The sequence below is a fragment of the Mangifera indica genome, chromosome 19 (genome assembly GCF_011075055.1).
Source record: "Mangifera indica cultivar Alphonso chromosome 19, CATAS_Mindica_2.1, whole genome shotgun sequence".
Taxonomy (NCBI): domain Eukaryota; kingdom Viridiplantae; phylum Streptophyta; class Magnoliopsida; order Sapindales; family Anacardiaceae; genus Mangifera; species Mangifera indica.
Genome location: NC_058155.1, coordinates 2316107 through 2368877, shown reverse-complemented (window position 1 = coordinate 2368877; position 52771 = coordinate 2316107). Strand labels below are relative to the sequence as shown.

The 52771-nt window shown below is 31.7% G+C and overlaps 1 pseudogene; it reads right to left on the bottom strand.

The window, feature by feature from the left end:
- Positions 1-20150: 20150 nt before the first annotated feature.
- On the bottom strand, positions 20151-21777 carry LOC123203424 (annotated as a pseudogene).
- Positions 21778-52771: the final 30994 nt, after the last annotated feature.

The following is a 52771-nucleotide window of genomic DNA, read 5'->3' as shown; positions in this document are numbered from 1 at the left end:
GGAAATATAAACAGTTGTGAATGCTCAGTAAGCTGACTAAAGGTCCAAAACTATGACATGCAAAATTAAAACTAAACTTCTTGTCACTAAAAGTGTGATGATATACATAATGTTTGGGAAGAAGTTATTAATACTTATACACATAAGCAAATGTGTGTTTTGAACATTCTATAAAGATATCTTGCATACTTGTATATAAAGGATTTGATCAGGGCTATCACTTTTTGATGTAAGCAGATAGAAATTGACCTAAAAATGTACGGAAAAAATCTAAAACAGATAAAAGAAATTAAAAGAAAAATAAACTTACATTTTATTTCCCTTGTCCCAAAATAGTAAGCCAAAGATCAAGGATCCAACAACTACACGCACTATACGTGACAAGTTGTAAGAAGGATTTCTGCAATAAGACAGATGCTGTTTCCATAGGCAAAATCTGAATTGGTTCCAAAAAATTCAGATCTGTTGAGCCAGGAGGTGGACTACTTAACGCTCTTAAAAGCTCTTTGTTATACCTACAAATGAATGTTGAGCAAAAGTGGTGTTTATAAAACAATAATTTTATTAATTACAAATTTGTTCAAAACCACACCCACACACTTTACAATACTCACTCACTAAACACTCTTACTAAGTTACTCTGAGCACTCGCTTCACAGCTATCACAACTCACTCAATTTATTTTTGCTCACACAACACACTTAATTTTCTGTGCACACACTTATTTTTCTACACACACAGCTCTTTACTATGCACTCATTACTGGCTCTATTTTTCATGCACTATATGGTTGGGCATCAAGCATTTTTATACATATTAATGTCAGTTAGTTAGCTAACTCAAACTTTTCTACATTCTTCTTTGAGTGGTGCCTTGTAGCAAGTTGATTGTAAGGATAATTCTAGAATGGCAGTTTACTTCTTGATTCTTGAGAGGCAGCTACAACTTGGAGCAAGTTCTAGATTCATGTGGAGAAGGAGACTTCTAAAGAGAGAAAGAGAGAAGTAGTGCAAGTATTTAACACTCCCCCTTATCACCTACACTTATGTATCATTGATCGTGTATGCGGCTATGCCGAGTTGTCTAATATTCTGAGATCTTTTGTTAATGCTACATTCGCATATTTGGGATTTAGTTTGCATAACCTTGTAGACCTCCTAAGTTGAGGTACTTGCTCCTCTTACTTTTCTAATTGACTTAATTCCAGTTCTTCCATCACTGAACAGTGGAGGTGTTGCTTAAAAAAATATGGTGTAACACACAAGATTGCTACGTCGTACCATCCGTAAACTAGCGGACAAGCTATGGTTTCGAATTGAGAAATTAAATCCATCATTGAGAAAACTGTTGGTCCAACTAGAATAGATTGGAGTTTGTGCTTGGAGGATGAGTTATGGGTGTATAGAACAACGTACAAAATGCCAATTGGGATGTCGCTGTACAGGTTAGTATTTGGTAAGACCTGCCATTTTCCAGTTGAATTAGAGCATAAAGCATATTGGGCTGTTAAGCAGTGTAACATGAACTTGGATGAAAGTGGTGAACACAGGAAATTACAATTGCAAGAGTTAGAAGAAATTCGCAATGATGCATATGAAAGCTCGAGAATTTATAAGGAGAAAACAAAGACATTTCATGAAAAAATGATTTCTAGAAAAGAATTTTCAATTGGCCAAAACGTTCTCCTTTATCATTCAAGACTTCGGTTGTTTCCAAATAAATTGCGATCTCGTTGGATTGGACATTTTGTTGTTACTAACGTGTTTTCGCATGGTGCAGTAGAGATTCAGAGCACCTCAAAAGTGTTTAAAGTTAATGGCCACAGACTCAAACCTTTTTATGAAGGATTGCAAGTTGAAAATGTGGAAGAAATGGAACTGAGAGATCCCGTCTATATTAATCAATAGAAGGAGGCATTACGTCGAGCCAACGATAGTAATCAAAGGTGCTATTTGGGAGGCAACCTAAGTTTTCAATCTCATTTTATTTAATCTTTCAATTTTATTTTTTATGGATATTTGTTTTTAATTTCAGTTTATTTTTTATTTTAAAATTCAATTTTAGGATCTTTGATGTTTAATTGACAATTATTTTTATGATCTTTTCGATTAAGTTTGTTTTAATTAATTTTTTTTTTTTACTGTTCAATCATCTTCTTCCTTCTGTCAGGTTCCAGTTAGCCTTCTGTAATTGTTCACGGGGGAGTAGTCTTGCATTTTAGTGTTTTGGAGCTAGATCATATGTTTTTGTCAAAGTCCAGCTCCTGCTATGTTATTTTCTTAAACATAAAGGGCTTATATGATTAAGTGTAAGTATAATCCTGGGTTATATGTTTCTAGAAATCATATTTGCCAAAACCCACGCACAACACTTTCTCTCCCACTTAAGCCCTAGTAACCCTTATCCTCATTCTGCAATGTCATAGTTAGAACCTGCTGACAACATCAAAGACCAGCAAGATCCACCCATCGGAAACCCCTTACACTAGAACCATTATCAAAACCTGAAGAATCCTCTGTCAATCTAACTCAACAATCTTCATCCTCTCATGCCCATTCGACACCTCAATCATCATCTTCCTTACCATTGCCTCTGCCACAACAAAGTGCCACTACCTCAACCCATTTTGGTCCATGTTTGCACACTCAAAAAGGGAAGAAAGTGGTGTTGTCTAGCAACCTAAAACTCAAATTAGGCAGCTTCAATACCTTCATTGATGAACAAGACCAACAACGGTATGAGTCTATGTGTGAGCAAAAAACTACCCTTGTAAGTATGTTCATACTCAAACTCTTGATCAATTAGGCATTCGTAATGAAATTGGTGAGCTAGTTAATAGGCTGGATTGGACAAATTATGTATATGTGAACTGCCCTACCTTTATTGAGCTAACCCGTGAATTTTACATAACATTTCAATTTAATGATATTGAAGAGTTTGATTTTTTCACTAAAGGAATCATTGAGTTTAGAATAATAGAGAGGGAATGTTCATTTTCAATTTCTGAATTTAGCATTGCTTTGGGGTTTTTGAAAAAAGAAGATACAAAAAGTGAGCAATATGTACGTTCCTAATGTGATTATAGTCTTGAATTTAATCCTACTAATTTGTGGCATGAATGGTCGATTGATTCTACTCCATATAACCCTAGTTCCTCAAAGAGTTCTTACTTGAAGAGTCCTGTGCTTAAATACTTGCAGCGTTTCATAGCTTTTAATTTTTCAAGGAGAAGGGATAGTGCAGGTACTATTTCTAAGGTTGTGTTTTATTTTTTATGGTGTATGGAGCATAATATTCAAGTTAATTTAGGTTTTTGGTTGCTTACTCAATTCCAATCAATGGTCCAAAAGAAAAATAAACCTTTAATCTTTGGTTCTTATATCACTCAATTAGCAATTAATTTGGGTTTATTAGATATTTTAAATCATAACATGCATATTGCTTGTGAGGTGGAACCATCGGATATGACTTGTTTAGACAGGATGGGAATTGTGACAAAACAAGCAGATGACAGTTTCAGTTTTGTGTAACCTGGACCAGCAGCAATGTTTTATTCTAGGCCTAATAGGCAATAGAAAATAACAACAGAAGCAGCTTTAACCAGCACCTAACCACAAGCAGACATTCCAACATCTTCCTATGCTCATTCATTTGACAACATAGAGACACAACTGCATAAATGTGAACAAAAATTAGACCGTATGAAGAGCAATCTGATGGCATTTTTCATTCTCAAGGATTCACGCCACTTTATCCCCCATCCTTATAATTCAAACTACTGCTATTTTTTCACAGATCTAGAGAAGTTTTCTTCCCATTTTCTTTTATATTTCAATTTCATTATTGTGTGTTTGTTTAAACATTGAGGACAATGTTTGGTTTAAGTGTGAGAGAGGGTTTATCTGCTCTATGTCTTGTTTTTATGTTCTATTTTTTTATGTTCTGTTCTTTGTTATGTTTTTTTCTGTTCTTCTTTGTGCTTTTCTTCTTCTGATTATGCCTTATTTTTCGTCTTGTTCTGTCTATGTTGTTGTTCTTTGCTGGTTAATTCTTTGTTTGTGTTTTTCACTGATATGGTAGCTGGTGTATTCTCCCCTGTTTTAGTCAATCAAACAATTCCATTTATTTCATTTTGAATGAATTAAATTGTATGCATGCCATGGGATTTAACTGATTAAGTATGAGAGCAATGCACATTGATTTGTTAGATTAACTAGGGGCATGCACTTAAACAAATTTTGATAATTGAGTGTTAAAGCTTTGTTTGAAGTTAAGGTGAATTGATTTAACCTGTGAGTTTTGAGCCGAAAGAAAAGATTGAAACACATATATTAATCTATGTTTTCTTTTATGAGTGGTACTTTTCTATGTGAATATATCTCTAAAACTTGCTTTAAACCGTTTCGAGACCGCATCGATATATGCATGCATGAAAATGATAAAGATATTCTTGTTTAAATCCTTTAGCTTAAAAAGCCAACCTGTTTTAATTTCCCTAGTTAGCCCCTTAAGCCTTACAAAACCTTGATTTTTTTAGATAAAACCATATTACAAACCCAAGACTTCAAGCAAATATCCTCACCTAACCATGAATGTTAACAGGGCATTTAAATTGAATTTTGTTGCTTGGTGAATTTGCTATCTTAAAAAATTTAAGTGTGGGAAAAAATGGGACTTAAATGCATTAGGATAAGATTATGAAAAGAAGTTGGCATGAAGATTTGTTATTGTTACTGCCTTATGTTGTTATCTTTACTCTCAATTTCTCTTAGTTGTTGAAAAAAAGAGAAAAAAAAAAAAAGATAGAAAGAAAAAAAAAGAAATGAAAATGAAAAAAAAAACAAAAGAAAAGAAAAGACAACAGCAAAAAAATGACCAGAGAAATGTGGTGAATGTGATGTTTTCAGTTTTAGATTTTCATTCCCTCTATGTATTTAAATGCTTTGTTAATGCTCATAGTTCTAACCTTTCCTATCTATTAATCCTCACCTTTCACCAAAGCCCTATTACAACCTAAAATAAAGTTCTTTTGATTTATGCATGTGTATAATCTACGTGGTGGAGATTTGGTGCATAAGCAAGCTTATGGTAGAATGTTTGCATTGGAAGAATTTGAGTGAAACATCGAACCATTAAACACATGAGTGGTATGAGTGATAACTGTAAGGAGATTCATCGAAACTTCATACATACTTTAGAATGCGATTGTCTTGATTTGTCTTTGTGGGCATCTCCTTGTGAAGTTTGATGATGATGTGTGTTGTTGCTTAAGCCTTGGTTGGTTTGAATCTTAAGGTATGCACACTTTTTGGTATCATGAGAAAAGAGATTGATGGAACCTTTTTTGTTTTTGGTTTACTCAAAGATGAGCAAAAGATAAGTGTGGGGAGTTTGATAACGTTATTAATTGTCATTATTTTGATTTCTAATTCCCTTATGTTGTGTAAAAATTTAATTCAAGTTAAAAGAATTATTTATCTTTTCGCACTTAAGAAGTTTGAACATTTTTGAAGCTGAATTTGGGCTAAGAAGACTTGTTAATGTTTTATTTTATCGAGTTTGAATATTAATCAGACATTCAGTTCAATTTTCAGTCAAGAATTGCACAAGAACCATATAATAAACCATACACAAATCAACACACCAAATTTACTTAGTTCGAGTTCAAAAGATTAGAACCCTACATCCAAGGCAAAGGAATCCTCTAGCAAATCCACTAATTAGTAAGAAAAATAGTACAACTTACAGATCTAGAAGCCAATCTAGCATTACAAACACAAACGGAAAGGAATCCAGCCTTGTTGACTCAAATCCTTTCTAAACTCGAGCACCATAGCGACCTTGTACACTGACTCAAGAATTTAGACAACCAGATCTAAGAAAATATAGTGGATTCATGCATTTTTTTATAAGCCCTAACAGAGAAGATATGAGGAACCAGAGAGAAAATATTATTCATACCCAAAGGCAGCCTATTTTTCTTCTAAAGAAACAACCAACGTAAAATGCCTTTCTCTCTTCTCTTTCTCAAAACCAACTAATGGTTTATATCCATTAGTTAAAACATTTAATCAAGCAAAGACAAAACTGCCCCTGGACAATAATTATAGCCCAAACTTTGCTCAAATTTTGCTTCTAATTACAAGACTGCCACTAGTTTTATGTCACAGATTCACGAAACTCCACCTTGACAAAAAACTAACATATCTAAGGACTCCTTTGCAGACCACAACACATTTACACTGAACAAATTTTGAGCAAATTTAGGGTATCATTAAACTTACTCAATGGCACAGGCTTTGTAAAGATATCAGTTGGATTGACATCTGTTGATATTTTTTTCACATTAACTTTACCAGCAGCCAATACATTTTTGATGAAATGCAGTTTTACATCAATGTGTTTAGTCCTCTCATGAAATGCAGAATTTCTGGACAAGTGAATAGCACTCTGTGAATCACTGAAGACTTTTGGAACATCAATATTCAGCCCCAACTCAGAAGTAATTCCCTTTAGCCACAGTGCTTGTTTAGCTGCTTCAATTAATGCTATATATTCAACCTTAGTTGTTGAAAGTGCCATAATGTGTTACAAATTACACTTCTAGCTTACAACATTTCCACCAAAGGTGAAAATGTAAACAGTGAGGGATCTCCTTTTATTAAGATCAACTACAAAATCTGAATCATAAAATCCTTTCACACAAAATAGGTTAGTAGCATCAGTAGTATAACACAAACCATAATCAGATGTACCTTTCAAATACCCCAATAACCATTTTGTTGCATTCGAATGTTCTTTACTTGGATTACTCATAAATCTGCTAACAAGACTAATTGCATATGCTATATCAAGTCTAATACCTATCATTGCATACATTAGACTTTCTACCACATTAGAATATGATATATTTTTCATGAAATCAGATTTATCAGAAGACAACAATCCAGCAGATTTTAATTTAAAATGAGTACCCATAGGAACATTCACACATTTTGCATTGATCATATGATATAGTTAAAGTACTTTTCTAATATAAACAGATTGAGACAAAGTCAAACATTGTTTCAATCTATTCTTACTTATATCCATACCTAGTATTCTCTTCGCAGGACCCAAGTCCTTTATTTCAAATTCAGAATTCAACATACATTTCAAATCAAGTAAAGCTTTCATATCCTTAGAAGCTATAAACATGTCATCCACATAAATCAGCAAATATACAAAATTGCTATTTTCAATTTTCTTAAAATAAACACAGTGATCATAACTACATCTGAAAAATCCAATTGAAAGAACAAAATCATCAAATCTTTTGTACCATTGTCTAGGTGATTGTTTAAGACCATACAAAGATTTATGAAGTAAAAAACCTTATTTTCATTACTAGGTTTCACAAACCCTTTAGGTTGTTCCATGTATATTTGTTCTTCTAATTTTCCATGCAAAAAGGCACTAGTAATATCCATTTGTTCTAATTCTAAATCAAACATAATAACAACAGATAACATTTGTCTAATAGATGTATGCTTTACCACAAGAGAGAATACCTCATTATAATCAATGTCTTCTCTTTGTGAGAAGCCTTTAGTAACAACTCTTGCTTTAAATATTGCTTGTTCAACACTAGGTATATTGGGTTTTCTTTTGAAAACCCATTACATCTAATTACCTTTTTACCCTTGGGTCTATCTATAAGTGACCATATGTGATTTTTCTGTAGAGAAGCCATCTCAATCTCTATAGCTTTCATCCAATCATCCCTATATTTACTTTTACACACTTGCTTGAAATTAATAGGTTCATCCATTTCAATCACATCACCTATCTGTAATACATATGAAATGAGATCTGCATGTGCATACCTAGAAGGTAATTTAATTTCCCTTCTAACTCTATCTCTAGCAAGCTGATAATTGGACAAAACAGGACTACTATCAGATTGACGATTTTCTTCTTGACTCGGTAGTGGTGGTTGCTGATTCAAGTATGAGATTTCGTATTTTAAAGCACGAATTGAATCCAAACCCAATTCAGGTCTACCGCTAAACTTTTGAGACTGCCTATGAAAACTAGACTATGGTGTCTCCACCTTAATTTGAACCTGTCCTGACTGACTACTAACAAATAAGTCTTTATAAAATTTCGATTCATTAAAGACTACATCCTTACTTATCATACATTTTTTATTATCAATCAACCACAATTTATAGCCTTTTATGCCTATAGGATAACCCAAAAAAACAACTTTAAAGCCCTAGGATTTAATTTTCCCTGATTTACATGAACGTATGCAAGACATCCAAAAGGTTTCAAATGGCTTAATAATGGTAGTTTTTTATTCCAAAGTTCCATAGGTGTTTTAAAATTCAATGCAGATAAAGGTGATCTATTAATCAAATAACATGCAGTGGCAACTACCTCTGCCCAAAATCTTTTACTTAAACCTGAATCTGCCATTATACGCTTAACTTTATCCATAATGGTTCTATTCCTCCTTTCAGCTAACCTATTTTGTTGAGGTGTTTCAGTACATGTTCTGTGCCTAAGTATTCTTGCTTTCTTACAAAAATCTAAAAAAAGTTTATTACAAAATTCTAATCCATTATCTGTTCTTAAAACCTATATTTTTTTGTTAGTTTGATTCTCAACAAGTGTTTTCCATTCTTTAAAACAATCAAAGGCTTTATCCTTATGTTTTAAAAAATACACCTATACCTTCCTAGAGTAATCATCAATAAAGGTTATAAAGTAATGAGAATTAGCCAAAGAATTGGGGATCTGTGGAGATCCCTACAAATCAGAGTGTATATACTCTAAAACATCCTTAGTTCTTTGAGTAGCAGAGGCAAATATAAGTTTATGTGACTTATCCAAAACATAATTTTCACAGAAATGTAAACTACCAATCTTATCAAGATTAATCAATTTCTATTTACAAAGTTCATGCAATCCAGCAACACTTATATGTCTAAGTCTTTTATGCCACAAAACAATTTTATCAGATTTAGGATTTAAATTCATAGAATCTGACACAACAGAACCTTTCAAGATATACAACCGCTGATTCAATTTCCCTTTCATAACCACTAAAGACCCTCTTATTACCTTAAGAACACCATTTTCAGATTTAAAAGCATATCTATTTGAGTCTAAAGTACCTAAAGAGATTAAATTCCTCCTTAGTTTAGGCACCAACCTCACATTTTCAAGAATTTTAATAGAACCATCATGCATTTTAAATTTGACACTACCAATAGCAGTAACATCACATGACTCATCATTTCCCATTAATACTTTACCTCCATTCAAGTATTTAATGTCAGTTAGCCAATCTTTCCTAGGTGTCATGTGAAAAGTGCAGCCTGAATCCATAACCCATTCCTCACTAAACATTCTCTCTGTTAATGTAAGAACCTCAACACTCTCATACCCTTCTAGAAAATTTACTGTGTCATGGTTTTCATAATTGTTATTATTATTATACAATTTCTTTTTCTCTGGGCAATTCTTCTTAAAATGACTCTCTTTATGACACTACCAACAAGTTTTCTTACTCTTAGATTTGGATCTAGAGGTTTTCCTATTTTTCTGATTATTTCTCTTTTCAGTCTTACCTCTAACCTGAAACCCTTCATTGATTGCCTTTCTTTCAAATTTAATTTCTAAATCTTTTGATTTTAAGACACCCAATACATCATCTAAAGACAAAGACTCCCTACTATATTTTATTGCAGCTTTAACATCTTTAAAAGAATCAGGTAAAGAGTTCAAGATGATTATTGCTTGGTTTTCATCAGATATCTTCTTTTCTATATTAGCCAAACTAATGACAATTTTATTAAATTCATTTAGATTATCATCAAGAGATTTAGTAGAGTCCATTTTAAAACCAAACAATTGTTCCTTCAGGGAGATTTTATTAGTTAGGGACTTAGTCATATACAGTGACTCTAATTTCAACCAAATCTTTACAATAGTGTTTTCAACAGTGTTTTCATTATCAACCTATCTTAAGACATTATCAGATAAATGCAAGATAATAAGACTATATGTAGTTTATAAAATTTCAAATTTCATATCAAGGTCCATATTTTCAGGGAGAGCAGATTCACCACCTAATGCCTTAGCACATTTTTGATGAACAAGAACAACATAAAATTTCTTTCTCCACATATTAAAATCACCCTTCCCATCAAATCTCTCAACATCAATTTTTGTTTTAGCCATTGTTAATCAAGTGTTTACTAATCCAGTTCTTTACAAGCCACAATAACAGAAAGAGAATAAAGCAAGCTATTTATTTATTTTTATTTATTTATTTTTTTAAATTTCTTTAAGCCACAGTGACAAAATATCAAACACATGAATAGTATAGTCACAATCGGCAAACAGAGAACAAATAGCAAGCCAAATAATTTCAACTCTTTCAAAAAAGCAATAACAGAATGTAAAGAACAACAAGATAAACAAATCTTGAACCAAGAAAACACCCCAAACAATTTTCCTCAAGCAAGAATAGCAATATCTAACTCAAGAGGGCTCTGATATCACTTGTTAATGTTTTATTTTACTGATTTTGAATATTAATCAAAGATTCGAATTGATTTTCAGTCAAGAATTGCACAAGAACCATATAATAAACCATACACAAATCAACATACCAAATTTACTTGGTTTGGGTTCAAAAGATTAGAACCCTACATCCAAGGCAGAGGAATCCTCTAGCAAATCCATTAATTAGTAAGAAAAATAGTACAACTTACAGATTTAGAAGCCAATCTAGCATTACAGACATAAACGAAAACGAATCCAGCCTTGTCAACTCAAATCCTTTCTAAACCTGAGCACCACAGCGACCTTGTACACTGACTCAAGAATTTAGACAACTAGATCTAAGAAAATATAGTGGATTCATGCATTTTTTTATAAGCCCTAACAGAGAAGATATGAGGAACCAGAGAGAAAATAATATTCACACCCAAAGGCAGCCTATTTTTCTTTTAAAGAAACAACCAACGTAAAATACCTTTCTCTCTTCTCTTTCTAAAACCAACAAATGGTTTATATCCATTAGTTAAAACACTTAATCAAGCAAAGGCAAAAATGCCCCTAGACTAACTATAACCCAAACTTTGCTCAAACTTTTGCTCCTAATTACAAGACTGCCATTAGTTTTATGTCACAAATTCACAAGACTAAAATTGGAGCAAACTTACCATTTAACAAAATCTGTGATGCTGACTAGGCGTGGGCACATGAAATGATGAGAGTAGTATTCAAAATTTAAATCTGGATGTCCAGATCAGCTGAGATATTCCAGAAAAGTCAAAGATTTGCTTTCTAGAAAATGGATGATTATTAGCTGGAAAAGGAGATTATTTTAGATAGATAAGGAAGGATATTTTTGGGGGAAGGATATATATCAAAATATATATCTTTTCCTTTCTTTTTGGGGAAGATATACATCACATTTACTTGGCTGGATTAAGACATTTTTATTACCTTTTATTTTCGGATCTGAGTAGGGGGACAATATATATATACACTTTTATTTTGATGAGGGGATCATCATTGTAATTGGCAGAAACGTTTTTCTGGATTTTTGGCTGGCTTAGGATGGTTTATAGTGGCTAAACCCTTTTCTCTTGGTTGAAGGGACCTGAAACCATGAAACTACAAAAATTATGAGATTAATTTTTTGTTCTTTAATGAATCTTTTAATTATTCAAGTATTAATTATTTTCCTGGATTATTTATTGTGACTGTATTAGTTGATTGCTAAGGCACACATTAGTTTATTGATAAATACAATTTATTGCTAGTTTAGATGTTAAATTCGTAATTGTTCAATCCATCTAATCGAAGTGGCAACTGGGATTTATTGTTTTCTATGTCAGAAACTATAAATCGTAGGAAAATAATCAATTGGATTAAATGCAAAGTCATACGCTTGTGTTGTCTTGTTTCGTTGGTCTTTCTAATTATTAGTGCTATTGTTTAATTAAATATGAGATCATATCTGAGTTGTTAATCAATAAAGGTTAACTAGAATATATGTTTTTGATTAACTAATCATAAGAAAAGACAGGTAATTAATACTTCAACGAATATTTGAATAATTAATTTGATATTTTTGGTTGTCGATAATCAATCGTAGTTCAATGGTGGATGTGACCAAAGGCCAAGGTTTGTTTAATTGATTATTTTTTTAAGATTATTTTGCTGAATTTTTATTTACTGTTTTTAATTATAATTCGCATTCAATTTAAAACCCTTTTTATTTCCTTGTTTTGATTGATTTATGATGACGTACTAATTGGAACTCTTCAAGGGAATGATCCTTACTTTCCTTTACTACATTTTTGGTTGCAAGAATTTAGGATTTTAATTTGGGTGTCGATGATAACACTTACCAGATAGATACTAAATTTGTACCTTAGCCTCGAAAAGATATTATATGACAAAAAGATCAAATTGTATGAGTAATCATACTGCTAAAAGGTTATAAGTCAATCACTAACACTTCATTAGTCAGGTGGTCAAGATGCCTTGTTAGAGGGTAATCGTGGTCTGTGTCTAAACAAATATTAGGTCAAAAACTTGACATAAATTCAGTCACTATTAACAAAATGGAAAGCTTATGGGTTGTACACAAAAAAAGTTGATCAAATTTTGAAGTCATAAGATTCTTTAAGCTTAATCTGATTTGAAACCTGGAGGGTTTTAAGTCTTAGAAAGATATTCAGACTCAAAGTGCAATTTATTGCATATAGGGACTAAATTATAACAATCTTGAGGTGTTTGTATTTAAAGGAAATTACAGATATTAGACTTTATCCAAATTGATAGAGATAAACCCATTTGTGATAATGTTTTAACTGATCTACAGGTGTACTTGCGAAAGTCACACTCATAAATGGCCAAGTTACACCTATACATGGCAAAGTCATGCTCGTATATGAATAATGTATGAGGTGTACATGGTTCTTCGATAATGATTATCTTTCATTCTTATTTGTTGTAAAAATTTGGAAAAATCATGGATCGTACAAGATTCGATTTGGGTGATGTTTACATAAAGAGATGAAATTTCATAATTTTGCAATTTTTCATCCATATACAAAACACATGTCTATGCATCTAAAACACTTAGCCATGCATCATGATTTAGCAAGGATCGATGCATTGGTTGGAACCTCCTGGAGTTTGTGTTTCATGTGGTTAGTGAGGTGTGTCCCTACACACTGGGTTCAAGGGTGATTGCAACCAACTTTAAAGGTTATCAAAGTGAAAGAGCTGTCAAACTCAGGTATGAGCTCTTAGAACACTCATGGTTGTTTGCCATATTCATGATTCAATATTCCTACGAGAGTGATCCTAGTGAGGGTTATGTGGTTTTGTATGAATTTTTTTTTTTTAAATTATAAATTACGATTCCATTGCTAATTACAATTTTATATTAGATTAACATGTGATATTGAGACCTTGTTATAAGAATACATGTATTATGCAAATTTTGTACTTATCTATTATGAAGTCCTACAATGTGTTTGATTTAATTGGGTCATAAGTGATGTTGTTTAATTAATGAAAATAATATAAAAAAATTAAATATGGATTTTTGGATGATTTATGGTTAATGTGAAAAAGTTTTACAATATATTAATGAGGTAATGTTGGTATAATATGGGAGTACATTGATTAAATAATTTTATTATTTAATAAAACCAGGTGAATGTGTAGTCTAGAAAGATTTCATTTTGAGCTGGATGTGATTATTTAGAAACGGAGCTTATACATTTCATATTATAATTATTAATTTTTTCTAGAGAGAGAGAGAAAGAGAGAGAGAGAGAGAGAGTAGTGTCTATGAGAAAAAATCTACTTTATATTTTATTAGGGAGTTAAATTAAATGCCCCCCTTATATTAGGTTAAGCAAAAATGCCCCATTTTCAAAGTATTAAGTAAAAATGTCCTAAAATTTTTTGAAAGTGCTAATAATATCCTTTATCACTTCTATATAAACTCTCACTCTCATACCCTCCTCACGCCATCACTCAATATCTAACACTGTGGGTTCGTTCGGAAGAAAAAAATTCATGCTTTTGAATTTGAATTAAAAAAATTCAAATTAGACAAAATATGAGGTGGTAAATGAAATACGTCAAAATTGAGGGGTCCTTTCAATATTATAAGAACATCGAGTTTGTATATATTAGGAAAATATAGGGGGCATTTTTAGTTTTGTTAATATATGAGAGGGTTAAACAAAATATCAGAAAAATATAAGAAGTATTTTGAAATTAGACAAAATATGAGGGAGGTAAATGAAATAAGATAAAATTAGGGGGCATTTAGATATTATAAGAATATCAAGTTCATATATGATAGAAAAATATAAGGGGTATCTTGATCTTTGATAATATATGAGGAGGTTAAAAATATCAAAAAAATATAAAGGATATATTGTAACTAGATAAAATATGAGTGGTAAATGAAATAAGCCAAAATTGAAAGGCGGGAGAGGCATTCATATATTATAAGAACATCAAGTTTATATTTGTTAGTAAAATATAAGGGGTATCTTAATCTTTGATAACACATGAGGGGGTTAAAAAATATCAAAAATATAGGGGTATATTGAAATTAGATAAAATATGAGAGTGGTAAATGAAATAAGCCAAAATTGGAAGGCAGGAGGGGCTTTGAGATATTATAAAAATATCAAGTTCATATATGTTAGAAAAATATAAGAGATATTTTGATTTTTGACAATATATGAGAGGTTAAATGAAATGTAAGAAAATTATAAGAGATATTTTGAAATTAGACAAAATATAATAATGTTAAATGAAATACACCAATATTAAGGGGCATTTAAATATTATAAAAATGTCAAATTAATATTTATTAGGAAAATATAAGAGGTATTTTTCTTTTTGATAATATATAAGGGAGTTAAATGAAATGCAAGAAAAATACAGGGGGCATTTTGTTATATTGGTAAAGCTTAATATGGATTTTTCTAATAAATGTTATTTTTTCTTATCAATATTATTCATTGTAGGATTGATAATAGAAATAGTGAGTTATACAATTGTTTATTTCAAAGGAGAATTAATTCAACGTGATTAGAATATAATGAAATTCATTAGAGATTTTAAAGTAGTGGTTAAAATTCCATCTGAAACAACACTTGAGGGATTTATCCAATTTTAAATAAAAAGTGTGGTATTAATCCGATTCGAAACAACATTCAACTATGTATGAAACCAAAATGTATCGAACTAGACTCCTTTGTAAAAATCGAAAGTGATGAAGATGTTGAAAGTCTTATTGACACGTTAAAATACTTCTAGGAATGTATTTCAATTTTTGTTACAAGTACCCTTATTGAAACACAAGGAGAAGAAGAAACAAGTGACAACAATAATGGTGAATTGAGAAAGGAATCTGATAAGGAAGAGTTGACAGATTTTCATAACGATGCATTCTATATTAATGCAAAATAGGTTTGTGGAGACAAAAAGAATGTTCCAGATTAGAGTGACTTTGATAGGAACAAGATGAGTGATACTTCTTTTGATGAGCCAAACCTAGAAGATATGTCACTTGTTAACTATGATATAAGTAGTCTTCAGCTTAAAGATCATCTTCAGGGTGGCGAGAATTATGTTGGTTCATTTTTTGATAATGTCCCCATTGATCTATTTAAGTGGCTACCTAATTTTCCTTCATAGCCTTCAATAACATCAAGTGGTGTAAGATCGATGTGAGAGAGGAATGCTGTAAAAATTGGTGACATTTTTAAGGATAAAAAATATTTGAAAGATGCAATGACTTAATTTGCATTAGAAAACGGATTCTAGTATAAAGTGGCCAAGTTAGACACACAGAGATGAAACGATGGAAGATCAAGTCTTATGATGAGCAATATGAATAGTATCTATCAGGAAGAAGAATACCTAATGATGTATTCTGAATCCATTATATGAATCCCACACACACATGCTCAAGAGATTAGATAAAGCTATATCATTGACAAGTTGGGGCTCCAGATTTACATAATTTAATGAAGTCAAAGTTTGTATTAATTGATCGTATTTATTAGCCTAAGGGGATAATTATTGACATCATTGATAGGTATAAAATTAATATATCATATTCACAAGCTTGATGGGCAAAACATTAGGCAATACAGTCATTGGGGGGCTTACTGGAAAAGTCATTAATGCTCTTATCAGATTATTGCTACAATTTATAACTTACTAATTTGGGTGCTATGACACATATACAAATAGATGAGGAATATTGCTTTTAGTACTTTTTACGACATTGGGTTGTTCTATCTGTGCATTTTAACAATGTCTTTAATCGGTTATTTGCATTATTGTTGTTTTCTTAAAAGGTCGATATTTTAAACATTTATTTCTTGTCATGACCTCGGATGGTAATAACCAAATCTACCCAATAGCTTTTGGCATGGGAAAATAGGAAGATCATTCAATGTGGTGTTGCTTTTTGACAAAGCTTAAAAATTATCATTTGTGAAGTGTCAGAGTTGGCAATAATCTTACAAACCGACATTACGCTATATACTTTGTAATGGTTGAGGTATTTCTAGATGTACACTATGGATGTTGTTGTCACCACCTTTTTTATAACATGTGATCGAAGTATAAGCATAACTCACAAGTTACGTGTTTATACTAGAAAACAACGAAGACCTATACAGAAGCAAATTTGGAGTTCATGATGAGATCTATTGATGAGATATATCTGGAAGCGAGGCATTACCTATGTGAGGTAGAGTATTAGTGATGGAGTAAGACACATTTTCTAGGCTACAAGTATAACATAATAACAACCAACATCACAAAATTATTTAATACACTTGTCAAACATGCACGAGGTTTGCCCATCGTGATACTAGCCGAGTTCATTCGAGACACCTTACAACGATGGTTTTATGAGAAGAGAAAACATGCAAGTATTTATAGTGTTAATACTAATTACCTATTTGTCTATGACTTTTTACACTTATGCTTATTTAGTCACGAATATACTGATGCTTTTTAAAAATTACAGATAAATGTCCCCATGAAGTTGCACCATGGATAAAGAATAAGCTTGGCCACCATATGTTGAAGTCAGTGAACTTTGAGGTTTGTCCGATTACAAATGTTCGGTATCAGGTTATAGGTAGGTGCAAATACATAAGCATTGTGCAATTTCATGAGTAAACATGTATTTTATGCATGTATATCGTTGCTATCATAAGACATATGAGGCTTACCAATGCCTATATATGGGTTCATCTATTATACACCATCAAATTCTACCGTTTGATTTATGCAGAAGCTGTCAATCCACTAAGGGATCAATCAAAATGGTTAGATACTGAGGAAGAAAGACTTATTCTGCCATAGTTTCTCGATTGTCGTTAATTGAGTCATCCTTCAAATAGGAATCGATGTCCTTTACAGGGTGAGGTCTTTATACCGAAGGTTTGTAATCGATGTAATTAACCTGGGCATGTACAATCACATTGTAAGAATCCATCTTTGGTTCCATGCTTTGTGCCATTAGGTCTAATGTGAAGAAATAAAGGAAAGAGATTTCATAACCTATACCTTCTATTTAGTTTGATTTATGTACTTGTTGAAATGAAATGTAATAATTGGAATCTTATATCAATATTATTAATGTTGAAATAAGATGAATCATTGGAATCTTATATCATTATTATTTATATTTATGATATTTACTAATTAGTTATTACATTTGATTTATGTTTGATTTACATTTGTATTAAAATTACTTATGAATTGTTGGTGTATTTATTTTAAACACTGATAAAGCTAATAAAACATGAAATCATATACATAACTAATAAAATATCACACTTAAAATATATACATAACAACTCTAAAATAAACATATGTATCCGTGATTTACTCGATGCAATGAAAATGCAATTCTGAGGTCAAACACCTACACATCAAAGTAGAGGACACGTGGGGGAAATCCAAAGTCCAATCAACCACCAAACATTCTATGAAGCACAACATAAAAACACTACAATCACCAGATCTTATGCCCTACTGAAGGACACCTTTCACTTTACGCAATGCTAAGTGATCTTATTTTGGTGTATGACTTGTGATGGTCCAAAAACTCATGGATGTTAGTAATGTCTGGATGAAGGTGGTGCAAGGTCTCATCTATAATAGCACTTTATGTGTTATCTATAGTAATCCTCTATTCACATGGATCTAAGACCCTTATGACCTAATGGGCATAGCCAAAATTTATCGGTATGAAACCCTGCAAACATTGACAAATTATAAATGAGACACGTGTTGTATATAATTAAATTATAATAAAAACACACATTTATAGTACTCGATTGACTGCCCCCTATGGTTTATAAAATAAACTCAATGTGTAATCTACCTCCACTATCTTCTTGAAAAGCTTCAACCACTTATAGTCACCTTACGAGGTGACACTTTAATTATCGTATGCCATGTTGATATGCCTCACGATAAATGTATGGGTCGTCGTCCAACTCTATAGGATGACGACCTATTACTCTTGTTGGTGCTGATGTAGTAATGCCAAGAAGGAATCTACATACTAATGATCGACAAGAAAACATGAATTGGATATAGAACATGAATTGTTTTATGTTTTTATGAATATATAAAACATTTAAACAAAGTCAATGGATATAGACTACTCATATTGTCAGTTAGTCACTCACGCAACTCAATAACCTTGTGCTAAAAAATGGCTTTAGACTTTGCTCTTATGCAATATACTTTATGGTTGTCCGATGCTACATCTTTATTATACCATTTGAGGAAAGCATCCTTACACTTTGCAGCTGAAGTGGGATGGTTTGAATATATCGTTTCACCCTTAGTTTGATCAAATTTGTGCATAAAGTGCATACGAGTAGACCCTTTTGAATTACCTTATCATGAATGGTCCACACCAACATAAAAAATACATAAAATTGTTAATTCAATATTCATCTTAATTAGGGGTGGATTCGAATCGAACCGAGCTTGAACACAGGCAAACTCAATATCAGCTCGATAACTGTTCATTCGAGCTCAAGCTCATCGAACATAATGAAAAGGCAACTTGTATTTGAGCTCGTTGGCTCGCGAGCTATTCGTGAGCCTTTCACGAGCTTGGCTCGGAATACAGAATGAGCCGAGCTACTCGCGAGCCTATAACGAGCTAAAATCAAATATGTTTAATGATTTGAGCTATCGAGCTAGGCTCGATTATGCTTAATGAGCCAAGCCATCGAGCCATCGAGCTGAGCCTAACGAGCTTAAAGTTCACAAGATCACAGTTTCAAAATGTTATTTTCGTTTAAACATTGTTTAATGCGTTTTCATTGTTTGTAAATCAATCTATTTATATATTTTAAATATTTTCAAGAAGAAACACAAAACTAATTTAGTAGCAGATAATCAATCCCTGCAACTTCCATTCTTGTTTGTCAGTTGTGTACAGTGAGGGTTTTTCTGGTTTTTATAATAATTTTTTATTTTTCGGGCACTAGTTTAGTTGACTTAACTTCTTTTATCCCATTTTAATCCGTATACATTAATTTTAACTGGATTTTTTTCTTTAAATAAATTAAAATAATTTTTTAATTGGATAAACAATTTTACCTTAATTTTTATTTATTATACAAATGTAAAAAGATTTTGAGTTAATAATCATTTTAACCTCATCTCTACCACCACCACCATCTAGCAAACATAATTTCATCTAAAATTCAAAATAAAATAAATTTTACATCAAAATTACTTTAATCTATGTAAACATTTAATTATACTAGATGTTATTTAATTTTTCAAATTAAAATTGAATTTTTAAATTTTATTGTATGGAATCAATCCTCTTATATTAATCAGTTATTAAAACTGAACAAAATAAAATTATCTTAAGTTTTAACAAAACAATAAACATGTTGGCGTGACATATGGGTAATTTTGACAAAAGTTTTTTTTATTATATTTGTATAAATAATAAAAATTAGATTAAAAAATTAAGCACCCACTTGTTGTATTGCGATTTAAATAAGGTTAAAATTTACAATTGTCCTTGTGAATGTCAAAATTTACAATTGCTTTGAACAACAGGATTTCATGTAAGGAAAATTCTCAGATGCAAAGGGAAGTTTCTTGGTGGAGTTGATATTGCTTTGAACAACAGGATTTTGAGCTGCATCTGTGCTTGTGGGTTTCATCAAAGTAGAGTTACGTGGCATATAATGTTGATTAACAGTCTGATATCCTGGAGTGATGTTCTCTAAACTAGTGTGCTCTTGGGCGCCCAAATTAAGGTAGCATCTCGGCTGACTATTCCATTGGCTCCTCAATATTCTTCTTAGCATGCAGCCCAAATTGAGAGCAGCTAACAGATAACAAATATCATAGATTGGGAAGAATCACACACAGAATTTCACTTTGAGAAGAGTAGCACTTCTTAACCAACAAAGCTCAATATCACACAGATAAGAACAACAGTTTAAGGTGGCAGTCTCTCTAAGATGAGCTAAAATTACTCCCAAGCACAGTAAAATTGAAAAAGAAAACAACTTTGAAATAAGAAAGTAACAGGAGAAGAGCATATACAAACCTTCAATACAAGGAGGAAGTAGCTTTCCAGTTTCAGAACTCTCATCATGTCTAATAATCGTGTTAATGACATCATTAGTTCTGTCCCAAAGTGTTTTAAGGTCCATATATTCAGCCTATCACATAATCAAGATGCAACATTTAAGCTTGAAAATCAACAATACTAAACCCAAGAACATATCAGACTTTAGGCTTGTTTACAGAGAAACATAAGAAAGGGAAGACAAAATTCAAAATTTGGAACTAAAATGCATAAAAACGTTTCCTTTCTTGTCTCTTAATTCATAATCTCAGCAGTTAAATGCAGAGTGACCAACCCCGTTTGAGATTTAGAGTGGTTGAAGATTAAAATGAACCAACCTCCGAATTGGCTTTAGAGTACATAATTTCTTTCGATTTCAAGACAACAACTGTTACGATCCTAAATGCAAGGTATGGGACTTGGATCCCACATTGGAAAGTATGGGCAACTAATGTGGGGTTTATATGGCCTTGGGCTCTCCCATCTCAATAGCTAGCTTTTGAGGTGTGGTTCTCCTAAGGTTCGTATCATTTGGTATCAGAGCCATCACCATGTCTCTCAGTTGCAATCGTGCGGCGCGGGGGGTGACGCCGGCATTGCAGTGTTCGCCCGGGGCTAGCAGGGAGCTAGCGCACAGCCAGCCCGCGTGGGCGCCGGGGCTGCGGAGCGTGGTGGTATGTTACGATCCTAAATGCAAGGTATGGGACTTGGATCCCACATTGGAAAGTATGGACAACTAATGTGGGGTTTATATGGCCTTGGGCTCTCCCATCTCAATAGCTAGCTTTTGAGGTGTGGTTCTCCTAAGGTTCGTATCAACAACAGGGAGCTTTTCTTGCCATTGCTTGTTCTTCTTAGTTGCTGAGCTATGAATCTCATTGACAACTCTAAACAAAATAGAAGCCAAAAATTGGTAACTACACATACACACACATATGAACTTTTGATAAAGAGAAAAAATAAAAAAAGTGAAAAGAGTTAGACCTGAAAATTTCTTGAATGAGAGGACCTCACATGGGTTGGTGCCTTTCACTATGCCAAGATCTTCTAACACATTCATAAGGCCTTGGACCTGGTCTTGGCATCTTCAAAAAAAAAAAGTTTGAGAGAGGAGAAAACAGAGAAGTGTGTTTCTTGAAAAAGAATCCAAACGGAGAAACAATATAGAAAGCAAATGGCTTCCTCTGCTTTTGATTTTCCTTTTTCTTTACTTGTGACTTCTACACAGTAGAGCAGCAGAGGTAGAGGTAGCACAGTAACAACATTTTTGTCAATGATGCAGTTCCCACAAAGAAAAATAATGGGAAAATGATTAGAAAAAGTGTTTTTGATATTTAATTCTCCTCAACTCTGCATTTAGTTACCTGATTTTCATATTTTGTCCGATTCCGATAGGGACTTTCCTTTCTGCCAGTAGACATGCAATTTTAGATTCCGTTTGGTAAAAGTATGCACCCATCATCACAGAATCATGGAGAGATAAGTCAAATTTTTAATAAATTAAATTTATCTTTCCCCAACAAGCTTCTTATGCCAAGAAGAGAATATCTGAAAGCAATGAATGACTCACCTTTAGCTCAACACCCATTATGGAATGTTCAACACTGCATTCTCGCAGGAAACATCCAAGTGAAATTATTGCATCCTTAATATGAAAATAAATCTGAACAATGAGAAAGGAAGACAAGTGAATGAAGACAAGTGAATGAAGCCAAGAGGATAATCAGAACTCTGGCAGCATACCTGACAATTATCCATCTTGGTTGGTGGTAGGAAACGAGAAGTGTAGAAAGGAGTCTTCAGATCATAAAATTCAAACTTTGGAACCTGCACAAAAGGAAATACTCATTTTAGATATCAAAAGGTAATATTCAATCAGCTCCACACAAGGGAGGCCTTTTTTACAGCAATCATATGAACAAAATATAGAAATCATGTGAAAGAATAAAGTAGTAATGTAACAGACAGTTTCAAATTTCCAAAATTTACAGTGTGCAAGAATAACAGAGAAGCTGAAGCAAACATGAAAAGTCATGCTCATTATCAATTTCAAAGAAAATCTGGTTTTGCTAGGCTGACATTATCACTATATGTGAATACCCTTTGCAGTTTTGCAAATAACTTAATTGAAGACATTTGAAATATGAAATGATCACTATTGTAGCATAAAAACCAACCTCTTCAGTTAAGCCCAAGTTAACTTCATAAAAAGACTTTATTGTTCCAATGTCCTCCCATTAGTCTCTGAAACAAGATACATACAACATATAATAAATTACCCTTCTACTGTAATTAATGAAGACACATTTAGAAGTACTAGCACTAGGTTTAGATTTCTCTTACCTAGACATTGTTTTCCATCACAGCTGCATGAATGATCTCAGAACCAAAGTCATTAGATGTGAGATATCTCCACCTCAAAAGCTTTAACAAGACATCTATAGTCAAGTTAATAATTTTCAGGACTGTTCATGATGTCTATAGTCAAGTTATGAACAATTGAAGGGAAGACTAATAATTTTCAGGACAGGCAATTCAAAGCATGAGATCTGCTTAGTGCTTACCATAGCATAATTTTCAACACCCCTTGGTCTTTATGATCCTTTGCAAAACATCCATAAAATCTAGGCTGCTTCCAACAATATAGGTGCAACATAATTTCATAAATGCTATTAAACCCAACCAGATTCTATTAAGATAAAAAAACAACGTCATATACACCTTCAAAGTTACTCAACTATTAAACATTATAAAGACAACAATAATTAAGAATTAAATGCTATTAAACATTATGTTACCTTATATCTTTATTTATCTGGCAAGATAGGCTCAACAATCTCGTTTTCACCTTCTATCTTCAAGAAATTAAAAATGAATGAAAGCTATTAATCATACTGCTAACAATTAAATAAAAAATCAATTTAACGATCATGCAGTTGTGATAAGTAATTGACTAGCTCATCTTGTTTCTTAATATTATAATGTGTTCTCATCCAATCGGCTCCACACATAAGCATATTGACTATTTCTGGCAATAGAGATGACCTGTATGTGTCAATCACTCTACTACCCACACTAAATGTGCTTTCCGAAGTCACTTTTGTAATAGGAATTGCTAAGATATCAACTGCCATTTGTGAAAGTACTTTATACTTATATTGATTGTCCCTCCACCAGTGAAGCACATTAAAGTTGCTTGAGTTGACATCGTCAGGTATCTCAACACTACGTTCTTCTAGATACATTTCTAACTCAGACTTCATGGTTTTTTCTGAGTATGTTTTCTCTTTATGATCCTTCAAACACAACCAACTATATCCAAGACCATAATGTCTACTCTCTGAATATTGAGAGCTTGATGATTTACCTACAAATTAAATGTTAGAACTTATGATATGTTATAAAGTTTCATTTAATGACAATGATCTAATGTACCTGATGTACTTGATGGTGTTTGTTGGGTCCTTAATTGATATTGTAGATGTGCAAATACAGTTGATGAATTTCCTGATGATAACATGTCAATGTATTCTTTGTATAATTTTTCTAACGCTCTTTTGATATTTTCTATCTCCACAGGGGCATTTTCTTCACCATGTAAAATAGGAAATGTCAAAGTAATTATAAGAAACTTTATCCTGAAATCATCACAAGCCAAACTAATTAGTTAGAAACATGTTCTTTGTATACCTATATATTATAATAAAACCAATCAATTGTAAATTAATTACCTAGGATCTATGATGCTAGCAATCGCCATAAGAAAATTCACCTCACCCCAATATTTGTTGAATTTTTCTGACATTGCTCGCACCATCATTGATATAGAATAATTTTCATCAAATTCTTGCTCTTTAAGGATCTTTTTTATCCTAAACACTTCTTGAAAATACCTATTTACAGTTGTATACTGCGACTCAGAAATTAATTTTATTATATCAACAAGTATTTCTAAAAGGTCACAGACAACCTTTAATCTCTCCCACTCTTTTCTTGTCGGGTAATTTATATAGCTTGACTCAACAAACATAAAACGAAGAAAAACCTCTCTGAACTGTAGTGTTGTCATTGGCATTTTGTATGTACTATTCTATCGTGTAGCATAATCCAAAACTAGTTTTCTCTCTTTTATTACACACTCCATAACAATTTTCGCAAAATTTTTTTGTCTTGCCTCACTAGCTTTTATAAACTTCACACTTTCCCGAATATTGTCTATGATGGGTTTAATCATAGCTACCCCATCCTGAACTAACAAATTTACAATATAGGCAGTGTACCTAACATGGAAAAGTTTTCCATCACACAACAAAAGTCTCTGCATTTGAAAATTTTTCTTCAATCTTCTAATGCAACTATCATTTGTAATAGCATTGTCTACTATGACAGTTTCCACCTACAAACAAAGTTAATGAATATTAATAAAATTATATGCAATAAAATTATGTGTATTTTGATAAACAATTTGCAAATTTGATTTTACCTTATTTTCAATCCCTTAACCCTTTAGACAGTCAAAAATTGTTGTTACAATGTCTATTCCTCTCCTAGGTGGAGATAGGTGCATAAATTTATAATTTGTTTATTTAAAGACCACAACTGGTCCACCCAATATGCCGTGAGTACCATATATTCAATATTTTGATGATCTGACTTATAAAGATCAGTAGTAATACTAATCCTTTTAGTCTCCTTAAAAGTCTTCTTCAACCTCTCACGCTCTACTTGATAAACCCTAATGCAATTAGCTTTTACTTGTTTCCTTCCAACTTTTTCATAAAAAGGTTGTAGAACGTGACAAAAATTAATGAAGTCGGGGTGCTCAACTATATTAAATGGCAATTCAGATATCATAACCAAGTGAGCTAAGACCTCTCGAACCTAAAACACTAACACCATAATCATTGCATTAGTTAATACAATTAATTTCATAACAATTTCATAGTAACAATAGACGTTATTAATTGAACTCAAACTGACCTTGGGATGCTCATAATTCATCTTTGTTTTCACCACAGTTGGAGTAGGTAACCTTAAGGTTGAATGCTCAAAACCCAAGATAGTTTGTGCCCCTACGACTAAGTCCTTCCCCATTGCTTTCTTCCTTTCAACACTTTGCCCCATATGTCGTTTCAAATAGGAAGTAGCCTTGGTCTTTTGCAAATTCTTCTTTTCCTGGCAACACTTGCAAACCGCATATGTAGCATCTCCAATAGTAACAAACATATATTCTGGAAAACACTCTCAAACAGCTGATGTTTTCCTCCTCTTAGTAGATGGAATAACAGAAGGTGGTGTTTCTGTTTGTCTTTCAGGACGTTCAGTTGCTTCAGCTTCTTTACTTGAAGCTGAGACATCAAAATCTCCTATTGCAGCCAAATCAATATCCACATCATTAATTCCAACTATTTCAGTAGGTATAGGTGCTTCAATTTGCATCGATTTTCTCTTAATGGATGCACATACAAAATGAGCCATCGTGCTTGCAGTAGATGCTTATGATGAAGCTCGACTTGCTCCAGATGGTTCTACTCTTCTTGATGTCATATTCTACATCACAATCATATGCCAATGGTTAGTCGGAGAAAACAACATAATAGTATAACGGTCCAAATTCAAGATACCCTGTACTGCATCATATTAAACAATAAAATATACAAGCACTGATCTGAAATTTGAAATTGCAAATTTTCTAGGGCTCAAAATTTAAAGATTAGATTAACTTCTAACTTAAGTAAGGGCATGTTTATACCAAGGATAAAGAAAAATGGACAAGCTAGTATAAACTGATCAGAAATATGAGTTTCCTTTTGCAAATAAAACTTATCATTCATATCTAGTATTGTCATAGGAAGAGATTTTGCAACTGTATGTCACATGTGTCCTCCCACCTAATCAGTCTCCATAAATAGGTAAACCCAACTCGTTAGTAAAAACAGAAGAATCAGTCTCGTATTTTAAATGTACCCCTTAAACTACTTAATTTAAACACAAGTTTCACATACCAAACACTGACCTTAAACCTAAACTTTAAAAAGAACACTAAACATTAAATTGAACATACCTACAAAGAAAACAACAAACATTCATCATAACAACACATTATTACTCATGAATTTAGTGCAATAAAAAATTATTGACCACCACTAGTTAAAGGACAATTTCCAGAATTCAAAACAAAATTTATAAAGCTTCATTGTAGTTTACAATCATTTTTAAAAACTTGGTAATATCTAAGAAAATCTATTCAGAAGCATAGTTTACTAACAATGAAGAAGAGTAGCTTTTCGAACCAATTAAGCCAGGAAAGATATTAACATAATTATGTTTATTAAGAACACAACAAAAACCCCATAATTCAGCCAAGCTTTCAGCCAAAATATCATTAAGATTTCCTAAACAAGGTTGAACTCGCAAAGATAGTGCCAAACTTCTATCCAACCACAGTAAGTGATTCCAATCTAAATAAATACATTAGGTATTGAGAGAATTTTGTTTTATTTCAGCCTTTGACACAAAAACAAGAATTTTGTTTTATTTCAGCTTGAACTAGAGCCAGAACCAGAGCCAGAGCCAACCAAGTTTAGTTCCTACCCATAACCAACATGGTTAGTTTTGGTTTTAGGTGTAGTTCCTACTCAGAACTGTTACTATCCATTCATTTTGTTGTTTCCAATTTTCCAGCAGGTTAAATTTCATATCAAATGGACAATATTGAACACTTTTAGAAGGAAATAAAGTACAGAACAATACTTGAACATAGCACTAAAAGAAAACAAATGAGAACAATTATAATCAAGTATCATTTCACAAAAGAAAAACAATCAAAGTCTTCAAACCTAAGCTTGCAACAAGAGGAAGAATTATTCAATGTAGATTCATAAATAATCATTATAAACAAAAAATTTGTAATGAGCTCAGTACCATCTCTCTGTGATAAGAATTCGCCTCTAATCTTAATTAACACACTCAATGTAATGAGCTAATGTTACCTTCTTGATATACGTAAGAAGAGGTTCGATGGGAGAATTTTTTTGTGATGTCAAGTCAACGAAATTTACTATTTTTAGTTACCAATTTATAAAAGAAAAAACATATTTAATTATAGATATACCTCAGTAGCATCTCTTTGCGATAAGATATTGATAAAATCATCTTTCTGTGAGTCGATGTCAATCACCCCTTTGCTCACTCTACTTGGGAGGTCCACTAGGAATAATAATCGTTCATCTTGAAATTATGAAGAATAACAAGTTATCACTTGTTGGGATTAACTTCATTCAATTGACTTCATAACAACAATGTATATACCTCCATGATGAGGGATGGCGTACATGGAGAACTGTGAACCGAGACTCCCTTATGACCAGAACCATATACTAAATGTAATAATAAATTGTGCAGTAACATTTCATATAAAATGTTATAACAAATAATTACTAACCGTGGTTGTAGGACAAGGAGATGAAATCATAGCGCTTAGGGGAGAGGGTCTGCCATGACCGTTGGGAAAACCTTGTATGAAATATAATAATAAATTATTTAATAATATTTCATAAAATATGTCATAATAAATAAAATAATTACTAACCTCGGCTGAAAGAGGAGAGGAAATCTCAGTGAGTATAGGTGTGGGCCTACCAGAACCATCGCAAGAACCTTGTACAAATATATACGTGTCAGACTAATGGGTAGAAAATATTTAATAATGAATAAATAAACATGTGATTTTTTCACCAAAATGATTGTATCTGGTCACATCTATGTCACAATGTCCTTTAAACAACTCATCTGAACCTCCAAATGAGATATATGACCAGATATCTCCTTTTGTAAAAAAGACATCTCATGCTACATCCTGTTTAAAATAAGATTGCCTCATCTCGTCAATACAGTATCAAATGTGGATATCGTGGGGGCCATGCCAGCGGGTGCAGGCAAAAGGCACTCTATCATGGGGGCTATGTTGACAGGCAATAGGTGCTCCATCATGGGGAGCACACCTCAGTCATTGATAGCAGTCAACTCGACAATAGGGTGCTAACTAATAGAGAAATAGGAACAGGCTCAATCAATGGTGACATGGGAGGAGTAGGATCAATAAGTGGAGATACACCGGTTGTAAGAGTCGATAATGATGATACTGATGTTGGTAGAGAGAAAAGAAGCAGACATGTCGGTCCAAAGTAGCCAACGACATCAATATACCATGACATCTACTCCTTGATTGAAAAAGTATCCAATGGGAAATTTATATCATCCTACTCATTAAAATATAACAATTACCATTTTGTTAATCAATTAATCAATTCAAATTTACTAACCGTATTTTTGTTGAATAAATATCCTGCATCACCTCATCCTAGGACGCCTTTTGACTTCTACCTAAACATGTGTGGAAACATAAAATAATTTACTAGATTCACCTAGTTAGACATGAAGTCTAGCATCTTGTATGTCAAAAACTGTAATAACAAAATAAAAGTTTAGATTCCATTAATTTACTAACAATAAAAAAAATTATTGACATTGATTAACTAACCTATAAAGCTTATAAGAACCCCCACAATATCATAATTTCTCTTACTAGTGTTGGGTAAGTCTAATGATAACCTCGTAATGGTTTTGCAAATGGATTGGTATGTCGTTTCCAATGCTTGTTTCCTTATGAATAGACATTAAATCCATCAAAATGATCAACCAATTAGAGAAACTGCGTATCAACCTTTTTTCGATCATCGTTCCTTAGTAACATCATATGGAGACAATATAATAGAGCCAATTTAATGATGTCCTTATCATCACCCCCTATGGCCTTGCGATAAATACCTTGTCAGTATCTTCGTGGGTCACGAATCTAACACCCCTAAAATATGTGTCTCTGATCTTATTTCTACCATCCCGTGGAATAAACATCGTAATGCCTGCGAACGTGGAGAAATGAAGGTTGGTAATAAGAGCAAACTCATATGGACTGAACCTCATGTCTACTCTATTGATCTGAAACCATAATTGGTCTCTCATATCACGTCTGATAACCTTTCTCAATATAAATGAGTAGACCAAGACTAACCTAAATCTCATGTCTCTAAACTATAGAAAATATCCAAAGCATGTTCTCTCAAACATTTGTAATTGCCTCTAGGTTAATGTAGACACGATCAAAGCCATGGGTTTCTGTTTTACCTAGGTTATTATCTCTGTGAGGAAGTATAAACTCTTATTGTAAAATCTCAATTTCCCTATTTGTTCCCCCTGATAATCCTCACGTCTTCCTTTTTTTTACTCTTTTTGTCAAACAATAAAAAAAAAATTGTTAACACAACAATTTTCATAATACTATTGGAATAACTCAAAAAAACAAATAAAAAACTTAAAACCTGCACATGAACAAAGGGTAATATGAAACGTACATCTCCCTTATATAAGTAAAATATATCAATTACCACAATAATTCAAAAAAACGAACTAAATATTTGAAAACTGTAAGTCGAAAAACATTAGATAGCAAAAATTTTATTTGCCCCCTAAATTTTTGACAAATTTTTATTTGCCCCAAATTCATGAAAATTTATTTTCCCCCCAAATTCATGGTAAATTAAATTTGTCCCCTTTAATCCGTGGAAATTTTATATTTCCCCCAAAATCCATAACAATTTCAATTGATCCCTTCATAAACCTCATAATTCAATTTGCTCTCTAACCTTGAAAATGTCAATTCCCCAGCCGAAAAACCTTAGATAGCAAAAATTTTAATTTGCCCCCTAAATTTTTGACAAATTTTATTTGCCCCAAATTCATGAAAAATTTATTTGCTCCCCAAATTCATGGTGAATTTTAATTTGTCCCATTTAATCCATAGAAATTTTTATTGCCCCCCAAAATCCATAACAATTTCAGTTGGCCCCTTCATAAACCTCATAATTCAATCTGCTCTCTAACCTTGAAAATGTCAATTCCCCGAGACCCCCCCTACGCCCCTGCTAAAGCCATTAAATTACAATATGTCTGCCAAATTCCAAAAAAAAAAAAGCAATTTCCCCCAATAGCAAAATATCACAAAGGATAACTGTTTAAACACTCACTTTTTCCCCTTATCGCAAAATATCACAAATAGTCACTGTTGAAGAACTCCCCTTTCCCCTCATCGCAAAATATCTCAAAGGTTACGTATTGTTTAAAAACTCCTATTTCCCCCTTATCTTGAAAACCTAAAAACCCAGCTGTTTCGTGATGAAATTATATGACTCGTGATACATGAGTCGTCTAACTTCATCATGAAACAGTGTCTTTACCATAATTTCTGACCAAAAAATGCAATTTGTTACTCCTATTTCAACACAAAATAAATCTATGCATACTTTAAAACAAAAGCCCTCAAGAAATTCATATAAAACACACAAAAATCGACCCATAAAATGAATTGTTCATACCAGAAACCTTGACTCTAAAATTTGAAAAATCTTCATCAAATCAGTGAAATATCAACACCAAAATGATTAAAAGTTGATAAGGAATAGATTACTAACTTGTTGGCCATTTTCGTCACCAAAAAACTGAAAAAATGCGAAATTGGTCGTCTTGCAATTACTTGTGCTAATGAACAATACCTTTTAATGTAACGCAAAATGTATTTTGGAAAAGCATAGAGCTTTCATGAAAATCTGTAACTACTATAAATACAAATAGTGTGGAAGTGAAGATATTGTATCACATGGTAAAGAAGCAACAAATTATGTTCAATTTTTTATGAATGACAAATTGTGAGCAACGTTGAGGCTACAATTCCACAAATTGAAAATAAAGAGTATATAATTTTTATGGAAGAAAGGGTTTGTTCTATGGAAAAACATATAGCTATCTACTATCCTGGATTCAAAACACACAAAATTATGCATATAATCAATTTTAGCACAAAAACCATCACATCTGAAGTTTATACGCTAGTTTCCAATATAATTCGACTCGAGATATGTCAAATAAATTTGATTGTGTCAGTGCCAATCATTCTTCCATTTGCGTTGTCACCAATTTTATGTTTCTTCCACCTTCTGGATCCAATATAGTGAATAAGGTCTTGAACAAGCACCGTCAATGTACCATTTGTTTGATTTTTGGCTCTTTGGTTTAGGAGATACATACAATATATTTATTAACTTTTTGGTATTCATATTGTCATAGGTCCATGAAAGTTAGTCTTCCACAATCTTTTAGAAATGGCCAAATGACTTATTCCCATCCAAGGTTTAGTGAAAAAAAGTGACCCATATTAACTTTCGAAAGCCCAAATACCCGTCTATCCGTTAGTTTTAGTTGTTACAATTAGGGGTAAAATTGTCATTTAGAATTTTTATTTAAAGAAAGAAAAGCTATTTTTTTTCCCTTAGTTTTAAAAGCTAACCATTTCCCCCTAACTTAATTTTAAAAAGGCTAAAGGACTTATTTTCACCCAAAGTATGTTGCATTCCTAAGTTTCCACCCCTTAACTTTGAAAATCCCATTTACCCACCCATGAAATATTAAGTCTGTTTATTTTAAGGGAAAAATCGTTATTTTATATATAATATTAAAAATAAACTAACATTTTATCTCATTTTACCCCTTAAAATTTAAAAACTAATAATTTTCTCCCCTAAGCCAAGTTTTGAAAATCATATTTCTTGCCTAAGGTATAGTTTCAATATCCAACCACTCTTTTCAAAGCCATCGCTGGTTGTCCCCCCCCCCCCCCCCCCCCCCCCCCGGTAGTTCCCCTTCCACAGAAGGTTTGCTTCAAATAATCCCAACCCTTTGGCGTCTTACGATATTGTTTAGGAAGGTGAATCATCTTTCTAGATAATGAAGACGAGATCAATCGTCGATCTCATCTTTGTCTGGGAAGACAAGTCATCTTGTCTTCGTCTAAGAAGACAATCGTTTTCCCAAACGAAGATGAGATTGATGATCAATCATCTTCCCAGATGACGTCACACAGCGCCAAAGGGGTTAGGGTCTCATTGGGGCAAACCGTCAGAGGAAGAGGAACCATCAAAAGGGAGAGATGATCGGTGATGATATTGGAGAGAGTGGCTAGATATTGAAACTAAACCCTAGGATGGAAATGTTATTTTTTAAAATTTAGCTTAAGGGAGAAAATTGTTAGTTTTTAAAATTTAAAGTGGAAAAATGAGATAAAATTTTAAGAGGTTAGAGTTTTGTTAACTATAACTATTTATGGGTGGGTAAATGAGAGTTTCAAAGTTAAGGTGTGGAAATTTGAAAATGTAGCATACTTTAGGTAGGAATAAGTCCTTTGGCCTTTTAAAAAATTAATCTTTCACCCTTACCATATATACTTTTTAGGGTTTTATATTTTAGAATAAACAATCGCCTCTTCAAACTTTAAAACATTGCACTTATACCTCAAAAACTTCATTCTATCTTTTCGACAACTATTCTTCCAAGTGTTTCTTTCTAGCGACAACTCCCCCTTCCCTAGTGGTTTTTCAATGCGAAAACCACCGAAAATCTTATCGAAATGGTTAGATTTTTGCATACAAATTTGTGCAAAAATCACACAGATTTATGTGACGATCTATGCATCGATGAACAGATAGATCTGTCTGACATAATCGCATAGACATGATCAACATTCGTGTGATGTCGTCTGACTGATCTATGCATCTATTGATGCATAGATCGTCAAGATCTATGTAATTTTTACATAGATTTATGCACAAAAATTTGACAATTTTGGCCAGATTTTCAGTGGTTTCTGCACTAAAAAACCATCAAAGAGGAGGGAGATGTCGCCAGACAGAATCTTTGGGAATAACAATTGTCAAAAAGATGGAATGAAGTTCTTGGGGTGCAAGGGCAATGTTTCAAAGTTTAAGGGGGGTGGCTATTTATTCTAAAATATAAACCCTGAAAAGTATATATGGTAGGGATGAAAGATTAATTTTTAAAAATTAAGTTAAGGGGGAAATGGTTAGTTTTTAAAATTAAGGGGGAAAAAAGAAATAATATTTTCTTTGTTCAAATAAAAATTCTAAATGAAAATTTTACTCTTGACTATAACAGCGAAAACTAATGGATTAGTGGTCATTTAGGTTTTTGAAAATTAGCAAGGGTTACTTTGAGTTTTCACTATACCTTGGGTGGGAACAAGTCTTTTGGCCTTTAGAAATCTATACCTTCTTTATAACAAATGGCCTATCATTCCTAATAGAACATATGTATGTGCCATGTCCATACTCGTGCAATATGCACATTTCTTACGAATGCCTTTTTTTTTTAAATTATTGCAAGGATCATAAGATTTGTTATAGGGTTTAGCATTAATAATAATTCATCTAATCTCTTGCTTCCTATTGTGATCCTTCCTAGAATTTGTTTTTTTTTCTAGCTCATAAGTTCACTTTTGGTCATATGATGCTCTTTTTTATGTTTTCAAGTTCTTTTGATAAGACACATTTTTCATTTGACACAACATCAAAACTTTTCTTAATTTCTTTGTGCTTGCTTAGGAGTATTCCATGTTCATTTTTCAAGCAACATAATTGTTTCTTTAGCACTTCATTGCTGGAATTAGGGATGCCAACGGGGAGGGGATCTCAATCCCCATCCCCGTTCCCGTAGGAGATATCAATCTCCGTCTCCGCTACGGGAATGAAAATGATTTTTTGTCCCCTCCCTATCCACTCCCCGTACCCACAAAATTTTTTTTTTCTTTATACCTTCTAAACACAATATAAATATATTAAACAACAAAATTAAGTAAAATTAAAATTAACCCACTATTTCAAATATCACAAATATAATATATTAACTACTTTATTATGCACAACAAAAATCTAAATAAATTTGAAAAACATAAATAATTTTAAACTATAAAAATATATTAGTATTTTAAATAAATATATTAATATAAAAGGACGAGGATGGGGGTGGGGAGGGGAAGCAAGGGGGTGGGGGGGGGGGGGGGAAGGGGAGAAGAGGATACGTGAATCCTTATCCCCAACCAATCCCTGATTACGAGAATTTTTTTCATTGCTGTCCCCATTCCTTTCCCCGTTTCTATTGGAGAATCCCCTCCCCGTTAAGGTTGGGGCCCCTAAAGTCGGGCATAAATTGCCATCCTTAGCTAGAATGCCTTTTCTCATCACATTCCATTAACTTGTAAAATGCATCTTTCAACTCACCCAAAGAGTATGATTCCATATTGCACACCTCATTGTCGAAATCACTTAACGCCATAAAGTATATGTTGGCCTTTTCATCTTGCGACTTGTTTTCATTGTTTGAGTCATCGATTTTACTCCAAATAGTTGTGAGGACTTTCTTCTTCTCAATTATGAACATTATTGTTTGATGTGACTCGGTTTTTTTATATTAATAAAATGTAATATCCAATTTTCCCTTATTCTCGTCATCATCATTTACTTTATATTTTTGAATGATTTTTCTTTTACTTCTTTTGTTATGTGAGAGGAATTTGTGAATTTTTTATCGAGAAGACGTACATCTTCTTTAACCATGAATGAATCTCCTTCCTCCTCTTCACTAACTACCTTGAGAGTTGTACCCCTTTTATAGTCTTTTAATCTCAAATGAATTTCCTGTTTGTATTTATTTTCATTGTGGAAGTCAATTTAGCGGTAGGATTTAAAATATGGCTGTTACACTTTGAAAAGGATAACTAAATTTATGAAAGAGTCTCATGGAACAAGCATTCCGGTTGTACACAGAAACAAGCATTCCTGAATGTAGGTTATCACTTGTCCGAAAAGTTCATACTTGATCAACTCCGCAACAGTCGAATTTTATTTCAAGATCTTCCGAGGAATTGTTGTTCCATTTTCTAGTTCTCGGAATGGGTTTGTTCTATCTTGGAGGCTTATGAAACTAGCAAGCTTTAAAATTGGAATTGTTCTTGCGATGGAACAATTGTTCCATTATTGGAACATGCGTTCCATACCCAATCATTTGAGAATAGGGTCCGTTTATAGTGGAATGACTTGATCAATGATCTCTTCAGCATATGGGATGGGCGTCAATGCCCATTTTCCGGATTTTCAAAATCATAGATAAATCAACTTTGTTAGTTTATTTGTAATCATTTTTCTTGGTTTGTCATATCAAAACACACAAATGTCTAACATTATCATTATTATATTTCCATTAATGATTAACACTGATTAAAATCAGGATTAGTGTCCATAAATTAAGTTTTATTTTCCTGATTTGGAGTTCGATGAAACTTTCTTATTCTATGAAGTTTTGTATAGAAATTTACAATAATGAAATCCCAGCTTACTTCAAAAGTCTACAGTTTCTAATATCAAACCTTTCTTCACCACAAATTTGATGCTTTTGATATTCATCAATTTGTCCAGATTGTTTTGAAGAAATAGAACTTAGAATAGTTGAGATTCAGCCTAATTACATATGAACAAGTGATTCAAAAAAGGCCAACTGTGAATGTTGAGTATAATTGATAAGGAAAAAGAATATTTGAAGTAGATTAACTTTACGGGTTAGCAAAATAAGTGAAATATTAGAATTTTTAATTGAGTTTGCCTTTCTAATGTTTACCCATCCAACAAATAAGGGCGGAGTCCCTGTTACCAAAAATATATATATATATTTGAAGCAGATTCTTCACAGCCAAGTTAATTGGGCAGCCCATTTTAGCAATTGATGGGTTAACTCATAGGAGAATCAGGAAATCTTTTACGCTTTGAAACACACTGTTTCCAGGGACACTCATATAATACAAGCCGAAATTATGCTCCATGAGAACCAGCAATAAGCTTTATTCAACCTTTCCTAACTGACAAGAACCATTTGTTATCCGAAACTACTTGATCTTCAGCAATATCTAAACCCAAAATAAGAACTTCTGAACATCTACAGAATAATACCAGACATACAAACTTTGTGTAACTTCTGAATATCTGTAGAATAATACTAGACATGCAAACTTTATACAAACTGACGTGACTGCATGACACAAGCTAGGCATATAAATCAACTCAATTTATGCCATCAAATCATTTTGTTCAATTAGTTTTTTTTTTTTTTTGGTGCAGTATTACTCATGTATATCACCATTATTCAAAGAATTTCAGTTATCTGTAAGGACTAGATGAGAATGTTTTAGTGTTTTGTAGCTATATAAGCATGAATACAGAAGATACAGAAATATACGGATGCAGATACATGACATGTGGGGATTTAATTCAGGATCTTCGCTCTAATACCAACTTAACCGAAAAACTTAACCTAATAAATAAGGATTCGAGTCAGCCCTAGTATTAAGCTACTAACATTTCAATTTTTTTTTTGACAAGACTACAGGAGACTCTTTTGTAGCCATATTAGCATCTGATCTCTCACTCTTACACCTATCTGATCAATTTCTATAACCACAAAATGTCTGTTACAAGCTAGAAATGTCCTAGGCTTCTATTGGTATTTAATAGATAAAAGAAATGCATATAGTATACAAGAATTTACTGTACAAGCACCCGAAACTACTTTAACTACAAGATTCTCTAAATTAATGTATGATTAAATATGACTACCTCTCCAGCTTACATCAAGAATTTGTTTAATTGATGATTGAATCTAGCAACCTTCTTTTAACTTTGGATGATAGCCTCGAAAACGGGGAATTATATAAAGCATTAACTTCCTTTTTTTGTAACTAGTTCAACTTAGCTTTAATTTAATTAGGCAACTTTTTACGTCTCTCTCTTCCTTGTTTGAAGCAACTCCTCCACCCAATTTCAGCCCTGTTGTTTTGATTTGATTTGCTTGGGTCGGTAGATTGTAAGATTTATCTTGCATAAATTTGAATTAAATCAGTTAATCCTAAACCATAGGATCTACAAACAAATTATAAAATAACAAATCCAACACATATTTTCTCCAAGAGAGAAATATTTCTTGACTCGACTCGGCTACTTCAATCCCTAAAAAATATTTCAGTCTTCCTAGATATTTCAAATTCAATATTCAAATGCCTTTGAAGCTTAGAAATTTCTTTTTCATCATCCCCTATAATAATCATATCATCCACATAGATTATTAAAATAGTTATCTTCCCTTGTTGTCGCTTCAAAAAAAAGAGTATGATCTGAGTTACTTTATTGAAAACCATGCATTTTCATAGCTAGGCTAAATCGACCAAACCATGCATGAGGTGACTATTTTAGTCCATACAACACTTATTGTAATTTGGACACAACTCTAGTGTTGGACGTTGTGGTGTAGCTTGATGGAACATCCATATATACCTAATCAATATCTCCATGAAGAAAAGCATTCTTCACGTCAAATTGGTGCAATGGTCAGTCTAAGTTTGTTACTAAGGATATCAAAACTCTAACAATATTTAATTTTGCCATTGGTGAGAAGGTCTCTTGATAGTCTACACCATATGTCTATGTGTATCCCTTGGCTACTAGTCTTGTCTTGTATCTTTTAATTGACCTATCTACCTTATACTTAAAGGAAAATACCCATTTGCACCCCACTATCTTTTTTCCCTTAGGTAGTGGTATAAGATCCCATGTATTGTTCTTTTGTAATGCTTCCATTTCTTCTTGAATTGCTTGAGACCATTTTGGATTTGCTAAGGCTTCTTGAATTCCACAAGGAACATGACAAGATGATAACTTGTGTACAAAGGCTTTAAGATACTTGGATAGCCTTTGAGTGTTTACATGATTAGCAGTAGGATACTTTGTTCTTTTTCCTTGAACATCTAGCAAACATTGAATTGGGGGTTTGCCCTTATTATGCCTGAAAGGAAGTGATAACCAACAGGGATATCAAGAACAAGACAAAAGGGTGATGTAGAAAAACTTACCTCTTGAGTATTCTTAGGAGAAGGATTTTCATTATCGGGTCATGAGGGAGAAAGGTTCTACCTTTAATGGATTCAGATTTATTTTCCTTAATTTCTTGGACTTCTTGAATTTCTTTTGTGATTGTAACCTCATTATGTCCTTCATTTTCATTTTACCTTTCACTCTGTATAGTTTCTTGAACTTCCTCAAATCTTAAACAATCCCACCAATTTTGTCCATCATCTCATATCTCCCTTTAAAGATGAGAATTTGACACTGGTCAAGAGGGAAAATTCTCATATTCTGAAGAGGTGACATCCATTGTGATATAAGTACGTTTAGTGGTAAGATCGTAGCAACGATAACCCTTTTTTGTTGTAACATATCTTAAAAAAATACATTAGACAACACAAGAGTCAAGTTTTGCACGTTGATTTTTGTGTAGATGAACAAATGCAACACATCCAAATATACGTAGCAGAATAAGCAGTATAGAAGTTAAGACAACATGCTTAGACAAAACTTGTAATGGTGTCTTAAACTTTAATACTCTTGAGGGCATTCGATTGAATAGGTACATAGCAATAACAACAACATCATCCCAGTGTTTTCTAGGTAATTTTGCTCCAACTAAAAGCGCACATGCAATTTCTAAGATATGTCGATTCTTACGCTCAGCCACACCATTTTTTTATGGAGTATAGGTACAAGAAGTCTCATGGAGAAGCCTATTTAATAAAAAATATGTCTAAAATTCTTGATTTATATATTCTCGCCCATTATCAAATAGAAGAATTTGCACTTCAGCTAAAAATTGATTTTTAATCATAGCATGAAAGGACTGGAACATATCAAATACTTTATCCTTGTGTTTTAGCAAGTACAACTACATTTCCTAGGTACAATCATCTACAAAAGTCATAAACCAGCGTACACTAGAAACAATTGAAATAGGGGAAGGTCCCTAAACATCATAATGAATAAGAGTAGAAGGAATATTACTTTTATTTGAACTAATCGGAAAGGGTACACGATGACTCTTAACTAAGATGCCAGTATAACATTTAAAGTCTAAGTAATTCAAGTTTTAAAAAAATTGAGGAAATAAATGCTTCATGTAACCAAATAGAGGGTGCCCTAAACGATAGTGCCACAACCAAATATGTTTTTCCTTTGCATTAAATGAGTGACACACATTATTAACTCTACAAGAGCTGAAATCATCCATGTAATATAACCTCTCTTTCTTAGTACCACGCCCAATGATCTTCTTGGTGAGAATATCTTGAAAGATGCAAAAAGTTGGATACATTAAAGCTACACAATTCATTTCTTCTACAACTTGTTCTACTAACATTAATTTATTTGAAAAAGAAGACACTAGTAAAGTATTCGACAAAGAAAGTGTTGGCAATAAAGTAACTTTTTGAGCTCCTATAATTGGATATGCAACCCCATTAGCATTGACTATACTAGTATGTCTTGGTTCTGTAGTGTCAACAAAGTCACTTTTACAAAATATCATGTGGTTTGTCACATTAAGGTCTACTATCGAGCCACTATAGTCATGTTTGTTAGATACAAGTAAGACATAGTTATTGTTACCTTGGTCACTAAGAGTAGTTGATTCATTTTAGATTTGACCAATAATAAAAGAGATAATTGAGGTTCCATGTTCACCAGGGCTGTTCGTCCAATTCCACCAGCAGTTTTTTTTTTTCTTTTTGTGCCTTAAGTTCATTCCACCATTTTGGATACCTGTGTAACTTGAAGCAAGTGTCACAAGTATGTTTTGCATTTCTGCAATGAGAGCAACCACCTCCCCTTCCCTCTACTGGTTCTTTAGATTTTGTAGAAACATTCGATTTTTCACTATTTAAAGAAGAGACCCAAAGTTTTGCCACTTGGAGTGTAGGCAATTGCTGAAGACTCGATTTTAGACCTGTAAATGCCATAATAGCAACCAGTGTAGTCTCTGTGTTTGTTAACATCATTGCTTGTTTGATATCTTCCCTTCAGACATGAGCGAAAGCCTATTCAATGGTAGGAAAATGTTGTATTTGAAGTACATCACTCCTAATTTTGTCAAGTCTATCATCTAGTTTATCAAGAAAAGTATCTTGAAGAAAAACATTATATTTTTGTATATCGCTTATACATTCCATCGAGTTGGGTAGCGAAAATCAATCTCCCTCCATAAGCCTTAAGGATTATTGTAATATGATTCAACAGATTCCTCATCTTTTTTCATTCAAGTCAAACGTCTTTTCAAATCATATACCTGGGATGTGTCAATTCCATCAAAATAAGTTGTAGCAATTGATTCCCATACCTGTTTGGTAGTTGGGAAAGGGATAAAATTACTTATTAAAGATAAATCCATGGAATTAATGAACCATCCCTTTAAAATAGCATTTTATGTTCTGCACTTTCTAAAAGTTGGATCAATTGGCTCAGGTTATGGAAGATCATCGTTTATATATTCCAACCTGTCTTTACCTATGATATACATCTCAACAACTTGGGACCATAGAGTGTAGTTTTTACCATGAAGTTTGATTTTGGTTTGTGCAATAGTAGTATCATATGTTGTTGTTGGGGTCTAGGTATAGTTTTGTGTCAAAATCTGATTCATTTTGGTTGTTAGATCTTTGACGGTAGCGGTTGTGGAATTCTCGCCATGTTGCTTAAGCTCCACCAAATTTTTTGAGGTATTCATCTTTTTTTGGTGTGTTAAGGTCTCTTATGTTTGTGTTTAGGTGAAGCAAAAATCCAAGAAAAATAATCTTAGGATCACTACTCTAATACCATGAAGGCAAATAGAAAGTTTTTTGGAACAACTTTTCATTTACTTTATACTCTTTATACAAGGATTACAAATATATATACAAAAGAGGCTAACTAAATCAAGAAAAATTCTTTTCCTTAGGCTAGTAATTAAGCTAACTATATGACACCCAATTATTCTTTATTCCTATAGAAGAAATATATAATAGCTAATAATTCCTATACAAAAAATATATGATATCTAATTATTCCTATATAAGAAATACAACTCAAGTCAATTATTGGAAATACAACTTATGTTAACATTCCTAATACAAGATTCTAGTAACAAACAACAATAGTCCAACAACGCATGTAATTTTGTATTAATTATATGTAAAATGATGTATTATCATTTTATTATGTATTATGGAAACATGCTCATCAATAATATATTACACAATTCCATGTAATGAAACTTATGGGTTACTTTGATAGAGCAAAAGATACAAATTCAATTTTTTGAAGGAATTACCTTAATTGGTGAAGCATTCAACCAATTCGCATGGTCAACGAAGTTGACTTATCATGACATTTCATATGAAAAGAAAGTCAGTCTAGTTGGCCCTTTTGCAGCTTTGGACGGTGTTCAACGAAGACTTGAATTAAAGTTAAAAGTATTTTTGTTTTGTTTTGTGTGTTTCTTATTGGAAAAATAATAATTAAAGAAGATGGAAATAAAAAGAAGTTCCGAGACGATCACGTTCTTCAACATTGCAGTGAATGTTACATGTCCATAAAAAAAGTTGATATTTATAAAATTTCAGTTTAGATTTGAAAATTAAAATTTTTATCGAAATTATTTGAGTTTAGAAAAAGCTTTAAAATGTAGTTTGTTAAAATTTTGAAATTGGAGGAATATAAATTTGAATCCATTAACTTAATTTTATTTTGGGAGAGAGCCGCTGTTGCTATTTTTATTTTTCTATTTTCCTTTACTTTTAGACCTGCAATTAGGTATACATTTTGTATTAGAATAGAATATGTTGTTGCCGGTTATTTTATAGGGTTACTTTATTCTATTAATGTCTATATATTGTTGAAACTGAGTTTTTTAATTAAAGAAAAATTTTAATTTTAATGTGATTAAACTTGTTTAAATTTGATGCAATGTTTTTATCAGATAAAAATCGACTTAAAGCCTTAACACATGGAAAAACAAACTCAAAATCAAATGCTGAATCAAGGCGGGGTTGCCCATCAGAAAATAACTCATCCATGCTCTGATGGGGTAAACTTGTGGATTCTTATAAATAACGTGCATTATAATCTTAATACACGATATATGTAATATAGAATTTGATATAGATATTGTAGAATATGGCTTAAAGGTGTTAAGGAGAATTTGGTCATTATAGAACTTGTTATGGTCTGTAATGTCATATTGTAGCTGAAGGGCAGTTTAGTCTTTTCGCTGAAATGTAACCCTAAGTATATTAAGGTTGAGCGCTCGTTTTTGATAGAATGAGTCGGCTCCCTTTTGCTTTGTTCTGCTCCATTTTGAGATTAGGGTTTCTGTTCTTGTTCTTTGATTTTAGTTGAGCCGAGGAGAAATCTCCTGGTTTTCTCCGATTGTGCATGTGTCTTGAGTCTTGTAGAAGGCTTGCTAGGAGGCATTGTTTCACGGTGGATTAGAGTCGTGTGAGGTGTAAATCGGAGGGTATTTTGTAAGCTGTAATCGCTTGTGTTCTATAATAGATTCAACTAAGAGACTTGTCTCTGCCTTGGATTTAGGGTTTCAAATCGAAACCCGAACCAAGTATTTCTTGTGTTCTTTATTGTTTTCTCTTGTTCATTTCGTATACTGTATTATCTTATTTGATTGCTTGCTAATCTTAATAATCTTGTATAAACATTCTTAACAAACCTAATTCGATCTAACAGATATGATATATTGTTATTTATTTAATTAATTTTTAATTAAATATAAAATAATATGATACATTATTTATATATTAAATTGTATGCTAAAAATTGTATACATATAAAAAAAAAAACTCTAATATAAATAAAAGCATAAAAATGAAAGATAATATGAGAATGGATACGCTGAAAGTTACCAAATGTTCGACTTTCCGATAATCTAATTACAAATCTTTTGCGTTGAGTTGGTATTACATAGAAAAATGTAATTTTAACTGAAAGAAATGAGAAGGCTTGTGTTTTTTTTTTTTTAAATTTTTTTGGTTTGCTTAATATTACCTAATTCCCATATAAACAGAGATCTACATGGTCAGCTTTAGGTATAATTTTTCTTTTTAGTAGCAAGGAATTCTTTTCGAATCGGACCTTAGAATATGTATGTGGGTGTTACAAGCAGGATAGCTATGAAAACATTATTCGCTCCCACTTTAAAAGATAACATGATTTGTAATTTCTATTTTAGATAATAGATTCATTGTATTAGGATTTAAGATCTAGGCATATTTCAGATCTAATGTATCTAATTAACTCTTTTTATGTCGTATAAATAAAAGATTCTACTGAGGTAAAATGGATCTCTAGGAACATTTACAATTTGTCTGCTAAATTATGGCCACAATATTTAAAAACATAATAATATACGTGGGCTATCGAACAATGGACCAAACCAATTTCAAAGTCCTCATTTTCTTTTTCGCCTACACGAAATTACGCCATTGATTCCATTTATTACTAATTACCTGGATCACAAATATCTTGCCTACATCTCGTTAGTACAAATTTTGACATCACCACTTACCAAAATACATATGGGACTATTTACATTATAAAATAGATGGTCCAAATCATTATAAATCTCTTCTAAATTCTAGTGAGAATTGTCATCACAAAATAAATAGATAAAGTTACACAGGAAAAATATTCTCGGAGGCTAAATAATTTGTAGCCGAAACGGAGATATTAGTTAAAATAGTTATATTTTTTGTTATATATATATAAAATCAGTTTTTTTATGATCTTTAAAAAAAATTATGAGATTTAGTGTTAGGTAGATAGTTTGCTAGCCGACGTGCATGAATTTTTATTTTTAAATTCTTAATAATTCATATGAATTAAATATAATTAACTTTTATTCTATTATCTTATAGATTTTATGTCTTGCTTAAATGAGTGAATGAGTTTTATATATTGACTGAATGAATAAAAAGTATAAGAGTATTTTCATATTTTATAGTTTATACTATATATGTATAATTAAAAAGAGGTGACTCTATATATATACACATAAAAGGTAAAAACAATGGGAATATTTTAATTAACACCCCACCGAAATGTCCAAAACTTTTTATTTTAGCATAAGATAAATGAATTAACCTTTTTTCGTCAATTTCATGTAGGTTGAAATTTCTCGTGTGCCGAACCTAAAATCCAGGCCTCAATATGAAATTGGAAATACCTTCAAAAAAACCAAAGAATTTTTTTTAAAAAATATTGTTTTTTCGATAAACTTTATATAAAATTGTTGTGTGGTTAAACTCTTCCTTGGCAAAATGGACGAGAGTTGTACCACAGATGTAAAGCAATTTGCTGAACATGTAATTGTTGTCTTTGATAATTATCACATAATCACATTTTAACCTTATTATCTACGTATATGAGATTGCACAATTATCTCATGTTTCAACAGGATATCATAATCATCGAACTTCCTTACATGTCTAGTTAGAGGTGACAGTTTTGATTCGCATTTAGAGGTTCCGACTCTAACGGAGAGGAGATTCTCTGATAAAAACGAAAAAATAGACGGGGCTACATGTGTCCCCTCCCCACCTCATCCCATTCATGTTTGCGTTCTTTTATATTAATATATTTATTTAAAATACTAATATATTTTTATAATTTTAAATTATTTATGTTTTTCAAATTTATTTAAGTTTTTATTGAACATATTAAAGTGAATAATATATGATATATATGACAGTTAAAATAACGGGTTAATTTTAATTTTACTTAATTTTGTTATTTAATACATTTATATTGTGCTTAGAGGGTGTGAGAAGGAAATTTTTCCCCGTGGGTATGGAGAGAAGATTTTTTCCCACGGAGACGAGGAGGGGATGGGGAGGAGATTTTTCTTTGTAAAAAAGGGACGGAGAATCCATATCATCCCCGTGACAGGGACGTGGGTTGAGGTCCCCTCCCCACCCCTCGTTATTGCCATCCCTAGTTTAAATTCATTGTACTAAGACTTAAGTGTATTTCTTTATGTAATTACTATATTATCCCTTCTATTCTATAAATACAATATTATAGGGAGGGAAAATGATGACAAATTGTATTACTATATTGTTACTCTGCTAAATTTTCACCAAAGAATTCAATAATGTAAAAGTGGACGTAAGCTTAGCAAATAAAGCCAATTTAAAAAAAAAAATATGTTCATAATTATTCCATATTGTTATTACACTCTAATTTTGTGTATTGTTGGTTATTAAAATTTTAGTTGTAAAAAAATCGAAAATTTTCAAGTGTGGATAGGAAATTTAAAAAATAAATCCTCTATTTTGTTATATAGTCGAAATCCTTCTTGGTCAAACTCAAAAAAATAACACCAAAGAGTCGAAAAGCTACATGATCAATAATTACTCACATTGTATATATGCATGTTCAACTCAAAATGTGAGTGGAAGCCTTTTCACCCAAAAACTAGGGGAAAACAAGACTTCACAATATCAACTCTGTCCCACAATCTCCTTCTCAACATGTTAAATTCAGTCTCTATGGATCACAAGATCATCTTCCATATTTATCCCTAGTAGATACAAGATAATGATCACAAATCATTATCTCCCATTTCAATGGGATGATAATCTCTATCTTCCATTTTCAGTATGTACAAAGTTTTAAGCATATCTCCTAGATAATTTACGTAATTAACTTTTCCTCCAATCTTATAAATGAAGTATTATACATAAGTAAAAGAGTGGTTCTCCAATAATCAATAGTGTTACTTTGTTACGATTACCAAATATGTAAATATGTAACAATAGACGTAGACCCTTAAACAATAAATTGAACCACTTTAAAAATCTTTTCACTAAATCTTTGCCCAGACAAAATCACACCACCATTCCAACCATTCATTTTTATTCACTTGCATAGGGTCATACTCTTGATCTTGCGTACTTTTTGTTAGTGAAATTGTATGCATTAACAATTCAGCATTAAAAAGGAGAACTTGAATAACTCTTCCTAATTTTCTAACTTAATATTTTTTTTGAAGAGTCAACACTTTTAATGGCTCATAATAGCAGAACAACACGGTTTAAGTGAGCTCTCATTTATCTTTCTGTCAATATCAGTCTAAAGATTCTCCTCATGAGTCCCTGTAGAAAGAAATTGAAGAAAGTCCTAATTGATTAGGCTATTGAAACTACATATGAGATCTTTCTCACAGGTTAACCTAAACCTACATTAGCAATCGACTTGCCCTTACAGTTGGAAAATAGTATATTAGACCTATCATGATGGTGCAACTTCATGACACCATGGGTGATCTAACCCACGCCATCAACACATTAATATAGTGAAGGATTACAATGCTCCAATAGCAACATTAGAGCCCATAATCCTCACTCAACCATCAGCTATCAAAAGGTCCCAAACCTATCACCTAACCAACCTTTATTTTTTCTAGCAATGGAAACAACATGGTCATTTTGAGAAAATGACTCAAAATCCTCTCGAGCACATATCACACCACGAAACTATTACATCATACCCAAAATCCTCCCCAACTTGCATCGCAAAATAGACATATGAATGCTAACTCACATACGGTTAGAAACTCATGTCTTCAAAGCACCAATCTGCAACATGTATCAACAAACTCACATTGTGGTTTTGTAGATTAATAATTTGTAAAACATAGCTTGCATCTTGACAACATCAATTACCAACATGTAGAACATAACTCATTTTGTGATAACTTCAAACAATAGTGTGAAGGCAAAAGCTCACATTGTAATGGTGAAAATTTCAAGAGTACAACCATTAACTCACAATAGGAAGGGACACCAAAGAAGTGGCAAGCTACACTGTCAATAATCAATTTTGTCGCCTATATGTTGGCTCAACTCAAAATGCAAGTAGAAACTTCTTCATTCAAAAACAATGGGGAAAGCAAGACTTGACAATATCATCTCTATCCCATAATATCTTCAACATGCCAAATTTTGTCTTTGAAGATCACAAGATTGCCTTCCATCCTTTTCTATGATATGTATGAAATAATGATAAGAACATCATTGTTTCCCATTTCAATGGGATGTTGATGATTTATATCTTTCATTTTAGATATGTACTTAGATCTGGACTTATCTTATAAGAAATTTTTCTTAATTAATTTTTTCTTTGGTCCTATAAATAAAATATTGTATATAGGTAAAAGGGATGATTTAGAAATCATTTTTACTGTTTTGTTGTGATTTCCACTGACGTAAATGACATAATAGTGAATATAGACTCTAGATCAATGGGTTGAAACACTCATAAAACATTGTGTTCTCTATCGCTTTGCCCATACGAAATCACACCACAATCATTCTCATTCATTTTTATTCACTTGCGTAGGGTTATACACATGGCCTTGTGTACTTCTAGTTGGAGCAATTTTACGCATCAACATAATACATGTTAAATTGCAGACATCAACACTTAGAAATTTCTAGGAGTGTAATAAGATGATTAATAACTATCTATCCATTAATGATATTATAAGGTATTCAAATTTTCGTAGCTTGAAAATCACACATGTTTTAGGTTGAAAATCAAATCCCCAGCTAAAATATATGTCTTTTCCTAGCCAACAAATTTATAAAATTTAATCAAAATTTTTGACGAGAAATCAAAATGAAGTTGCCTACAAGTGTGTTAATGACAAAATTAGAATTCTGAACAAAAGCAACCCAATTAGTTAAATAACTAAAATAAATCAGTCAAAAAAAGAAAAAAAGCAAGGCATTTGGAACATAATTGCCTTACAAAATCCTAAGGACAGAGTTTGGTTTGAATAATCTTTTATTACAAAAAATAAAAGATTATATAAAGATATATTATTTAGAAGACTATTAGATATAAACTTATATCATATTTGATAAAAATTATTAAGTATAAATAATTATTGTGTTTAATTAAATACAATAAAAAAATAATAAGATATTATTTTACTTGAATATTTTAAAGTTATTTAGAAATAATTATTATAAAATATTTTTAATATTATTTATTATATTAATTAAAAAAAATTATTTTAAAAAATAATTTAAAAAATTTATAATAAAATCAATATTATTTTAATATATAAAAAAATAATTATTAAATTATTTTATATATTATCTATTAAAATAATATCGGTAATAAAACCTATCAAATCAAATAAAACAATTTTAATAATAAAATAAGTACTAGGAAAGTAATTTTTGATAACCTTTTCACCGAAGATCCCCACAAATTACGTGGCTTCCATTTCCAATTGAAATTACTTGGCGTTGAATTAATTAATTAGAGTCAAAAGGAATATAATGTAGTTTATAATTAATTATATGGTTTAGTCAATGTTTTGTATGTAATAATACTTTTGTTTATGTATGTGGCGGACAGCTGTTTTCCTCCCAAAGATATTTGTTATCGGTATTATTATAAACTAATCAAACTCTTAATTATAGTATTTAACACTAAGTAGATTCAGTTGCTTTTGTTCTTCCGTTTCCAATGATGTCGGTTTTAAGCATTTAGAATTTAGCTAATATTAATTAATTATCTTAAATTAATTAGAGGGGTGCTAAGCTATCTCCTTAATTTAATTATAGATTTACAACTTGGGGATTGTTTTCAATTTATTTTTTAATTAAAGTTAATTTATTTTGTATTCTCTAAATCTAATTGTTCGAAAAAAGTATGGCTTCTTTATTACCACATTATATTTATTTTTTTACTTTCTAAATCTTAGCATCCGTTGATATCACATTATGGTAATAAAACCTTTATTATTTTCTAATTTAAATAGTGTCGGTGTACAAAATAGGTTTGTTCATTGTTCATTGTTCATTGAAGTAGACATGAGGGTAGCTTAGTTTGAAATGGAATTGATGCGCCAGTTGAAAGAATAATCATTCTAATTTAGTCATAATTAAGCAATAATCAATTCAGGGTTTCATGATTAATTATTAAATTGAATTTTAAATAAATTACAACTTTTCAAATTTCTTATTTTGGAATGACAATATCATGTTATATTTTAGTAGTCTCTACACAAATTATGTTATATTGCTGCAATTTTTGTTGTGAATAAAATAATTAACATCAAATAATTTTAATAAGAATTGAATCCAAAATTCCAATTTTATACTTCGAAACTAAATATGAGAAGGAAAAAAAAAAGGGTTTCGCACCACTGACCCTTTTCCACAATTGTAATTTTGGAAATGATAGTCGGAAAACCGGGTTTTAAAAGGGGAAAAAAACATGGAAGGAGACATTGACGGCGACAGATTGAACTGAGTCAATTTCGAGGTCTGGAGAAACGCGTTGAACAGTCAAATTCTGCTGAAAAGTGTGGGGACAGATTAAGATTGATGTGTACATTTGGAATACTTGGCGAAGGGAAAGATTAATTAGGATTTTTACAGTATTTATAATGATAATAACAATGAAAGTTGAAGCTTTGCGAGATCCAGCTGGCTGTCATTCTCCATCAGCAATGAAGAGCTGAATCGAAAATGTGTTGAAATAGGAAATGAAATTTGTGGGTTTTGAGTTGGAGGCAAATTTGGGTAGATATAATTGAGTGGTAAAGAGTTGTGGTGAGTCGTATTCACCACTAATTTCAACATTCAATCGTAATGCCCACTAAATCTTCCTGGGCTCTGAAGATCTTTGTTTTTGGTGATGTCTTTTAATGCTAATAATTTCTTTGGAGGCAGAACAATCCCTCGATAACTGAGGTAAGAAAACACTTGCCGTGAACAAGTACCCAAAGGTTTACAATAATTAATTAATTAATTAGTGTTGGATGACGCACGTGCAATAGGAAATGCAACAAAAAGTGTTTATAAAAACTAAAAATTCAATTTGGTTGGTTGATTTTAGTGAAACAAAAGGAAAATCAACACTTTATGATTTCTAACGTTGGATTTAGCTAGTAGAGTCAAATCAATCAATGTCATTTCTTCACCTACACTAATTAATCTCCACCATCAATTTTCCTTTTTTATAATTTTATTATTCAAATTAATTATTTTAGTAAAAAGAGTACCTTTTATAAAATTATGTTAAGATTTGTTTAGCGGATAAAATTTTATTATAAAAAAATAAAGAATTACCAAAAACTAAATTATTTAAAAAATTATTAAATATAAATTATTATCATATTTAATAAAATTTGATAAATATTAATGATTATTATACTTAATTAAAACTGATATTATTTTAATTAAATATTTTTAGATAAAATTATTTTAAAATATTAATTAAAAATAATATAATAAATAAAAATAGAGTAATAATAAAATCAATATTATCTTATTAATAATATTTAAATTGAAAATAATAATCATATTACTTTTTATATTTATATCATCTATTATATTATCATTGATAATAAAATATTATTAAAATATTTTATATTTGATTAAATAAAAAATTAATGTTAGTAATTAAATATATATTACGAGAATAATTTTTTAATATTTGAATCAAAAGCCTCTTTAAGGTCTCGATTGACTTATTTTCTCTTCTATCATTTGGGATACTATTATGTCTAGACATGGAAGGGGGGTTGGCTTGACCTATAGGACACTTCGCATAATAAATCTCACGTACAAAGGACAATCAAAACTTAAATTTGATTGGAATTTAATACTTGAATCTTCGTATATAGTGAGTAAAGGAAATTGTTGAAATATATCTTTCTAATGTGGGACACTTTTATAAGACTGCAAAATGTAAAAGTGTCTCACATTAAAAAAATACACTCCAATAATTTCATTCATCCACTATATATAAAAACTAAGTATTAAGTTTCAACTAAGTTTTGATTATCTCATATAGGTGAGACAGCTCATAAGAATTCAACTCACATATCTCACCTATTTTAAATAAGTTTATCTTTTTTTATCATTATAATTCAATTTCCTAATATATTTTCTAATAAATTTTCTTTTATTAGAAAACATAAATTAAATTTTATTTAATAAAAAAATGATTTTATTAATAATATTGACGGGTTAATGTGCGAAAAGCTCAAGGATTGGCCTGTTAAGGGTTGAGTATGACATGACTTACTGGAGTGCAAATTGTGTCGTGGGCCTTCATAATTAGGTGCGCTAGCAGCTTGCAAGACTTGCACTGTTGTAGACCTTGGCTAGCCAATCCGATAGACTCAGCTAAGGCTGACCTGACTTCATTAACACCTCTAATTATGTCACACTTTTCTCACTCCAACAATGAATAGATATTACAAAATGATAATTATTATTTTATTTTTTCTCCTTTTTATTTTTCTAATTATTTTTACTATAAAATTATAATAATAAAACTATATGTTACATAGTGATTAAAAGTTGTTTGATCTTTAATTTAAAACTACTCAATCATATAATGATATTTTATTATTTGTACATAAAATTATTTATATTATTTATACACATAATACTATGTAATTAATAATCATTATTTTATAATCTATCGCTAAATTTATAATCGAAGTATAAATTTATTTTGCAATCAAATCGATTGTTTTTAAGTTTAGTCAAAATTGTAAATAAGTGGAGAATGTTTAATTTATAGACATTATTTAAATTTTTGTTTAGAAATATAAATTTATTAGATAAAATGTGGGTTAAATAGTACCATCTTAATTTATATCCTTTCCAAATACTAAATCTGATATATATTTTTTGGAATAATATATAATAGGCCTTAAAATTATTTACATCCATCGTCTCAACTAATTGCTGCAAGTGCAGGCATGTCAAAGTGGGAATTGAGGACTTCGAAAATTGACACCCCTTCAAAAGACAAGAAATCTAAGTCTTCCTCCATATAAGGATGGTGGGATTTTGTTCTTCTATACAACTCTTGGGTGGTAGGTAAGGTGTTTTTAATTTTTATTATATGCCCACTCAAATACTAAAGGGAGGTGTAACATAAAATGAAACTCTTGCACTTTATCCTGCTCATCATATTTCCCAACTTTTCAGTGAAAACGATTAAGATTTTTTAATTTATGAAGACGATTTTTCCTAATTCTATATATAAGATAGATAACACATCTATATTCTAAGTTAACGGTATACAATATGCATTAATTAATATTATTATCAATCATACAATAATGTTACTGATAAACTATTTTATTACTTTACAAATCTTATATATGTTGTATCATGGGTTAAATGGCACAAACTAAAATAGCAAGTTTTGCGCAAAATTA